The sequence below is a fragment of the Hemiscyllium ocellatum genome, chromosome 11 (assembly GCF_020745735.1).
Source record: "Hemiscyllium ocellatum isolate sHemOce1 chromosome 11, sHemOce1.pat.X.cur, whole genome shotgun sequence".
Lineage (NCBI taxonomy): Eukaryota > Metazoa > Chordata > Chondrichthyes > Orectolobiformes > Hemiscylliidae > Hemiscyllium > Hemiscyllium ocellatum.
This window is the reverse complement of record NC_083411.1, coordinates 58,651,231-58,723,319: the sequence shown is the minus strand read 5'-3', so window position 1 is coordinate 58,723,319 and position 72,089 is coordinate 58,651,231. Positions and strand designations below refer to the sequence as shown.

Genomic DNA, 72,089 nt, shown 5'->3' with positions numbered 1-72,089 from the left:
AATTGTCCCTAGTCTTCAGGGATGTCCAGACCAAGTGGATAGGCCACGGGAAACGCAAGGATACAGGGATAAACAATGCAGAGATGATGGGCCGAATGGCCTCTATTTGCATTGGAGGGATTCTCTGATTCTTTGTGAGATGCATAATTTGACATGAGCAGTAGTAGTATGGACGATCATTAGTTGAATAGCGATGTTAAGTGCATACACTATATGGGTGGCACAGTGGTTAGCACTGCGCAAGGGACCTGGTTTCAATTCCCACTTCGGGCAACTGTCTGTGTGGAGTTTGCACATTCTCCCAGTGTCTGCATGGGTGTCCTCCGGGCGCTCCGGTTTCCTCCCATAGTCTAAAGACGTGCAGGTTAGGTGAATTGGCCTTGCTAAATTGCCCATAATGTTAGGTGCATTAGTCAGGGGTGAACGTAGGGAAATGGGTCTGGGTGAGTTGCTCTTTAGCAGGTCTGTTTCCACACTGTAGTGAATCTAATCTAATCATTTCGATTGGCAACAATACTTTCAATGCAGGATCTCAGCTACCCTCTCAAATTTACTGAAATGCTGTTGAGCACAAATAAGTTAGAGTTACTACAAAAGGTTCAGTGGAGCAAAAATGTTTGAAATTGAAGCCCTTTCTGAGATGCTGTCCTCAGTTCTCCTGTGTGCTCTCCAAAGGAAATCACAAGTGACACCACCTGAGACAGTAATCTACCAGTCACTATTTGCATGTCTTGAAGTCAGCAGCAACTTCCATCTTGTCAAAAAGGTCAGTTATTTTTGTAGTGCCTGTTTGTGATTGTATGTTTTTGTTAAATTGCACACATACTGTTTTTATATTTGAAACTTGATCACAGTGCTAGTGTGGAGTAAGGGCGGATGGCATAACCGTTGGTGACCGCAGGTTAAAAATGCTCTCTGGTTCTTTGAATGTGATTTTTTTTACACCATTTACTTGTTGTCTTTGTGCTTGTTTCTCCCCTGTATTTTGGATTTCATGACAATACCTCCTCCATTTCTGTAGGCCAGGTACGGGAATCTCCATACATTGCCCAAACCCACAGCAGAACCGATCACTGAGAGCAAGTAGTCAATCTCCGAGGACCAGTTATCTCGCTCCACATTCTCGTCACCTTCACGCACACGTTCACTGGTGGCAGCCTGGGGAAAAGAGAGGAAATGGCTGATTTAAAAACAGAAATTGTTGGAGAAACTCAGCAGGTCTTGGCAGCATACATGGAGAGAAAGCAGAGTTAATGTTTTGAGTCCAGTGACCTCTCTTCAGAACTGATAGTACCTAGGAAGAAACTGTACGAAAGCTGATGACAGAAATGAGCTAACCAAGCCCAAAGGGAGAGAAAGAAAGTTAGACAAAGGAATGGTTGATAGTATGGCAGGAAAGGGGGAAAAACTGATAGGGACAATGAGTAAATGAAATTTGATTGAAGCAGCGAGGTCATAATCGGACCTACAGTAGGTAAAGGACGTTGTTAGTAGAAAGTGAGGACTGCAGATGCTGGAGATTAGAGTCAAGAGTGTGGTGCTGGGAAAGCACAGCAAGTCAGGGAGCATCTGAGGACCAGGAGAATCAACATTTTGGACAAAAGCCCAAACCTGAATTGAAGCTTTGGGCAGATTCCTGATGAAGGGCTTTTGCCCAAAACGTCGATTCTCCAGCTCCTCTGATGCTGCCCGACCTGCTGTGCTGTTCCAGCCCCACACTGAAGGATCTTGTTAGCTCAGCTGGCTGGCTGGATGGTTTGCTATGCAAATAGATGGCCACAGCATGAATTCAATTTGTGCACTGTCTGAATGTGGGAGAATTGTTAGATTCATTGCAGCTATTTTGTCACATATTAAAAGCCTGGAAACCATTTTAAATTTCATCTTAGTGCTTGCTTGCTCAAAGTCTGTGTTTTCTCATGCCCGGCTAAGGCAGTTGGCCTTGCAACTGTACTGATACCTGATAAATTCTTCTCTTTGGATGGAGCTATTCTTCTCTTTGCAATGACCTATTTGTCTACTAACGCCTGCTTATCATTTACTAACTGACACTGTCCAGACATTACGTGACTGAAGCAAGGTGCCCAGCTTGCTAATTATCCTGCAATTAACAGTTTGCTAATTGTTAATCAATTCTGGCCTATATAATCACTTTTATGTGGCTGTTCTTCCCCTGAGGGAGAAAGTGAGGACTGTAGATCAGAGCTGACAATGTGTCGCTGGAAAAGCGCAGCAGCCAAGGAGCAGGAGAATTGATGTTTCGGGCATGAGCCCTTCTTCAGGAATGGCTCATGCCCGAAACGTCGATTCTCCTGCTCCTTGGATGCTGCCTGACCTACCGTTCTTTGTTGCAGACATTTTGTCCCCTGTCTGGGTGACATCCTCAGTGCTTGGGAGCCTCCTGTAAAGTGCTTCTTTCCTCCGGCATTTGTAGTGGTTTGAGTCTGGCGCTTCCGGTTGTTAGTTCCAGCTGTCCGTTGCAGTGGTTGGTATATTGGGTCCAGGTCGATGTGCTTATTGATTGAATCTGTGGATGAGTGCCAAGCCTGTAGGAATTCCCTGGCTGTTCTCTGTTTGGCTTGTCCTATAATAGTAGTACACCACAGACAAGGAAGAAAGCATGGTCTCATCCGATGTAACGGCACTGTTCACCTCTATCGACAAAACCCTAGCCAGAGAAACAATAGCCAACCTGCTGAACATACAGAACAGACAACAGGACATTGAACCTATCGACAAAGATGGCATACTCAAACTACTGGACCTGTGCCTCACAACACACTTTACATTCAACAACCAAATATATGAACAAATCAATGGCACACCCATGGGCTCACCCATCTCTAGACTCATAGCAGAAGCTGTAATGCAAAGATTAGAACAAACCGCAAATTAACCCAAACTTTGGGTCAGATATGTGGATGACACCTTTGTAATCATTAAAAACACAGAAATAGAGAACACACACCAGATCATCAACGCCACACTCACAGGAATCTGATTCACGAGAGAGGAAGAAAAGGACAACTAACTCCCATTCCTAGATGTGATGGTACAGAGAACACCAAACGGAGAATTCACCACAAAGTATACAAGAAAGCCACACACACCGACCAAGTCCTGAACTACGAAAGCAACCACCCCAACACACACAAAGATGTTGCATCAAGACACTATTCAAAAGGGCCACAACACACTGCAGTACACCAGAACTGCAAAAAGAGGAAGAAGAACACCTATACAATGTATTCGGCAAAAACAGATACCCGCGCAACTTCATCAACAGATGCCTGAGGGAAAGACAACAGAATGAGGACATGCAGCAACCTAAAGGACTAGCCACACTACCATCAAAACATTTCCGAACTGACAGCCAGACTACTGCGACCACTAAGACTCATAACAGCACACAAACCAACAGCCACTCTACGATAGTGTACAAACTCCTATGCAAGGACTGCACAAAACACTACATAGGACAAACAGGAAGACAGCTAACGATCCGCATCCATGAACACCAACTAGCCACAAAACAACATGACCAGCTATTCTTAGTAGCCACGCGTGCAGATGACAAGCAACGTGAATTTGACTGGGACAACACTGCTATTATAGTTCAAGCCAAACAGAGAACAGCCAGGGAATTCCTAAAGGCATGGCACTCATCCACAGATTCAATCAACAAGCACATCAACCTGGACCCAATATACCGACCACTGCAGCTGGAACTGATAACCGGAAACGGCAGGTTGAAACCACTACAAATGCTGGAGGAAAGATCACAGAAGCACTTCACAGGAGGCTCCTAAGCACTGAGGATGTCAGCTAGACAGGGAACGAAACGTCTGCAACACAAATTCCCAGCTCGGCAAATAGAACCACAACATAAACATGATTGGCCAAGAGTGTGTTTATACAGGATCCAGACAACAATCACCGAAGCAGTATGGTTTTCCAAAACAGGCAGAAGAAGAGGTCAGGAAGTTAATAGTTTTCTGCAACAAGGGATACGGAGACCAGTAGCTTCCACTATCAACTCACCTATTCGACCAGTTACGAAACCAGACAGTAGCTGGCAAATAGCGGTAGATAACTGGACATTGAACAAGGCCACCCTGTCTACAGCCCCCACCATAGCAACGAACCCAGAGATCGTAGTCAAGCAAAGTGAGGATGCGCAATGGGTCACAGTTTTGGACATAAGTAATGTGTTTTGGTCAACTCACTGGAGAATGAATGCCGATATAAACCCACATTTACTTTCCAAGGCCAGCAATATACTTGGACTGCCCTGCTTCAGTGATTTCCTAACTCCCCGTCCATAATGTCTAAGTGAAGGGTTAAAAGAATTCTCGAAACCTTAATGTCTGGTGCAGTATGTAGACGACTTGCTTTTTCAAACTGAAACTAAAAAGGAACGTTATCAGCTGTTAAGTGAATTACTGCAATTGTGGCATGAGTTGGGTCTGAAAGTGAACCCTAAGAGAGCGCAGATATGAAGCAGGACATGACTTATCTGGGAATGATTCTGTCACTGAGAAAACAAGAAATGGACAAATGAAAGGTAGAGGCAATTGGCAGATTCCCTGTTCTGTGGGATGTCAAAGGTTGAGATCCTTCCCAAGCTTAGCGGGGCATTAAAGGGACCACATTGACCAATAAGGTAGCCCCACTGATGGAGTTATTAAAAAAGAATGTGGTGTGCAAATGGAACAAGACATTGCAGCTCTAAAGCAAGCACTAGCTGCCGCGCCCGTTCTGACAACCCCAAATCCAACTGTTAAAAATCACACAATGCCAGGTTATAGTTCAACAGGTTTAATTGGTAGCACTAGCTTTAGGAGCGATGCTCCTCCATCAGGTGGTCATGGTGTATAAGATTGTATGATACAGAATTTATGGCAAAAAGTTGACAATGTTATGTAACTGACATTATATATCAAAAAAGACCTGGATTGTTGGTTAAGTCTCTCATCTGTTAGAGTGACCCCTTTGGTTTCAGTTCTTTCATATGTAAATCGCAAAACTTTTTTTAAAAATCTACATTCTCAAGTGAACTTTAACAATTGGTGCCTGTCAGCCAAGATAATATATCGAAGGTGTGAGTCCCCCTGTGTGGTACTATCTGTGCCACAATGTTAGACTGATTTTAATCTAAACAAATGAATTTATTGGATCTAATATGGATTCATGCAATTTTTGAGTGAAGGAAAATGTATGTCTGCAGGTACAAATTCACCCCACAAACTTTTATATGTGTGGAGGGAGGGTGGGGTTGGGGGCGGAGGGTAGTGACAGTGATGGTGGTTGTGAGTGTCTGTGTGAGAGTGTATACATGGGTGTAACTGTGAAAGTGTGTGTGTGTGTGTGTGTGTAAAGTGCAATGAGGCTGGTATTCAAGTTCAGTACCCATTGGGATGGCCACAACTGGGACCTTGGGTTCATGGCACACTGCAGGTAACCCCATTGCACTACACACACACCTATAAGTTTGTGGGGTGAATTTGTACTTGCAGATATACATTTTCCTTCACTTAAAAACTGCTTGATTCCATAAATTCATTTTTTTAGATGAGTATCAGTCTAAACATTGTGGCACTGACAATATCACACAGGGGAACATGCACCTTCAATACATTATCTGGGCTGACAGACACCAATTGTTAAAGTTCACTTGAGAATGTAAATTTTTAAAAAATGTTTTGCAATTTACGTATAAAAGAACTGAAACCAATGTGGTCATTCTCACAGATAAGAGACTTAATATAGCATCCAGGTCTTTTTTAATATCTAACTTCAATTACATCACACTGTAAACGTTTGCTATAAATTCTGTGTCTTACAATCTTATACTCCATAACCAGCTGCTGAAGGAGCAGTGCTCCGAAAGCTAGCGCTTCCAATTAACCTATTGGACTATAACCTGGTGTTGTGAGTTTTAACCAAAGTAGCCACCACAGCCACCACCCTCGCGACAGTTCTGTTACAGAAGACGCACAGGAAATTAAGATCAGTAGCATACACATCACACACGGTGTCACCAGTAGAGCAGGGTACACAGCATGTAAAAAACACGTATTAGCTATTTCTGGGCAGTGCAACATTTTACCTGCATAGCACAGCTGAACCCACTTACAATTATTGATGGAGCATACCTCGGTACAGCTACTATGAGACAGAAGGATTAAAGATGGTTCGGTTAGCTGAAACTGAATCGCCAGATGGACACTTTTGCTACAGGGAAGAATATTGCCTGTGAAAGGGGTAAAAACTATCACCATGTTAGGAGACAACTTCATATAGCAGGGAGGAAAACACAAGTGTCAATTGACAGCAGTAAATGATCCCAAGGGCCCATTTGTATCAAAACAATTGGAGGGGGTAAGACGGGGCCTGAAAGCAGACATGCATAAGAGATAATCCATCACTGGACCCCACACACTAAAATAATTAGAACTCTTCCTGATACTGCAAAGGAGTTGTTGCGGGAACCCAGATTATAAGACCGGTTCTGGAACAGGAGATCTCATGTTCAAATACATCTGTGGATCAGAATTCTGTCACATGTTGCTGTAGTTGTGATTCTATGTGCATTACTAATTATCATACCCAATGTATGTCAGCTTAGAAGGTAGACAAATGAAATTGTGCAGAGATTTGAGGGTGAGCCTGTCATGAAACAGAAGGAATATTATGAAAACACTGAGTTAAGTCATATATGCATTATTTCTTCATATTCGTTATTGCATGTTTGCTTTATATTATTATACTTTTCTTTAGTGTTCTTTACATGTTCTTTTCTCTATTTTACTATAACGATATAACATGCAACTTATTCAATGGGAGGATACTGACCATCCCAGGAGAGGTTTGCAGAAAGAGACAGACAATGATCCTAAAATAAGTATCTTTGGATAAAAAGGGGAGAGATGTTAGCCAGTGGCTGCAGGAAAAGAGAGAGAGGGATACAAGCTGCCGACACATTGCAGAAAAATACTGAATGCAAAATTATTGGCATGCAGGAAGAAGCGGCTTGTGAACTAAAATGGCCTGAGTCCAGGCACTAGTGTGAAGTTGAAACTGGTTTATGCTAAGTTCTCTGGAAAGATGAAGTAATGCCAAAGGAAGATGAGGTAATGCAAAACCCTTATTTGGACAAGCTGCCCAAGTCGGTGGGTCAGAGCCAATAAGGTAAAGGCATATGATAAGCAAATGAGCCTGAGCCAATGGTGCACAGACAGACATTTAGAAAGGAAAGGAATAAGAAGATGACTGTTGGATATGGAGCCAGTCAAAACTCCAGAGACTGACCATCACAGAAGTAAACCCTACGTCAAGACCACCGGTGCCAACATTGAGAGTGTGAGGCGTCAGACCTTGTCGTCATCAGGAGCTATACTGCTTGGGTATTAGCTTTTATATTTTGTGACTACTCAGAGAGTGTCAGAAGACTCTAGTGAGTGTACAAGTATGTTCTATGCCAACAAATGTTTTAGCTACACACATGTATTGACGAACAACATTAATAAAGTGACTCGTGAGTTATGAGAGAATTGATTCTTGTCCTCTCTGTTCAAGCCAATAACCAGAGCTGGCGAACACTGGGCTCCATCAACCAGCACAGGGCTCATACACACCATCCACCACTTCAGATACACACAGCTCAGTGAGACTAATAAGGGAAGGTGTTAGCTTATGGCCTAATGAATCACACATCACAAATGATCAAGGGGATTATTGGTCAGAGGGACAGTAGTGAAAGGGCCCCATGAGAGGGTCCAGGCCTTTCCAGGCTCTGCTCAGTCAGTGTAGATGCAGAGACTCATTTCAAGTTCTGACAACTTTTCTGGCTGCACTGTACAGCACCAGAGAGAGAGAGTGAAAAAGTTCATCCTTGAAATAATTGACATGATGTCTCAGGCCTTACTGATGGGTGGAGAGTTAATCTGCATGGAACATCTTAGACAATAGATAACTGAGGGTACAAATCCAGAAATTGCTGGAAAAGCTCAGTGGGTCTCTGAAGAGAAATCGGAGTTGGCCAGGGAATAAGGTGGTGGATTAAAGTGGCATGTAACTGGAAGCTCAAGGTCACTTTTGCAGGGAGAATGTCGATGTTCTGCAAAGCTTTCGCCCAGTCTATACTTGGTCTCCTCCATATTGAGGGAACAGTTTTGTGAGCAGCGAATGCAATAGTAAAAAATGAGGTCTGCAGATGCTGGAGATCACAGCTGAAAATGTGTTGCTGGTCAAAGCACAGCAGGCCAGGCAGCATCTCAGGAATAGGGAATTCGACGTTTGGAGCATGCTCGAAACGTCGAATTCCCTATTCCTGAGATGCTGCCTCGCCTGCTGTGCTTTGACCAGCAACACATTTTCAGCGAATGCAATAGCCTAGATTGTGAGATGTGCAAGTGCTGTTTTACCTGGAAGGTATGTTTGGGCCTGGAAGATTCTTTCTCATTTCGACATAACTGGTTTGCCAATTTTTCTGAAACTGTATCCCTTGGTTTGAGACTCCTCTATCCACATGGGAAACATCCTTCCTACATTTAATGAATCGGATTCTTAAAAGGTCTGTGTTTGATTGAGGTCACTACTCATTCTCCTCAAAGAAGAAAAACAGAGAGGAATTCCAGAGAATAAAGACCCTTTAATCTTTGATTGTAGGACACTCATGGAAATTAGTTTGGTGAACCTGTTTTGCACTCCCTCTACAGCAAGTATATCTTTAGGTAGGTAAGGAGGTGAAAACTATGCGCAATCCTCAAGGTATAATTTCACCAAGATTCTATACCATTACAGTAAGACCCCTTTCCTCCTTTACTAAAATCCTCTTGTAATAAAAGCCTCTTAATTGCTTGCAGTCTCTACATGTTACATTTCAGTGTCTGATGAACAAAGGAAACCAATTCTTTGAAGTTCAACACTTCCCAATTTTTTACCATTAAAGGAATACTCTATTTCTATTTTTCCAATGAAAGTACATAACATCACACTTCTCCACACCTTATTCTATCTGACAATTCTTTGCCCACTCAAAAAGCCTCTCCAAAACCAAAAAGCATCTTTGCACTTTCCTCATAACTCACACTTACATTCAAATAAAAGCATTAACTGTGGACCAGTATTGACATGTTTGCCAGGATTGACATTTTTGAAACAGAGTTTCTAATTTATATTAGTCCATAGATTCTTAACTTTTTCTGGGATATTTTTAATTTCTTCTATGGTGATAGGTAGAAAGTATTGGTTTAGCTTTGCTGCTGTATCCTTGCCCTCTTTTTAAATTTCTCCTGGCTTTTCTTGTAATGGGCACCCTTTTGATATTGCTTTTAAAAAAAATTTACACACCTAGAGAAGCTTTACAGTCCAACTTTATGTATCTCACTAATGCACTGTCATGTTCTATTCTCCCATTCTTAATATTTTCCTCGTTCGTCATTTGCTGAATTCCAAAATGTCTCCAATTCTTAGGCTTCCAACTCTTTTGGATACTTTATAGAGTTCTTCCTTTGATTAAATACAATTAATCATGGTTAACCATTTTCCTTACTGGATATAGGTCAAAAGTATACATATTTGGTCTAAACTGTATTGTAGCTTGCTAAATGTCAGCCATTGTTTAATATGATGCAATTACACTTTTAATGCACTGTTCTGACTGCGGCTGGAAGAGTGAACCTTTGCTATAGACCCCCACTATTTGGGTCATAATGCAAAATGAAAATACTTACTCAGTAACTAAGATGGCAATTAAATATCTTCTTAATACCGATTAGATCAATCAACCAGGTTTCTTGTGGTTTTCCATGAGAAACTTCTGAAGCTTCCAATACAGTTTTGTGTTTTCAAAAGTTACTCATCGATAAACCCCAATCTGGCTGTAATCTTCCCCGGTGGCAGGCAGGCAGCTCCTACCATCTCAAGGCACTCACTGTCTCTAAATAGGTGCCAAGTCTACCTTATGATTAATCAGACCATTTAATTTTAAAACTTACATTGCAATGTTGACATAACACAAGCAGAGGGAGAGGAGCAGAATTTATCCAGGTATTGGGTTCCCGAACCTAATTGAAAATCTGGCCCACGAAAGAGATTATTCAACCAACATTGATTCCAGAGTTAAACAGAAAACCTCAGTGAATTTTATCAGACAGATTTTTAAAATATTTTTCAATGGGATGTGGACATTGCCAGCTAAACCAGTGTTTATTGTCCATTCCCCAATTGCCGGAAGGCCTGTTAAAAGTCAATCACGTTGCTGGAGTTCTGGAATTACAGGTAGGCCACCAGGTAAAGATGGCAGATTTCCATCCCTAAAGGGCGTTTGTGAACCAGGGTTATTTTGTAAATGACAGTCAATGATGGTTAGTTACAGTTAGGCTAGAGTTTTATTCCAGATTTTAATTGAAGTCACACCCTCAAAATATCACCCTGGAGGTCTCAATGACTAGCCCTCTGACATTACTACAGCTAGGCCACCTTCTCCCCAATGTTTATATTGCCAAAGGGACTCATTCTCACCAAAGGTCCTTCTGAGCAGAAGTGTTTCAGTTAAGAGTGTATTAGATCAAAATGCATGTCAAAATAATACTGCATGAGCTTGGAAGGTGCAGAATCAATAATCATAGAAAAGCCAAAAGAACTGCAGATAATGTAAATCAGAAACAAAAATTGAAATTGCTGGAAAAGCTCAGCAAGTCTGGTAGCATATGTGAAGAGAAATCAAAGTTAACATTTTGGATCGAGTGACCCTTCCTCTGAACTGATGGTAGCTCAGAAAATGTCAGTTTATTTGCAGAAGGTATGGTGGAGGGAGCGAGTAAGGAGAAAATGATAGTTGGGAATAGACCCTAAAGCTAGAAGAATAGTTGAACAGACAAGGAAATGGATAATGATCTGGCTGGAAGGGAGAATAGCTGTTAATGGAGACTGTTAATGGCTACCAATGGGTTGTGTGTAACAACAGACTTGATGACAGTCAGGCAGCATTCGAAGAGCAAGATAATCGACGTTTCAGGCACAAACTCTTCAGCAGGAGTGAAGCTTGTGGGCGGGGGCTGAGAGAAAAATGGGAGAGTGGTGGGGTTAGTGGGAGGTAGCTGGGAGAGCGATTAGGTGGATGAAGGTGAGGGAGGAGGTGATAGGTCAGAGGGGGCAGTGATGGATGGGTCCAGAGGGTGGTGCCCGAGTTGGTTGGCTTGGGACTGGGATAATGTGGAGGGAGGGGAATTGAGGAAGCTGTTGAAATCCACATTTATCCCGTGTGGTTACAGGATCCCAAGGCAGAATATGAGATGTTCCTCCTCCAGTTGTCAGTGATAAGCATTTGGCGGTGGAGGAGGCCCAGAGCCTGCATGTCCTTGACGGAGTGGGAAGGGGAATTGAAGTGTTCAGCCACAGTGCAGTGGGGTTGGTGGGTATCCCAGAAATGTTCTCTGAAACAATCCGCAAGAAGGCACCCTGTCTCCCTGATGTAGACTAGACCACATTAGGTACAACAGATGACATTGGGAGAGGTGCAGGTGAATTTCTGATGGATGTGGAAGGATCCCTTGAGGCCTCGGAGGTGAGGAGAGTGGTGTGGGCGCAAGTTTTGCACTTCCTGCGGTGGCATGGAAAGTTGCCAGGAGTGCAGTGTGAGCTGGTGGGGATATGAACCTGAAGAGGCAGTCACAGAGGGAATTATATTTTCAGAATGCTGATAGGGGTGGGGAGGGAAATATATCTCTGGTGGGGTCCGTTTGGAGGTGAGGGATGTGGCGGAGGATGATGCATTGTATGTGGAGGTAGGTGAGGACCGGGGGGGTCCTGTCCTTGTTGTGTTGTGAAGGGTGGGGTTCATGGGTGGTGGTGCATGAAGTGGAGGAGATGCGCTGGAGGGCATCATCAACCACGTGGGAAGGGAAGTTGCAATCATGGAAGAAGGAGGCTATCTGGGAATTTGAGGTGGAATTAGTCATCCTGGGAACAGATGCAGCGGAGGTGAAGGAATTGGGAATAAGGAATGATGTTTTTACAGGAGGTAGGGTGAAAGGAGGTGTAATTTAGGTAGCTGTGTAAGTCGGTGGGCTTGTAGTATATGTGGTTAGTTGGTTGCTAGAAACGGTGATGGAGAAGTCCAGGAAGGGGAGGGAGGTTGCCAAGATGGTCCAGGTGAATTTTAGGTCGGGTGAAAGGTGTTGGTAAAGTTGATGAACTGTTCAACCTCCTCAAGGGAGTATGAGGCAGTGCAGATAGTCATTGATGTACCGGAGGAACAGGTGGGATTGATGCAGTGTAACTGTGGAGAATGGACTGTTCTACATATCTGACAAACAGGGAGGCATAGCTGGGTCCCATGAGGGTGCCCATGGATACCCATTTGGTTTGGAGAAATTGTTGAGGTTGAGGACCAGTTCAGCCAGGCAGATGAGGGTGTCAGTGGAAGGGTACGGGTTGGGACAGCATGAGAGTAAGAAACAGGGGTCTTGGAGACCTTTGTCGTGGTGGATCGATGTGTACACGGACTGGATGTCTATGGTGAAGATGAGGCGTTGGGGGCCAGCGGAACGAAAATCTTGAAGGAGGTGTGTCACGAATGTAGGTGGGGAGTTCCTGAACTAAGGGGTCAGGACGGTGTCAAGGCAGGAAGAAATGAGTTCAGTGGGACAGGTGCAGGCTGAGACAATGGTCGACAGGGGCAGTCAGGTTTGTGAATCTTTGGAAGGAGGTGGCTGAGTGGTTAGCACTGCTGCCTCACCGTGCCAGGGAGTTGGGTTTGATTCCAGCCTGGTGTGACTGTGTGGAGTTTGCACGTTTTCTCCCTGTGTCTGCGCTGGATTCCTCTGGATGCTGCAGTTTCCTCCCACAGTCCAAAGGTGTGTAGGCTAGGTGGCTTGGCCATGCTAAATTACACATAGGATCCAGGGATGTGCAGGCAAGGTGGGTTAGCCATGAAGAATGCAGGGTTACAGGCATAGGGTGGGGGCGTGGGTCTGGGTGAATCGCTCTTCAGAGGGTTGGTGCAGACTTGATGGGCAGGATTTCTTAAGATGGTCGAGGGCCCATTTGCTTTTCTTCATATTAGGACAGTGGACTCAGTTTGTCATCCATCATGGCCCCGTTCTGATAACAGAGGCCTGTCCATCTCAGCAAAGATCAGAAACCAGAGCCGCTCCTTGAGTAAGTACCAATTTTGTGGGACTTGTGGACAAATTTTATACGTAATCAGATTGGTGACAGGGTCGAGAGTGTGGTGGTAGAAAAGCACAGCAGGTGAGGCAGCATCCAAGGAGCAGGAGAATCGACATTTCAGGCAGAAGCCCTTCATCAGGAAGCCCTTCATGGATGCTGCCTGATCTGCTGTGCATTTCCAAAACCACAATCTCGACTCTGATCTGCAGTCCTCACTTTCTCCAGATTGGTGACAGGGAAATCTCTGCTCATCTTATTTGAAATCCAGAGTGATCCCTTCTCTGGTTTAACCTGTTCATTAGTGCCACCCTGTACAAGATGGACTTTGGCAATTTACAAACTGCCCTGAAGACAGGACAAAGTGGCTGATGGTGTATCTCTGCTTCCTTGTTCACAGGGCTGAACAGATTCATCAAGGACATTGAGATGATGATTGGGGAAAAGAATTGGCTCTTCTGGCTGTGGTGGAGAGCATGCTGGTTTCTTATCTCATCGAGTTTGCTGTAGTAAGGAGATGTTACATCTTTTAGTGTTTCAAACAGAAAATGAAGTGCAGATAATCATTCTGTTTTTGATATGATTTTAGACCTTCATTTTAAACAGATGATTTGTCCCACCAACATATGGACCTGTTGAATACCCTGTCTGGACAGTAGCACTGGGTTGGTGTATGACCATCTTCTGTATTATGTGGGTCCCCATTGTGGCTGTAGTGAGAGTTGTCCAAGCTGAAGGCTCCACCTTGTGCCAGGTAAGGAAATACCAGAAGTAAAACAAAAAACTGCTGATACTGGAAATTTGAAACAAAAGCTGAAGAGACTCAGCAGGTCTGACAGCTTTTGTAGATAGAAAGTGCAGTTACCATTTCAAGTCCAGTTCTGAAGATGAGTCACTGGAGTTGGGCATAAATAGCATCGTGTGGATGGAGATAGGTTGAAGTAACATCAGTGGCATTAAGTACATTTTTGGAAAGACTTCACCCCTACTCTCTCACACATACATGTCACGTGCCAACACACAGACACATGTGCATTTAACATGTATGTATGTACATGCAAATGTACATGTACATTGAGATATACAAAATTACAGTAGTAAATGAGACATATATATGTAATTCCTGCAATTAATCATAATATGATTGTCAACCAACATAAAAACTACTCTCTTGAATTGGAATTAGCCTTTTTTTTTCAGGAAATTTCTCAGCAGTCCTTCAAATCGATTCTATCCACACGACCTGTTATGAATGTCTCTGGCATTCTTCAAAAATAATTATATCAGTTTTCTCACAAAATAATTACAGATTCTATATTTAGTTTCAAGCTCTCATCCCTCTTATTGCTACCAGTATGTTCCTCTCAATTTTTCATCAAACTAACAGTCAGAAATTTCCTGAGTGAGATCATTCCTTCTTATGAAATTTTGGGACTGCCCAATCCTCCCTCCACAACTTATCTTTTTTATATCAGTTCCAACTGCAGGATGACCAGATTTGGATCTGGATTTTCTGTCGTTGGAAGTTCAATGATGGATAGAAATCAGGCAGAAATGATTAAACCTTTCCATTTTTGCTGCTTGCACATCAGCTCCTGATTGGGGTCCGTACCTGGAAGAGCACAGTGGGGAACAACATAGAAGCAAGCTTGATTCTACGGAAGCCCCAAATTGTCTCCAACGTCAGGCAACTCCTGAGATCTTCGAGGAGAAAGTGAGGACTGCAGATGCTGCACTCCTAAAGAAGGGCTCATGCCCGAAACGCGATTCTCCTGCTCTTTGGATGCTGCCTGACATGCTGCACTTTTCCAGCAACACATTTTCAACTCCTGAGATCTGACAACTTCTAATATAATTGTGGTTCCAGTAAGTCAGCTGTGATAATCCAGATATGCTGTATGTCAGTTACTTCCTTGTAACCTGGCATTTCTTTGCCATATGTTTTATTTAAATTTCTTTTCAAACCACTTGGATGCTGTTAAACTATTCTTCTTTTCTTCAGGGTTATGCTTGGATTCTCTTGTTAACTTGTCCCAATGTCGTCTTCATAATTACTGTGCTCCTTTCAGTTCTTGTTTGCATTGGTCGATTGCTTTCGAGTTTATTTCACAGCTTTAACTAAATTCTTGGCGGAAACTTTGTAGACGTGGGAATTTACTTAAATTAATTGGAATAGCATGACAACTCTTTGCAAGGCTGTCTTTGTTTAATAAACCACACTGGATTGAAGTATAAATTTAAAAAGTAACAAGATGATACAGTCATAAAGTCACAGAGATGTACAGCATGGAAACAGACTCTTCAGTCCAACCTGTCCATGCCAAACAGATATCCCAACCCAATCTAGTCCTACCTGCTAGCACCTGGCCCATATCCTTCCAAACCCTTCTTATTCATATAAGAAGGGTCACTGGACTCAAAACGTGAATGCTGGCTTTCTCTGCACAGATGCTGCCAGACCTGCTGAACTTCTTCAGAATTTTCTGTTTTTGTTTTAGATTTCTTTTTAAGATGGAAATGAGGACGCTCTTCTTTCTCTCAGAGGGTCATTAGTATGTTGAATTCTTTTATAGAACATAGAAAGATACAGCGCAGTACAGGCCCTTCGGCCCTCGATGTTGCGCCGACCGAATCCTACCTAACCTATACTAGCCCAATAACTTCCAAATGCCTATCCAATGCCCGCTTAAATGACCATAAAGAAGGAGAGTTCACCACTGCTACTGGCAGGGCATTCCATGAACTCACAACCCGCTGTGTAAAGAATCTACCCCTAACATCTGTCCTATACCTACCACCCCTTAATTTAAAGCTGTGTCCCCTAGTAACACCTGACTCCATTAGCGGTAAAAGGTTCTCAGTGTCGACCCTATCTAAACCCCTAATCATCTTATACACCTCTTATACACTTCTGTCATCCAGTGCCATTGTTTGTTTCCTTCTCAGAGTAAACTGTCTTCCAATTCTAATCAAAATGTGCTTTCCTTTTAAGAGGCACAGATTGACTTCAGGTACCACAAGTAATCTTGAAATTATATCATCCTCTCAAGATTTCGTACTCCAGACTGAGACATGCAGCCACTCAACAGTGTACTCAATTTTGACTAAATCCTTTAAATTAACAAAAAAATACAACATTGGCATGCTGCCGGGGTCAGAAGAAATGCATGTGAGACAATTATAAATTTCAGTTCCCGTATATTTTCAAGTCTTATCAAATTATATGTTTTAGTGATTAATCTATCCTGCACTTGATTCATCCTATAAAATATTCATACTGTATACTCTATCCTCTCTTGAAGGAACATTGAGACACTATTCAGCCACAAAAAACATGTAGTATCTGAAATAAGTTCTAAACCGCAATATTTAAGTAGCTATTTATGATGTCCTATTTAAACATTTTTTATGAGGATGAATCATCTGATGAATATGGATTCAGATGATTGAAGATTTGTAGCGAAGAGTCCAGCTGAAAGATTGATTTAAAATGAAGAAGCACATTAATATTCCTATGCCATTTTTTTCTCATGCTGTCATGACAATGTCGATCTAAACTGCACCCTGACAAAATGCAGCTTCATCATGTGTGACTCCAGGCAGTGAATGTTAGTGGACCATTTATCTTTTAGGGTATAACAGGTGAGCCTGGTCACACTCAATGTCAAGCCTCCCAGCAGGGACCTCCGGATAGATGGAACTTGGATTGATTTTCTACCTACCAGCACAGCTGAGCAGTTACACTTCCCATCTTTTCACTGGAAACCATCCTAAATACTAATACGATGAATTTCTAAACCAACAGGAGTTCTGCCTATTTTCTGACACCAACTATTCAATGTATGTCACAACAGCAAACAGATGGTATAAGCAAAATCCATGGTTCACTGCCTCGGCTCACATGTGAAGAATAATCAGTTGGACAGTGTATGTCTTTCAGCAAGTGTCAGCCTTGGTTCAGTAATAGCACCTGAGTTAAAAGATCGAAAGTTTAAGTCTTCTCCCAAACATGTGAATAGCCAATCTTAGGCAGTCAGCTGTGTCTCGGTTGTACTTCCTTGGCCTTTCAATTAGAAGACTGAAAGTTCATATTCCAATCTCGAGACTAACATCACTTTTTTACTGAAGGTATCCAGCTTGTTGGCAGTCAGCGTTTTCAAAAGTGACTGTAAAAGATCCCATTGTGTTGCAGTATTTGAAGGAGATCTAGCCAATATTTTATCCTCCCGTTAACAGATTATATGATATTGTTAGTTGTAGAGCATAGCTGTTTATCATTTGGCCTCTATGTTATCCATATTGCAACAATGACTACATTTCAAAAGTACTTAATTCCTTGTCAAGTATGATAATTGCAACTCATGTCCTTTTGACTAAACTTTCAGTGTGGTGCTGAGGGATTAATACAGTGCCTAATTGTTCATCACTGTCTTTAGGATTTGATAGTAAAGCAAGTTACCTATCTTTACAGGTGAATGTAAAATAATCCGATTTTACGGGAGTTATCACAGTGTCTTGTTTGACATTTATTCTTCAAACAATACTAGAGCACATTATTTAATTTTCTAAGTTATTTGATGGCCTTTACTGTTTTCATTGTGCCGTGTTTGATGACAAAATAGCTATAATTATACTTACACCTTGACATTAACATTGCTACAAAAGTATCAACTATTTTCTTTAGAGATGCAGCCCAGATGAAGAATTAAAAGAGATAGCAAGGGAAAATGTAGAATAGTTACAGTTGTAAAATATGTTAGCCTTCCTGAGCTGTACAAAGTTAAAAAGCACACAACACCAGGTTATAGTCCAACAGGTTTAATTGGAAGCACAATAGCTTTTGGAGCAACGCTCCTTCATCACGTGATGAATGAGCAGTGCTCCGAAAGCTATTGTGCTTCCAATTAAACCTGTAGGACTATAACCTGGTGTTGTGTGATTTTGAACTTTGTACACCCCAGTCCAACACCAGCATCTCCAAATCATTTCTGAGCTGTGACATCCTAGACACATTTTACTTAGATGGCTTTATTTCCTGGTATAAAATATGCTCTCTAAATGTGATGTTTAGCTCAGGTTTACTGCTGAATTGAAATCTTGAGTGAAAGGACATGTCTACTGCAATTGAAATGATCTGGCCCCTTGTTTTGTTGATTGTCAGCTTAATCTTCATGCTGGAGGTGGTCTCTGGGCAATTTTTTCCCTGTTCTGATTAAGAGCTTACAATCTGGAATTTGGGTAGGTTTCATGCTTCTTCAAGAGTTAAATACCTCGAGGTTTTCTCAGTTGAAGAATGCCAGTGAACATGGATATTCATGAAATGAAGGCATTTCTGCAACTTCCAGAAAAGCAAGTACTCTCATCAACAATGTAATGTCAATGGATCTGAGCAAGATTGACATTCAGTAGATGAAATTCTTACCTGTTACAAATATGTCCTTTGATTAAAGAACCTTGGTGCATTATATCTATAACTCACTGGTCATGGGGGAGTTTTGTCATTTTGTCAAATTGTAGAGTCCTGCTATGTCTTTGTCATTTTCCAGTGGAGAGTTGGCTTGTTGGAGTAAATGATGCATCCATGACTTGTTTAATGCACACAGCTATTTGTTATTATCACAGGGGTAGCCTGGAATAGCCGCTATGTATCAGAAATTCAGGGTAGTTGTTTCCGTATGCAGTAGTTGGAAATGAGGCGTCCATTGAAATCTTCTTTAACATCCATGGTTTATTCTTTCCTTGCTATTTATATTCCGCACTTCAAGTTTTTAATTAATCATTTGGTAGTCATTTAGAATTTGAAATTGCAGAGAAAAAGACACACTTTTTTAAAGTTGTTCAGCTAGAGTCAAGGTATGTGCAAAGGGAGATTCAGCTGGCATCTGTAGCTAAATGGCCTGTGCAATAGTGGCCAGTTGTCATTAACAAAGGCCTTCTGCTTGCAATAACTATGTGATTGACTAGGGTGGCATGGTGGCTCAATGGTTAGCATTGCTGCCTCAGAATGCCAGAGACCTGAGTTCAATTCCAACCTCAAGCAATTTGCACATTCTCCCCGTGTCTGCATGGGTTTCCTTCCACAATCCATAAATGTGCAGGTCAGGTGAATTGGCCATGTTAAATTGTTAGGTACATTTGTCAGGGGTAAATGTAGGAGAATGGGTCTGGACTCTTTGGGCTTGTTGGGCCAAAGGGCCTGCTTCTGTACTGTAGGGAATCTAATCTAGTGACTGCTAGGGAGCTTGACAGTGAATGCCATCTCAGTAAGTCGTAATATGTTAAGAAAGCTGAATATGAAAAGAATTATACTGACAAACAATTTAAGATTGGTAGTCAGGCACATAATGTGGTCCACTTGCATGCACTGGACGCTACATATCTTAATACACAATGTCCTTTTTTTGCAGAACGAAGCAATGTATACACACACTGCACCTGTTTCAATTCAATAAAATAGATGACATCTTTTCTCTGGTTAATTTCTCAAGGCAATTCCTTGATCAGTCGACCTGCCTGGTTTAAATTTTAACCGATGCTTGGTAGTTAACTATCAGACCTCATGAATTGGTTCATTCTCCATGGTAACACCTCCCCCAAACAAAGTCTTGCCAATCAACCAGCATGTCAACAACTCAGAAGCTTTTTTTCCCATTTAAGTGATAGATCCCATATAGAATGGGCCACATGTGCTATATGCCAAGACTGACACTGGTATAAGTACATATGTCTTTACACATCTTTCATGAGATCTACTCAGGAAAGTAGCGCAACATGATGCCGTCTATGCATGATACACTTTCTGAGCAATTATACAAGACATTCTGGCAACAGACTAATTCACTAAGCTTCCTTTTCTAAGTGAGTTTTGAGAAGATTTGTAGCTCAGGTTGGGGTTCTGGATCTAGGTTTGCCCACTGAGCTGGAAGGTTCATTTTCAGACATTTTGTCACCATACTAGGTAATATCTTCAGTGAGCCTCTGGACGAAGCATTGCTGATGCTTCCTGCTTTCTATTTATATGTTTGGTTTCTTTGGATTGTTGATATCATTTCCATTTCTTTTTCTCAGGGGTGGTAAATGGTGTCCAAGTCAATGTGTTTGTTGATAGAATTCCGGTTAGAATGCCATGCTTCCAGGAATTCTCATGTGAGTCTCTGTTTGGCTTGTCCTAGGATGAATGCGTTGTCCCTGTCAAAGTGGTGTCCTTCCTCATCTGTATTGAAGGATATTAGTGAGAGAGGGTAATGTTGTTTTGTGGCTAGTTGATGTTCGTGTATCCTGGTGACTAGTTTTCTGCCTGTTTGTCCAATGTAGTTTTTGTTCCAGTGCTTGCATGGTATTTTGCAAATGGCATTAGTTTTTTTGTTGTCTGTATAGGGTCTTTCAAGTTCATTAGCTGTGGTTTTAGTGTGTTGGTGAGTGTGTGGGTTACTATGATGTCTATAAAGACAACAAGCAAAACTAATGTCATTTACAAAATACCATGCAAGAACTGTAACAATCACTACATCGGACAAACAGGCAGAAAACTAGCCACCAGGATACATCAAAATCAACTAGCCACAAAATGACATGACACTTTCTCACTATTATCCTTATATGAGGAAGGACACCACTTCGACTGGGACAACACATTCCACCAAGGGAGGGAGTTCCTAGATATTCTTACAGAGCATGGGTTTGTGGAAAAACACTATGTTGTTGTATTTGGCCTCGGTCATACGTTTTTAAGAATAATAGTCAAGTCCTCCGAAGAAACAGATCCATGCTATCACTGCTCATGTCAGTATCTTTCATGCCCCCAAGAATCTATCCTAGGTGTCCTCCTGTTTCACATTGATATGCTGCTTCTTAACCACATTATTATAAAAAAGATATATTGTCAACACTTAACTCTACCTAACCACAATCTCTCTTGACTGCTGCACTGTTGCTAATTAATGATCTGTCTGATTTTCAAGATTGGGAGAAAGTGAGGACTGCAGATGCTGGTGATCAGAGTCAAAGAGTCTGGAGCAGAAAAAGCACAGTCTGTCAGGCAGCATCCTAATGAAGGGCTTTTGCCTAAAATGTCATTTCCCCTGCTTCTCAGATACTGCCTGACTGTTTTTCCAGCCCCACACTTTTTGACTCTGATTTTCAAGAGCAGAAATTTTCGCCAGTTAAATATTGAGAAAACTGATGTGCCATTCCAAACTCTGTTCACTAGCTATGGTTCATCTCTCTCCCTCTTTCTCTCTAGCAACTATTTGAGACCAAAACAGATTGTTTGCAACTTTGACCTCATATTTGACCCCAAGAAGAGCTTTCAACCACATACTCATGCATTGCTCAGACCATCTTTTTCCAAAGATCCAATTTTATCCGCTACAGTTAATCTGCTGCTGAAAAAGGCAGAGTTTTGAGAGTACTCAGCGGCCCCAGAGTTCTTTGCAAGTGGTAAGGCAAAATGAACAAAAGAAGCAATCAAAACTAAAACTGGATATATAGATTGTACAAACACTGCATTAATGACAATGCTTGTAAGAAAGCTATAGTGCACATTAAATGCCAACACGGTGACAAAGTTACAAATAGCTACCTCCTCACCATGTGCAATTCACAAAAAGAGAAGCTAAGAATAATTGACAGTGCTAATGTATAGTCCTGCATGATATGAATTGGGGGTCAGTTTAGCTCAGTTGGCTGGATGGTTGGCTTGCGATGCAAGGTGATGCCAACAGCAGGAGTTTGTTTCCTGCAATATACAAGTAATCTGTGATCACTGGTAACACATTTTAAAGCTGAAAATGTGTTGCTGGAAAAGCGCAGCAGGTCAGGCAGCATCCAAGGAACAGGAGATTCGACGTTTCGGGCATAAGCCCTTCTTCAGGATATGTGTAAGTTTATTTCAAAGGTGTGGCCATTGTCATTTCCAGCTGTAATTTCACTAACTTTATGTAGAAGTCTGTGAATAAGACTTAGTATGAATTCATACTAATCAATATCGTAAGCTTAAAGGATTATTCCTTGTCCCTTATAATGATCTTATTGATTTGCTTTATATCTCTCTCTGAGGGTTGATTTGCTTACTGGGCTGGATGACTAGTATCTGGGGTAGAATAAAATGAACAATGGACATTCAAATCCTGCACATAAAGGATTGAATTTTTGCTTTGCTATGCTTAATGCAGACAAGTATCCTTCAAATTGTATAACCACATGGAACTTTGCAACAGACAGACATGTCTGTGGTCCCCATAGATTATGCCTAAAATCACAGTTCTTTTTAATAATAATAAATACATGTTAATTAAGAGTCATAAAATCATTTAGCATGGAAACAGACCTTTTGGTACAAATCATTCATGCCGACCAAGTTTCTCAAACTAAACTAGTGCCACTTGCCTGTGTTTGGCCCCTATCCCTCAATCATGTGTATGTCCAATGTTGTTTAAATTTTGTAACTGTGCCTGTATCTACCACTTCCTCTGGCAGTACATTCTACATATGACCCTCAAGTCCCTTTTAAATCTTTCTCCTCTCACCTTTTGAATTCCCCCACTCTTGTTAGATTATAAAGATCAAGTTGCGTTTTAAATCACCTGTGGTGAAATTTCTTGCTACTGTAATAGCATGAGCTAATCACGTCACTTATGCAGGCGATCATCATACGTGTTTCCTGTAAATATCAATGTCAATGTGGTCTGTAAATATCCCTACAGAAATCCTCAAATAGCAGAAACAATGTTTTCAGTCATTTTCTGGAATGAATATGGCTTTTTAACCACATGTTGAGACTCTCCTCTTCCCAAACCCATGGAAATTGACCATCAATGATTAGTGAGGAAATGACTGTGAGTAGGACACTGGAGGGTTCCCAGGCGGAAGATGAGGCGCTCTTCCTCCAACCGTCGTGTTGTTATGGTCTGGCGATGGAGGAGTCCAAGGATCTGCATGTCTTCGGTGGAGTGGGTATGAGAGTTAAAGTGTTGAGCCACTGGGTGGTTGGGTTGGTTGGTCCGGGTGTCCCAGAGGTGTTCCCTGAAGCGTTCTGCAAGCAGGCGGCCTGTCTCCCCAATATTGAGGAGTGCATCGTCGATCACGTCTGGGGGAATCTGCGGTCCTTGAAGAAGGAGGCCATCTGGGCTGTACGGTATTGGAACTGGTCCTCCTGGGAGCAGATGCGGCGGAGACGAAGAAATTGGGAATATGGGATGGAGTTTTTACAGGGGGCAGGGTGGGAGGAGGTATAGTCCAGGTAGCTGTGGGAGTCATTCGGTTTATAGTAGATGTCTGTGTTGAGTTGGTCGCCCGAGATAGAAATGGAAAGGTCTAGGAAGGGGAGGGAGGAGTCTGAGACAGTCCAGGTGAATTTGAGGTCGGGATGGAAGGTGTTAACCTACTGTTAGTTCTTGGATTATGCCACTCTCCAGTGATAGGTCACTGAAAAAATGCAACTTCCAGCTTAGGAGCAAAGATCAGTTTATGTGAATTATAGCTGAAAGAGAAAATAAAATGTTTGAAAGTATGACTTTCTCTGTACATACAAGGTTGTTTGAGTTTTGAACCATTAAAAGAAAAAACAAGGAAAATTTTCTGATTTAAAGCTGTCTTGGGCATCCATTATCACAAAGGTGATTCCTTAAACCAACACTCCCCATCCAGGGACTGATAATTGTAGGGAAACTGTAGACCCAGAATTGCAAGCGACAATTTTCAATACCTTAGTTTTAATGATGGGCAAATTGTTAGCCTCAGTATAACATAATTGTGTTCAAGAGCTCTTTCGGTGCTGTGCATCAAGAAATTAGTCCCAGACCATGTGTATAATTACAAAGAAACTTAGAATTTTTATAGTCTTGTATGTGACAAATAATGGCTTCTATCTTGATATAATCAGCATTGGCATGTCAAAAGAATTGGTGAGGTGATAATTTAAGTTTTTCTGTTGTTATAAACCACTGAGAGAATTAATGATCTTTTGCAGCATTGCCCATTTAAGCTCTGTATCCTAAAATCCTAGCCTCTTTCGATTCAGATAGAAATTACACAAATATATCAACTAGCTAAGAATGCCTTTCTTGTAAACCCAGCAAGTGATAGATACTGCAACCTGCCTCCCGCCATCCTGAGGAAATCCAATGATCACTATTTAACACTGTAATGTGGAAATAGAATTCTTTAATACCATATATTTTCTATTGCAACAAACAATGTCAAATTCAAAGAGTGAAACATTCTACAGCTTAAAGTATCTAATGCTAATATCAAACAACAGAACGTGAGCTAGATGCTAAAGGAAAATTCTTATATTTCTATTACTTTTCACTGCCTACTTTATCTACAGTCTCAAGGCAGCACCTTCTTACCTCAGCATGCACACGCACACGCATATACATACACACACACACACACACACACACACACACACACACACACACATACGCACATGCACTCATGCACAGACACACGTGGGCAGACATAATATTTTCATTTCGAGAGCTCTCTGGAGGAGATTGCTTATTTGGTATCAACTCATATCAAATTATATGGAATTTTGTAGCATGGCCTGGTCCTCTGGAAACACGATGGGAAGCCCCTGAAATCTTCAGATTCCCAACAGTCAATGGAATGAATTCAGACCTCAGTTTCAGTTCGAAAGGGCAGCATTAAAATGCTGTCTATATGATGCATGTAGAAGTCTGAAGAATCAGCAGAGTACTACATTACCATAGAAAGAGGACATGTCTTGCATCAGTTCTGATTGTTGTAGTGGTTCTGTTCGCCGAGCTGGAAGTTTTTGTTGCAAACGTTTCGTCCCCTGGCTAGGAGACATCATCAGTGCTCTGGAGCCTCCTGCGAAGCGCTTCTTTGATGTTTCTTCCGGCATTTATAGTGGTCTGTCCTTGCCGCTTCCGGGTGTCAGTTTCAGCTGTCCGATGTGTTTGTTGATGGAGTTTGTGGATGAATGCCATGCCTCTAGGAATTCCCTGGCTGTTCTCTGTCTGGCTTGCCCTATGATAATAGTGTTTTCCCAGTCGAATTCATGTTGCTTGTTGTCTGAGTGTGTGGCTACTAGGGATAATTATACAAGGTATTCGCCAAAAACGGATACCCGCGCAACTTTATCAACAGATGCCTAAGAGATAGACCATGGAACGAGGACATGCCACAACCAAAAGGACTAACCACACTACCATACATCAGGAGTGTTTCAGAACTGACAGCCAGACTACTGCAACCCCTAGGACTCATAACGGCACACAAACCAACAGCCACGCTCAGACAACAACTTACTAGAACAAAGGAGCCAATACCCAACATGAGCAAAACTAATGTAGTTTATAAAATACCATGCAAGGACTGCACAAAACACTATATAGGACAAACAGGAAGACAGCTAACAATCCGCGTACATGAACACCAACTAGCCACGAAACGACACGACCAGCTATCCCTTGTAGCTACACACTCAGACAACAAGCAACATGAATTCGACTGGGAAAATACTACTATCATAGGGCAAGCCAGACAGAGAACAGCCAGGGAATTCCTAGAGGCATGGCATTCATCCACAAACTCCATCAACAAACACATCGACCTGGACCCAATATACTAACCACTACAGCGGACAGCTGAAACTGACACCCGGAAGCGGCAAGGACAGACCACTATAAATGCTGGAAGAAACATCAAAGAAGTGCTTCGCAGGAGGCTCCAGAGCACTGATGATGTCTCCTAGCCAGGAGACGAAACGTTTGCAACAAAAACTTCCAGCTCGGCGAACAGAACCACTGCAACAAGCACCCGAGCTACAAATCTTCGCACAAACTTTGAGTTCTGATTGTTATTAGTCATATGGCCAATGCCAATCAAAGTGTCATATTGTAGTGCGCATGTTTTTCCAGGGGATGAGTTTAGTGCAGATCATGTACTTGTCACACAATTCTACATCTTTCTTTAAATTGTTCTAATAATATTCTCTCATGGCCCAAACTTTACAAACACTGTTTTGTGTTTCAGGGGTATATTATTTGAATGACTGCGTCAGGCAGAAAACATCAGCAGTCAGTGCATTACACTTGAGCCAGGAGTTTCATTCTTAAGTCATCACACTTCCTGCTGCATGCATCCTGAGAGATTTTCACAAAGGTTTTATAAGTCAAAGAAACGTCTTTTAAGTTATTGACCACTTCGGCATGACGTTCTGCGCAATGCATGCAGGTCGTGAACTGGAGACATGTTGCTGTTAGCTGTATGAGGGCCTGGAAACTTTCAGAAACTCCCAGGAGCATCTCCACAGGAGCCTGGTCTACTTTAATGCCCTTCTGGCCAGCAGACATCAGTTTTCCACTTTCAATATATAATTTCTCCTTTATTGATGAAGTAAGTATTGCACATTCTTCCTCAATATGACTTTCTCTGGGGAATTCTTTCAGCACATTGAGTAGCTCCATGATATTGTTCCGTATCAGATGGAACCCATTCGGCATGCTATATCTTTCAGCCTTGAATTGTGACAGAATGGAGCCTTCAAGCTTTGGTGTAAGATCAGTTTTAGGAAAATCAAAGGAGCAACTGGTAAGCATGAATTTCTCACTTTGCCCAGTAAATGTGGTGAGGTATTGAGAGAGGTGGTTTTCTGAATCAGGTGGGGTGGTCTTTGGTGAACACTGCCGTATGGAATATGCTAAATCTTTGCTTTCGTCATTAACATCAGTACCCTGTGCTCGAAAACGATTCCCATGTACTATCTTACAGCTACACGTGTCCTTATCACTTATTGGGAGCTGTTCATCTATTTCCTTATCCAAGTCAGTTGTGAGGATAGCTTGAACTCTGGAGTCAACATTCAAACTGTGTTTATTTTTTATTTGTTGGAGACAGCTCAGTTTGGTGGAGGGACATTCATTTTGCTGAGTTGCAGTTGCAGATTCCTGAATGGTTGAGTTGTCTACTTCATAAAGCTGCCTTGGTGTATTTGTCAGTGAAGATATTTCCTGAGGAAGGTTTCTATCTTGAGGGCAAATTATCGATGTACTGATCTCAGTTATACTTGCCTCAGTCTGGTTAGAGATCTGTTCTGTTTTTGATAAGTCATCTTTCGAGCTGTCTTCTGCAGGCTCCGTGTTGCACTCAGAAATGTTAAGGGACCTCACTGCGCAAGTTTCAATCTTTGGTTCTAAGTGTGGTGATTTTAAATGTTTAAACATGCCGAATGTCTTAAAGGAGACTCGGTTTAAATTCAGACGTAACCTGGATATGTCAAGGGAGTAAGCATCTTTGCTTTTTTTGTCTGTCTTAGATGAGTTCCTCCTGCTGGAGATTTCCTCTTCCAGAACTGAGTTTTCTGTCAGTGCTGTCAGATCTTCTGTAGACACCATAGAATACATCCGTGAAGTTATAGTGCCATCATCATTTTGGTAACATGATCTTCTTCTTTGACTATTTTTAACCACTTCTTCAGAGATGAACATATTTTCCTTGGAGTTTACTTGATATAAAGTTTGCCTGAATGCAGTTCCACTTTGATCCTTGTTCATCTACTGAGCATGTTCATCTCCCATTTCTAGGACTGTGTTGTTTTTGACAATTGCTTCACCTTGCCCTTTGTCTTTCATGCCTATTGTGTTTGTTGTTCATCAGTGCAAGACACAGTGGTAACATTATGCATCTCATCTTCTGTTAGATTCTGTGAGTATGCATGAGCAAGCTCTAGAATTACTCCTGAAGGACTTGAACACTCCTCCACATTGGTGCAGTCACCTCCAGGCAGCTGAGCTTTAAGAGAAATGTTTAATTTTTCTCCTGCTGTAGTCTCTGTATGAGAAGCACATTCCTCTCTCATGCCTGAATCACATGGGTAACGTCTGACTGAAACTGGAGTAATGACTGGTATTGTTTCTGTGACTGACTTTGTTTCCATGGTATCTGGCACCATTTCCATTAAATCTGATTGGACCTTTTCATTGGCACAGGTGGAAATGGATGTTAATGGACCAATAGGCTTAGTTTCCAACAAGGCAGGTTCATTTTCGATACTTGTCAAAGAAGAAAGAGTATTCCATCGATGCATTTTTGTCTTAACATGTTTCTTTTCATTACAACGCATACGATCTCCATGTTTGTTTGAATGACTCTGCAATTGAACAGCTTTTACATCATATACGTCATCAGGTGCAAAATGTCTTTTTCCTGTGGTTGTGTATTTTATTTCTTCTGGTTTACCTTTGATGCATTCAACAGTTTTGATGTCCAGTCCTGTGCCAAAAAGACTTGGACTTATCTGCACATTTTGTTTTGCTTCAATCCCCTTAATTTTAGCAGACTCCAACTCTACCAAGAAAACAAAAGAAAATATTTAATTTGTTGACATATTGTTTATCCTTTCTCCAAACATCAAACAACAGTGACTATTCTGCTAGTTAACAGAGCAGTTTAATTTTCATCTACATGACTCTTAGCATATACATGTAATCACTGGCCTCTATTGTTAATTGATTTTCAACCTGTATTGAAATAAGTTCTTGAATATACCAATAGAGCTATACAAAGAAGAACTGCCCTATCTTAAATAAAATGAATTGAATATTGGATAAGGAGCAAAACCTCAAGTTTCTATCTTCCTTTCTATTTTATGATCAGCGTATCAAATGTATTTTTTGTACTGGAGTTGCCCCTTGAAATGATTTATTCCAGTGATTCTAGGGGCACATTAGGGTGAATTTTTATAAGTGGATTTTTCAATAGAACAAGGATTCATTGGTTAAATGCTTGTGCCCTTGCCAGTATTGTGCCTCAATGGGAAGATATACCAAAATCACAAATGTACTCTTGTTCTGCAACCATACCATCACTGGAACTCAGTACCTGTTCCTCATGTGTCATCACTAGTCAGGTATATAAAGGTGCATTGGTAACATGTAATAAGTGAATTAAAATAAACACAGAATATATTTTAATTATTCATCATTCTTAAGTATGTTTGAAAATCTGTTCAAATATATTTTGGATTTCATTTAATTTGTTGTATGGGGTAAATGGAAGCAAGTGGAAACCTGATTGTCATCTATCAGACCTACCTGCTTCAGTTCCTCTGAATTTGATGTCACCTGAACCTTCCACATGAGTAACCTTTTCAGCTGCATCGAAAAATTCGTCAGGGGGAGGAGCCAGAATCGGGATAGTGAGGACCTCACTGTATAAGTCCCCATCAATAGCAGGTGGTAACTCAGTGAGCAGGCCATGACTTGTCAAATTCCAAGACTTGTCCCCTTCTGCATAACTGTCGTCCTCGTTCCTGGGGCACTGGTTGCAAACTTCTGCAGTGCATGGGTTCTCACTTTGGCTGAGGTCAGGAATAGAGCAAACCACCTTTGTAAAACATGCAAAGCATTTAGAAAGGGTCGAAGTAGAGGCTAAGGAGTCTGTTGAAGGTTGTTCAAAACTGTCTTTCAATTCCATGGTACAGTGCTTCTTTGTAACTGGCTCACCATCACTCTCTTCAGTGTTAGAATCTTTGTCATCATCTTCAGAAATCTCACCATGTGAGTGTGGAGCTGAAGTCTCCGTTTGCAGTTCATCCATAGAGTCAGCAGAACAGCTTCTATCACAAAAGTGTCCTCCCTGACATGTTGCTTCATCATTCAGATCAGACACATCCCCTGTGCTGCAACTGGTCTCTTCCTGGATATTCTCCCGTAAGCAGTCACTGTCTGTAGCCTCACTTTCCGAGTTCTCAATGTCCTCATTTTCTTCAGTCAGAGGCCCTATGAATCCATTTCTCAATTTGTGGATATCTATAGACTCAATGTCTGATGATGACTCTGAATCACTTAATCTTTGGGCCTCGTCACCTGCACAGTCAAAAAAGTTACATCTAAGGTCAGATGAAAGAACCATCTAATATTTCTTTAAAAACTGAATTCTGCCATCTTAAAATGCCCTCCTGGAAATTAGGAATGGGCAATAAATGACATCCCATTAATGAATTACAAAAAATTATAAAAACTTCAATGATTAACTTCTATGCTCTTCCTTTCTGTTTAAGTTATTTATTTTGCTTGAAAATGTTTGTTTGGATAAGTTTCTTCACAAAAACAGGATATCCCGTCTGCAAGGAGTTAGTTGAAGGAAATACCTGGGGTGGAGCCTTTAACTGTTAAAGTTTCAATATTGAAGTCATACCAATTGTACGTGTTCATTCAGCTTCAGGACACCACTCAAATACAGTGCCAGGCTATTACTCATGATTTAAAAGGAAAAGTAGTAACTTTTACAGTAAATAAAATTTGATATCCTATTTCTTGATCAATATTTCTGATTGAGACATTCCTTGAATAAGCTTTCAACACTTTCTAGATCCTACGGATACATATGATAAAATGTAAGTTCCTACATTCTGGAATTTTAACAAGACCTATCAGCAACTGAAACTCACCTAACTGGCATAAAGTCAGAGTGAGCAATGCCATTGGAAAATGTGAGTTGTGTCTCAACTGTGATTCACTCATCTCTCTCAGATCGCTGCTACTGATATCATTCTGAGAGGGAAACGTGTTTAAACTGACATGAGTTTATTTTCTATCATAACTTCATTGCAAAGAGTCACTGTCTGAAAGTGATGCCAATAATCACAAACCTCGCTAGTGCTCCACAGAACTGATCAGTCTAATGGAAGGATTGTCTTGGACATGAAAATTGTTACCATCCCTTAGGTACAACACCCACAGGAGCTGAACAGTCCGTTAACCTCGATTTCTAATAATCTACACACATCTCATAGGGTCTGAGAGAAGAGTCCTCCTGTCCTTTACACTGTGTTTTTTCATACATTAATTCATGTGATGAGGGCATTGCTGGATGACCAACATTTATTGCCCATCCCCAATTGCCCTTGAGAGGATGGTGGGTGAGCTGCCTTTTATCTTTACTGACTGTGTGGATGATATGTCATAGCAGGAAATGTACACTGAGAAAAGGAACTGAGCCTTTACGTCCAGGAAATTGACTGAACGGAAAGCGAAGAGAAGAGGTAGGGCTTTATAACTATGTAAGCACATCCTACTTGGGAACAGATGTGAGTCACTTGGACAATAAAGTCTTCTCTGCCAATCAATACAATCATAATTAATCTATTTGTGCTTTAAATTCCATTTCCCCACTTCCATGTGGTAACCTTTCATTCTCCTGCTTAACAAATATTTATAAGGCAAAATACTCTTGCCTTAAAAAGGATTTAATGACCGCAGCCCCCAACAACCATCTGAAAGAAAAACACTTATGAAGATTAGATTACTTACAGTGTGGAAACAGGCCCTTCGGCCCAACAAGTCCACACCGACCCGCCGAAGCACAACCCACCCCTACATTTACCCGTTATCTAACACTACGGACAATTTAGCATGGCCAATTCACCTGGCCCGCACATCTTTGGACTGTGGGAGGAAACCGAAGCACCCGGAGGAAACTCACACAGGCACGGGGAGAACGTGCAAACTCCACACAGTCAGTCGCCTGAGTCGGGAATTGAACCCGGGTCTCAGGCGCTGTGAGACAGCAGTGCTAACCACTGTGCCACCGTGCCGCCCACTCATCTCTGCTCTAAAAGATTGTATTCTTTTAAAAACTGTGACCTCTAATTTTTGATTCACCCACAAGAGGACAGGCCATTTCCATTTCCAACTTGTCAAGGATTGCACTTCTAAACTCCAAAGGAAACAAGGCAGTCTGCCCAACCTTTTCTCATAAGACAACTTGCACATTCCAGGTATCAATCTCAGAAAGCTCCTCTGAACTGTTTTAAAAACATTTATGGTCTTCCTTAATCGAGAAGACCAAAACTACATGAAATATTAGAGCTGTACTGTCATCAATTCCCTGGATAATTGAAGCAAAATACCTTTATGTTTACATTCCATTAGCCTTCATAATTATGTGCTGCACATGCAAACTAACATTTTGTGAATCATGCACTATCACATATAGATATCTCTGCTCCTTGAAATGGTGCAGTTGTTCTTACTTTAAGTAATACTCTGCTTTATTTTTATTCTGCTTGCAAACTAAATAATTTTTCCACATTATACTACATTGGCCTAACTTTTGGGCGGGGAAAAACAATGACTGCAGATGCTGGAAACCAGATTCTAGATTAGAGTGGTGCTGGAAAAGCGCAGCAGTTCAGGCGGCATCTGAGGAGCAGGAAAATCGATGTTTCGAGCAAAAGCCCTTCATCAGGCTTTTGCTCGAAACGTCGATTTTCCTGCTCCTCGGATGCTGCCTGAACTGCTGTGATTTTCCAGCACCACTCCAATCTAGAATCTAATTTTTGGGCGCTCATTCAATTGATTGACACCCATCTGAAAACTCCTTATGTCCTCTTCACAACATACGTCCTCGCCCATCTTTAAGTCATCTGCAAGTTTAGCTGCCATGGCTTTCCTCCCCATTTCTAAATCATTGTTCTCAATGCTGAGGCCCCAACACAGATTCTTCTGGGACTCATCATCCTGCCAATCAGAAAGAGAGCTTTTTCAAACACATTCTCTCTTTCTGTCAGCCAGTCAATCTTCTAGATATTTTTAATTAACCTGCTCAGTGATGTTATTACACATCTCTGGAGCAGATGTGACTTGAACCCAGCCAATCTTCTATCAATTCAAATATGTTAATATTTGGGTCCTATTTGGTGCAATAATCTTTTATGTGGCACATCAAATCCCACTGAAAACCCAAGTATAGTATCTCTACAGGTTCCATTATCCAAAGCATAGGCTAACACTTCAAAGATTGACACAAATTGATTAAGCACGATTTCCCTTTCACAGAATAATGCTGATTCTTCCCAAATAGCTAGAGTTGCGTCCAGCTATGAGCTCCTCAATAATGATTCTGACACCTACCCTGTGACAAGTCAATTGTTTCCTCTTTCCCTCCCTTCTTGAATAATGACATAACATTTGCTACACTTCAGTCCAATAGAACCTTATCCAAATCTATGAAACTTTGGAAAATCAACATCAATGCTTCGACTTTCACATTGGTCCCTCTGTTTAAGGACCCAGGATGAAGTCCAAATGGGCCTGAAAGCCTGTCAGCCCAGAGGTCTACCTGTTGGCTTCATCACACTTCCCTCTTAATTGTAATTTCACCAGGTTTCTCTCTCCCTTTGATTTACAGCTATTACTAGAGTGTTTTTGTATTTTCTATAGTGAAGACAGAAGCAAATATTTGTTTAATTCAACTGCCATTTATTTATTATATATTAATTTCTCCCCATTCTCACTATCAGGAGGACCACTCACCTTACTTAATCTTTTCCTTTCTAAATACTAGTAAAAACACATTATCTGTTCTTCCTTTTCTAGTTAGCATCCTCTCATACTCTAATTTCTTTCCCTTGATTCATCTTTTTGTCATTCTGTGCCATTCCTTATCTTCTGTCCAATATCTGATCTGCTAATCATATTATACTTCTTCCTTAATCTCAGTACCTTCCTTAAATTCTTAAGTTGGCCATAGATGGTTTGTTCTTCCTTTGCAACTTCTTTTTTACAGTAGGAATATATTTACTCTTAAATATACCTATTTTGAAATATCCCTTAAATATCTAACCTTTACTTCTATATCAGTCTGTTCCTGAACTTAGTGTCCCAGTTCATCTTAGGTGTGCAGTTTTCGAGCATACATAATTGCCCTTTTTAAATTATAAAATACTAGTCTCAGACCCACTCATCTCCCTTTAAAACTGGATAGGAGATTCAATCTACCTAGAGATGCCTTTTCTCTGTGGCCAATAATTAATCTTGTCACGTTGCACTACACCAAGTCTGGTACAACAGACCAAGATGCCAGGAGAAACCCCTTCCCTTTTTTCCAAATAGTAGACAGAATTATCTAAGCTTTCCCAAGTCTTAATGTTCAGCATCCAGTCAGTGAGAGAGTCTTCAAGTGTTACTTGAAACTGCAACTTTCACACAGGATGTAAAGGTTGCCACTTAACAAAAGCTGACATTAATCAAGAATTCAATCAGTATTCAGAACATCCTTGTCGGATTTGGAATGTTAACAAATGGCAGAGAAAACATAGTTCTGCCTGGGGGTAGTGACAATAGAAACAAAATTCACATTTGGAAGTTTGCTTTCAAAGATCAAAGAAAACTTACAGCCCAGCAACAGGCCCTTCGGCCCTCTAAGCCTGAGCCGATCCAAATCCGCTGTCTAAATCTATCGCCCAATTCCTAAGCATCTATATCCCTCTGCTCCCCACCTACTCATACATCTGTCCAGATGCACCTTAAATTAATCTACCGTGCCTGTCTCTACTACCTCTGCATTCAAGGCATCTATCACTCTCTGTGTTTCTTGGGCAAAAGTATGGCAGGAATAAAACTGGGATTCTTATTTTAAAAAGAAACGACTAATGTATTACCTTCTTCAGTTGTCTGACTTTGATAGTTGCCAGGCCAGATGAATATGGAGTCTGTTGAGTTCACATATAGCCTATGATATCCAGCAATCAAACACACAAGGTCTTTAGCATGACGAGTTTCCAGTACCAACGTCAGAGACTGTAAATAAAAACAGAGTCAGTAATTAAACTTTTCCACTAACAGACCTAACCTGAAAATGATATCAGCTCACTCATTTTAAAGATTTTGTTCAGCATTAGCTTCCTTGAATTTGCTGGGTGCAGTGTCTTCCCTCATTTGTTTTCCTTCATCTATAGCATGAAAATGTTGTACAATGCTGAAATTGCGAGTTGATAAGTGAGGGCAACAGGGAATCTGAGATCTGGGCAAATACTGGATAAAACAATCTATTTCTTTAACCACGAAATTCAAGGATTGAGAAAGAAGCAGGGACAATAGAGCAGGCAGGCAAATGAGTCAAATTGGGCTCAGAAAGAGAAACAAAGAATAAGAAAAATTGTTTGGATACAGACAAAAAAAAGAGAGAAAGGAGAAGTGAAAGCAAATGTAAAACGTTTCAAATTTCTAACAACATTTATTACAATTAGGAATAATATCTGGGGTTTGATTTATTCCTCTTCTGAATGGGAGAGGTGGATTGTATTATGAAAACCTAAACTTCATCATTAAAAATGTCTTGGTGTTGTCAAGTACTAACTATTGCCAACTTCCCGAACAGAAACTTTGCATTTATATAGCATATTTCAGAGCCACTAGACATCACTTTACAAACACAGATTACTTTTCAGATACAGTCACTGTTCCAATGTAGGAGTGGGATGAGTTCAATTAATCATTAATATTTAAATGCAACAATTTCTTGTAACTTTCAGGCAAATATGTCACAGAAAAATGGGGCGCATTCAAGAAGGAAATATGGAGAGTACAGGGCCACCGTGTTCCAATAAAAGAAGGGGTGGGAGCATTAAATCCTGTGAGCACTGGATATCTAAGGATACACAGCAATGGATTTAGAGAATAAAGAGATACTTATGGCAGATATCCAGGACTGAAAACAGCTGAAATCCTAGAGGAGTACTGAATGTTCAAGAGGGAACTTAAAATGGAGAATAGGAGACCAAAATTGGTGACATGAAGGGATACTAACAATTAAAATAGAAGGAAATCCTAAACTGGTTTACAGTTAGAGTAAAAGAGTCGTGCCATTGGGACCACAGAGTAAGGCAGGGAGTCAGAGGATGTAGGTAGGATTCCAAAAGAACACTTTCAGACAGTACTCACTTGTGAAATGGACAATATGCATACAGAAATCAGGGAGAAGGTCTGTGATACAATTAAATAAATTATCATTGACAGAGAGAGCTCTGAGTGGTCTGGCTTAGAATTCGATAAATGTCCAGGGCTGGATGAAGTATATTCCAGGTTGGTGAGTGAGGCAAGGGGCGAAATCAGGGACGTTGCAATAATTTTCTATACCTGTCTGGCCCAGGAGAAGAGTCAGAGGACTTGAGGACAGCCAATGTAGTACTGTTATTCAAAAAGGAGCAAAGGATAAACCAGGAGCTAGAAGCCAGTCAGTCTAACCTCGTGCTGGAGAAATTGCTTGAATGATTCAGAGGAACAGAATTAATTTGTAATTGGAGAGGCAGGAATTATGACTCGAAGAGCCTGCCTTCCACTGATCTGCAGTGGCCTAGTCACTGCTGCCTTTGGAAATTACTCCGGTGTCAGCAGATTAGTGTCACTGGCATTCTGGGAAAACAGGCAAGATGGGCTGGCAGAGAGGCAGAAATCCCACCTTTCCTTGGTAAATGTCCTTAGTACCTCCTCCCTTTCCTTCACTTCACTTTCTGGGCTTGATCAGATTGGCCTGGCCTGGCTGGAAATATGCAGAGACCTCCCTAGCTCAGGGCCGAGTTAAATTGCAGTCAGGTCTCTTGATGTTGGGATCATGGACGTGCCAGTGCGGCTACGTACTAAAGCCATCTGCTGTCTGATTGACAGTGAGCAAAGGTAAGAGTCACCCGCAAGTAACTTCATTGCAAAACATTAGCAAACTGAGGATAGGAATAATTGCTGAACAAATGTTACTGCAGCACAGGTCACAGCAGCAAGGATTTGACCAGACAACACCCGTATCAGAAAATGTACTAAGTCCTTGTTCAAGCAAGCAGTTAGCATCAATAGCCTTTACCTTCACATCCACCAGGTAGATGTTCACCACGCTGATCTTCTCATACTCAAAAGTCAATTCCAACTTCTGGATGTTGTTGAAGTCTGTTAACTGGTTTATAATATTGAGTTTGCTGTTAACAACTTCGCTGATACCATATTTGGCTCCGACCAACAATGTGATAAATGATTCGCTGTCCTGCAGCTGAAGAAGTTGCATTTCATTAGAAATTTATTAAAGATGACAAAAAAGTCTAGTTTAAAAAAATGAGCCAGTTTCTGTTTCTCCCTACGTACCAGAAGGGTTGCGTTAAAGGTTTTCCCTCCATATGCTCGAAGATCACTCAGTATGTTCAGGTAATTCAGCCGGACTTGTGCCGTGGATATCAGTTGCTTCAAACAGAATGAGTGTATTTTAATATACTGGCATGAAAAGTTATTTTAATGAAAAGATGTCCCCAACAGCGTTGCACATGTGGCAACATTGATCAAAAATGGTCAAAGACTTTCAACGGAAAATAATGGGAATCCCGCCTGGAAGTTTCCAACTAGTGATTCAGTACAATGACAGAAAACACCTATCAGCAAATCAGGTTATGCATTGGCAGCAGGTATGGCCTTGTGGTTACATCCTCTTTAAACTCAATCTTGCATGTTTATAAAGACCCTACAATAACTCTCTCCTTCAATGCATATACCATGATTTTCAGCATTTCCTTCCCAGACATAATTATAGTTCTAAATTTTCAGATGTCTATTTAATTTGCCATCTTCACATTTTGATTCCATGACTTCATTATTTAACAAATTAATCCAGTTGAGTTTATTACCATAAAACAACAAGGCACACTTCCTCTGATTTGAAAGAAATTAATGGAAAATCCATGTGATGAATACATTTTATCTTTTATCTTTGCTGCATGGATTTAAATAACTGCTTTACAAAAAAAAAGAGTTTTAATATCAAATAATCGATGTATATTCATGAAGCTCAATTTATCAAAGATATTCTTTATATTGTGAACAATTGGTTTTCCTCCCTAAAATGTAATGTCCTGAACGTCTGCAGTTAACGCTGGGGATCACAAAGTGGCTGATAGATAATGATGAGCAATTTCAGGGGCTGATCAACTTTAATCTTTCATACACAAAAATATTGAAATGCTTAACTGGGCTTACAATATGAGAAGCTTTAATTAAAACTTATGACCTAATTATAAAATATGCAGCTTTGAAACTGCATTTCCCAAAAAAGCAATTTTGTTTAAAGCACTCTTTACAAACAAGCTTCAACTTAATAGTGCTGGTTACAGTGGAATTTCCTACATCACTTCACAGCTGAGTAGGAGGATGTCTAAAGAGAGGCAGAAGCAGTGGAGGAAAATACACAACTGAAGTCTCTTATTGAGGAATACAGCAGCAGAAAAGGCAAACACATGATGAGGTTAAAAGGATATGGACTTGTCGGTCAAGGAGGAAAAGTTTCCTAGAGATGTATGAGACCATAGAGGGATTGTAAAAGTGTTATTAAAATGCAGTATATGGATAAAAAAATTGAAGGGTGATTCAAGATAAAGGATAATTCTGCACTGGTGCTAAGATTAACTTGAAGCACTTAGGATGAGAGGCACTTTACAGGCACGCATTAATGATTGGCTGACTGATAGAGGAGGTGATAGTCTAGTGCTGTTATTGCTGTTTTGTTAATCCAGAGACCCAGATAATGCCCTGTGAACTGTTTGAATCCTGCCATGGAAAATGGTGAAATTTTAATTCAGTAAATATCTGGAATTAAAGAGTCTAGTGATGATCATAAATCTATTGCCAATTGTTGGGAAAACTTCATTAATGTTCTTCAGGGACAAAGTTGCCATCCTTTGATTGAGATGTGAGATATTCCACAAAGAGAATTAAACAAGATTCCATGGTAAGTACAGTAGTGGCCAATATTTACCACTCAGCCAACATTTTATCAAGGTACCTTGGTTAGTTATCGTGTTGTTGTTTGTGGGAGCCTGTCTTGTGGAAATTGTTTGCTAGGATTCCTGTCCTATAACAATGACAACATTTCAAAACAGGGTCACTTGGTCTGAAGTATTTGTGACTTCTTTTGTGAAAAAGTATATTGTTAGGTACACGTCTTTCATTCCTTTAAATAGGCCTCAATGATCTTGGGTTAAGGGATAAAAGTTCAGTGTTTGCCCTTCAGATGATGGCCATTAACTCAGGCTGGATTTAAGGTGGAGACAAATGGAGAAAATAGCGAGTTTAAAAAGAATTGTGATCCTTGGACACAATGAAGCTTAATTTCAATACAGTGCAGAACAGGCCCTTCGGCCCTTGATGAAGCTTGATTACAAGAGGGGCAGACCAGTATGTGTCATCTGCCGGTTTTATGGGGTTTTTGTCTCTGGGTATGACAGGGCTTCATTGTGATGCCCTCTACAGTTGAATACAGCAATCATTCACGACCAGGTTCCCATATGAGGAAAGGCCACTTGGACAAATCACCAAGGAATGAATAATGGCAGCAAAACCAAACACTCGGAATGAGCTAACAGCATCAGGAGATGGAAACATAGAAAGCAGCAAAAGTTCGTTTTCTCCTCCTTTAATACTTCACGAATACAGATTTGATCTGGAATGTCACTCAGACACATATTTAAGAGGCTTTAATAAGTAACAAATAAATATTTCACTGATTCTTAGAAGGCAAAGAACATTCACACTTTACACCGCCCTGCTTTAGCAACAGTATTAAAGTGTAAAGGGAAATATTTTCCCTTCAATATAAAACTAGAAACTTTTGTACTTGGGATAATAACCTCTTCACATGTTCCTACATGTTTCAATGAAGTCACCTCTGACTCATCTAAACTCCTATACAGGTCCAGTTTAGTAAAGCCCCGCACCAATCACAATGCATTAATATCCTTCCATACATATGGTGATCAGTATTGTACACAGTGCAGTAAAAAGATTCCATAATCGTAATGTGTAAATGAACGATAATTATTTTGCTTGTTCTCTTAATTGAGAGCTATCGATTCTCTTGGACACAAGAAGAACTGTCCAAGTCTTTGAAATACTCCTGTGCTCTTGGATCAGTGGTTAGCACTGCTGCCTCACAGTGCCAGGGACCTGGAATCAATTCCAGCCTCGGGGCACTGTCCGTCTGGCGTTTGCATGTTCCCCCGTGTCTGCACGAGTTTCCTCCAGTTTCCTCCCACAATCTAAAGATGTGCAGGTTAGGTACATTGGCCACGCTAAATTGACTATATTATTCAGGGATGTGTAGGTTAGGTGCATTAATCAGGGGTACATATAGAGTCGTGGATAGGGGAATGGGTCAGGGTGGGTTACACTTCGGAGGGACAGTGTGGACTTGTTGGGCCAAATGGCCTGTTTCCACACTGGAGGGATTCTATTCTATGAAATCTCCGGAGAGCAGGAAGGGACCTTGGTTTAATGACTCATTCAACAGATGGCACCTTAAGCACTTCAGCATGCCCTCATTACTGCACTGCAACATCAACCAAGTTACTTGTTCTCAAGTCTCCAGAATTGGACCTGATCCACAATGTTTTGACCAAACGGCAAGTGCGCTACACATTGAGTCATGGTTTATGCAACAGCACAACTTTATAAAACAGCAAAACGACCAAGAAAGCTGTAAATCTGAAATAGATAGCTGAAAAAGTTGGAAATATTCAGCAAGTCAGGTAGCATGATTGGAGGGAGGAAAACAGTTAACATGGGGAATGCTTTGTCAGAACTGAGAGCACTTTGAGATGTAACAGTATTTAAACAAGGCATAAAAAAACTCAAGGGTATGTGCAGAAAGAGCATCTGTGATTGGGTGGAAAGCAGTAAAGATTGATTTTTTAAAAAAACTCACTTTTACCTTTGGATAGCCAGTTATAAAGAATTACCTTTTGTCCTGGTGCAATCAAACTATGATTGTTCTTAAGGTGATAGTTAATGGCCTTTCTGATATCTTTCTCTTTCATGTTGTCAAGTACAGTTGATGAGACAAAATTCTCAATTCCCCAATTCATCCTGAAAATAATAAGGTTGCATTTAAAACTATTTCACCTCAATCATAGAATTGTACAGTACAGAAAAAGGCTATTTCACCCATTGTGTCTGTACTGACTCCCAGAAGAGCTATGATATTTGTGACATTGGAAACTATCCCTCCAAACCACTTACCATTCTGACTTGGAAATCTATTGCCATTTCTTCAATGTCACTGGGTCAAAATCCTGCAATTCCAACTCTAGGGGCATTGTGGGTCAATCCACAGTACGTGGACTGCAGCAGTTCAAGATGGCAGCTCACCGCCACCTTCTCAAGGGCAACAAGGGATGAGCAAGAAAAGCTGGGCCAGCCAGCATCACCCATGATTTATGAGTGATTTTGTTTTAAAATCCCATGTTCAATTAATTAATAGTTGCAGCTTATGCACAATGAAGGTGGAGTTGGAACAAAGAACCCTACCTCATAGAGCCATCTGGTGATCTGAAGCTGCAACTACATTGTGACAGTTGCCATAGTGATTTCCAATACAGGGAGTGTCTGGTTTGCATATGGGTTCCATTCTGGAGTTTGTTCACAAGTTGGTTTGTACACATGGCAGCACACAATACAGGACAATGGAAAGCAGCTATTCATAAGTACAGGAAATGTTTGGATATCTGGTCGTTAAAGTTATGAACATGTAATGGAACACATTCATAAGTACAGTCAGTTCTGCTATAACGCTATTGTTCTGTTCTCGTGCAAACCTGTGTTATAAGAAAATCACGTAATAGCAGCACTATTTAAACTAATGGGGCCATGGTCGTGTTATACACAAAAGTTCACACTATAGAAACAGTGTCCCCAATTCGTCAATTATGTTATAGCGAATTCACATTAACAAAATGCACGCTTTAGCAGAATGATCTGTATGAGCATTCTTAAGTTGGACGTTTGTAAATCAGGGATCCCTGTATATGATTCAGAACCTTGGGACGACCCAAAGTGCTTTATTGCTAATAAAGTACTTTTAAAATATGGTCACGGTCATGATAAAAGAAACATTGCAGTTAATTTGTACACAGCAATAGCTGACACACAGCAATGTGAATTGAAAACCTGATTTTGATGAGCAATAAATATTGGCTAGAAATATTCAATGCATGTTGGATTTTTAAAAAAAATTCTTGTTTTCTCAGGAAGAATATACCAAATACTGCACTTCTGCTTCCTAGTTGTGAAACCTGAAAGGCTTCAGAAAAGATTTACAAGGACGTTGCCAGGGTTGGAGGGTATGAGTTATAGGGACAGGTTGAATAGGCTGGGGCTGATTTCCCTGGAGCGTCGGAGGCTGAGGGGTGACCTTATAGAGGTTTAGAAAATCATGAGGGGCACGGATTGGGTAAATGGACAAAGTGATTTCTCTGGGTGCAGGAGTCCAGAACCAAAGGGTGAGAGGGGAAATATTTGAAAGGGACCTGAGGGGAAACTTTTTCACACAAAGGGTGGTGCGTGTAGGGAATGAGCTGCCAGAGGAAGTGGTGGAGGCTGGTACAATTGCAACATTTAAAAGGGATCTGGAAGGGTATATCAAAAAGAAGAGTTTACAGTGATATGGGCCAAGTGCTGGCAAATGGGACTAGATTAAGTTAGGACATCGGGTCGGCATGGACGGGTTGGACCAAAGGTCCGTTTGCATGCTGTACATCTCTATGACTCTATCAGTGGACTGCTGTTACAGCTATTGAGGTCACACTGACAGGGTCTGGGAGTGAAAGGTGTCTGGGCCTGTTTTTGTGTCAGTAGAGATTGATGCTAAGTTGACTTCCATTCCTATCCCAATTTAAAATTGGGTCTGGATGAAATTTAAAGAATTACGAAGTGCCAAGGAGTTAGTCTTCAAGTAGAAGACTAAAAATAAGAATCTAAGATTAATTCCACTTAAAGGGGTAATTCTATGACATGTTAGTGAAGTAACTCATAACTGAGAAGTTCCTCTAGCCTGGAGTTTCACAAACACTGAGTGCTGTCAATGAGGAGTGTCCTTAATGAAGGGTCTAGTTGCTAAACTCATGCAAACAATGCCTCACTAACAGCAAGTTCCTCCAAACAAACGTCTCACTCGCTAGGAATCTTATTAACAAGGAAACTGACTAATAAAGAATCTCGTTAATAAGGAGTTTCAATAAAAGGAAGACTAGCTAATGAAGGATCACATTAATGGGAAGATTTGCCAATTAAGCAGCTCACTAAGAAAGTGTCTGACTGATGTGATGGCTTATGAAACAGGGGTCTTGCTATCAAGAAGTCCATATAGTGCTGTGCGAACATAGTGTGGTGTGAGGTGCAGCTGAAGCATTGCCCAGTTCAATCTGCCCAATGTATTGACTCACTCAATGTACTTCATGGAGACTTTCTCAGAATGGTTGGAGCTGAGGATGCATTCCTGAATTTGCAGTGCTGCGAGATGGATAGCAGTGCTGTATTTCATCTCCATCGCAAACCTCTCCAGCAGCACATCATTGCAACTCTGTAAAAGAGATTACTAAAGGCATCACACAGCAATCTAGAAAATATCCACACAAATTGCCACCACTTACAAATGCTTTCACAAAATTACAGAATAGAATAAAACTATGCAACAGAAAAATGCCCCTTGGTCCATCAAGTATGCGCTTGTCAAAAACCCCTTTTCCAGCACTTGGTCCATAGCTTTGTCTGTCTTGGCTTCGCAAGTGCATTGTGTTGCTGCTGGTTCTTTGAACGATCTGTCCAGTTAAACCAACACCCTAGTTCTTTCCTTGTAGCTCTACATATTTTCTTTACAACTACGTATCCAAAACTAATCAAAGGCTCTGTGGTACAGTGGCAATGTCCCTACCTTTGAGCTAGGAGTTTTGGCTGTAAGTCCCATCTGCTCCAGAGGTGTGTAAAAACACCTCTGAGCTCTGAAGGAGGGTGATCATTTAGTGGTACAACTGGACTCTTAATCCAGAGACCCAGGTAATGTTCTGGGGACCTGGGTTTGAATCCCACCATGGTAGATGCTGGAAACTGGAATTCAATAAAAATCTGGAATTAAAAGTCTAATGATAACAGTGAACCATTGTTGGTGAAAAACTCATCTAGGTCACGAACATTCCTTAGGGAAGGAGTCTGCCATCCTTACCGTCTGGCCTACATGTGACTCCAGACCCACAGCAATGTGGTTTGACTTTTAACTGCCATCTGGACAATTCGGAATGGGTAACAAATGTTAGCCTAGTCAGTGATGCCCTGATCCCTTGAATTAATTTCAAAAACAGGTTGAGCAGAAATTATCTACAAACACTAAACAAATCTTACTGTCAAACCTACATCCACCATTCTTTTTCAGGCAGTGAATTTCAGTTTATAACACACTGAATATAAACTTTCACCTCCTTTCTCATAAATTATTTTTCTGCTGCATGGAATTCTGAAATTCCTGCAGGATCTTCCAGAACCGAAAGTCATTGAAATCTACAGGACCTCTGAGAGGGAACATTGCTCATCTGCCCACTGTTCTTTGACCTTAAACCAGTGCCTTCAGGTTAGGAACCAAAGTGAAAATAATGAAAACAGTTTCTTTTCATTTACTCAGTCAAAGCCGCTTGTATTTATAGACACCCGTATTAAATCTCCCCTTAATTTTCTCTGCTCTGCAGAGAACCACCTCACTTTCTCTAGCTGCTACAAAACTCAAATTGCCAATCCCCACATGTCAACTATAATTTTAACCATGAATACAGAACATCTCACAAATACCGAAATTGCTGGATGTATGAAAATGAAGTCCATCTAGTTCACCATCTGCAATCTTGCTATGTTAATTGTACAATGATAATATTACTATTAACTAATCACGGTAATTCATCCCTAACTATTAATCTACAACAGATACAGACAGGTGTGCAAAACCACTGGAGGTGGGGATTTTGGCAGATCCAAAGTCACCCATTTCTCCTAGACCAGCCACACTTATCAAATGACATGTTTATATGATTTATCAAAAATTGCTATTGTCTGAAAGTAATCTATTTAATGTTTGTGTGAATCGCCCAAGCTGATTTACTCCATTCCCTTAGAGGTATGTTCCCCAATGTCCTCATCGAAATATTTTTAAAATTCATTTAGGGGATGAGGGTATCGCTGACCATATCCCTTAATTACCCAGAGGGTGGTTTCAGAGTCAACCACATTGCTGTGGGTCTGGGTCACATGTATGTAGTTTCCTTCCCTGAAGGATTTTAGTGAACTGGATGAGTTTTTCCTAACAATCCACATTTGACCCTTAATTCCAGATAATTCAAATTCCACCATCTGCAGTGGCAGGATTTGTTCTGAGGCTCCTAAAACATTAGCTGGGTCTCTGGATTAATAGTCCAGTGATATTAGCACAAGGTCATAATCTTCCCTAATGTACTTCAGCGTATTAGTTTTGAATATATTCCACTTTAAGCACAGAATACGTCCTCCGGCTTTATCGCTCTTGGGAAACAGAACCTTTTTTGGTGTGGTCAGTCATGATTGTGAGAAGGGGCTTACCATGATCCTTCATGTCAAATAGATACCTGTGAGTAGAGGTATTCAAAAGTAACTGGATCATCTTGTAAAAGTACAAGTGGATCTCTTGGCAGGAAACAAACCCTGAAGAGACACCTATAATCACGGGGCTCTCGCTTCTGGACCACCTGTGACAAGGTAGAAAACATTTATATCAGGAAATACCTTCTTATTGTCACACTGTGGAAATAATCAACAAAAAAATTTCTTTAAGCTTATGTTTTAACAAGAAGCATTTCGCACTGGGTGGTGTTGTGATACAGAGGAGGGGGGCTTCTCTGGATACATTTGTTGATATCAGCCCAGGCTTCCTTTTGTTAAATAGAGGCCCAATCCCCAAGTTCTTTAATTACTTGCAATGCAATGCTATTTTTAGCAGTCTCAATAAAACTTGTTATTTCCATGCTGAATCAATTTTTACATACATTTTGCAGTTGAACAGATGAAATATAAGCATTAGGAACTGGGGCAGGCCATTTGCTCCACCATTCAACAAAATTATAATTAACATGTACCTTAACTTCACCTTCCTGTACTATCTCCATATCCCTTTGTTCTTTTAGAACACAAAAATCTGCCACCCTTTACCTTGAATAGGCTCAATGTCAGACCATCCTCAGCTCTCCAAAATACAGTTTTCCAAAAATTCACAACTCAACTCTCCATCCCGGTTCTCCTTGGGCAGCATCTCATTCTGAGAGTGTGAGTGACCCTATGTGCGAGATTCACCAGCCATATGGGAACTTACAAAGGTGGGGAGTGACAGCCGAGGGGAAGGCTCTCGATGTGGACACGCCACCCGAAGAAGGATGGACCACCACTCTCTTTCCTCCCATCTTTTAACCAGTCTGCTTAAGAAAAGAGCTGACCCATGCCAAGTATATCATGGCACTGCCAATGTAATATTTAGATCAAGTTAACAATTCCAAATACCTGTTAATTTCTTTTAAAAATACAGTTCAGTTGCTGATGTTGGCACTCACTCACGTACCTTCATTTTATCAGGAGCAGGTTGGAGTGGACAGGAAGGCAGCTACCTGTCATATTTTATGTTATATGGGACATTAAGAACAGTCCCATGGATTTCCATTCTATCTCCTCGCATTCTTCTGAACTTCAAGAAACACTGAATTCATTTACTCAACCTTCCAACATAAGACAACCACCTCATTCTAGGAACCAATCTGACTGGTCACAGCCCCTCTTCTGCTGTTACATCCTTCCTTTGGTAGATGGACCCAAACTGTAAACAGTCGTTTAGGTGTGACCTCACCAATATCCTGGAATTGTTGTGAGAAGACTGCTTGACTCCTATATCCAATCTAATTTTTTATCCAAAGTGAACGTACAATTTGCCTTCCCAGAAAAGTGATTACCAGGAAATACCATAGGTAATGCAGAGAGACATCTTCTTCACTCCTATGTTGTGTAATATTGATCAGCATTTCTGAACCAGAATTTGATAAAGCCAAGAGATGCTGCTTTGTTCAAATTCCATTCACAAAGTCTCCAAAAACAGAACTTTTCTTTAGGCTGCAGCAAATGGAACAAACTACTCAAAATGCCAGATTTGGACAGCAGTCCAATGTTAGGTAACAAAGCCAACAGATATAGAGGCAAAAACAGAAGTTGCTGGAAAAGTTCAGCAGGTCTGGCAGCATTTGTGAAGAGAAATCAGAGTTATTGTGACCCGGTGGGTCCAGTGACCCTTCCTCAGAACTGATACAGAGGATGGTTAAGGGTTTCATTCTGTAGATGAACATGTGGGTAACTTTAGTTGTCTACTTAAAAGCTTGCAAACTCTCAAGGATATCACTCCCTCATGTAAACAGTTCAAAGAAACCCCAACGTACCTGCTCAATGAGTTCATCATCATGTAAGATATAGATCTTGTTGATAGTGTATCGTTCCTTCAAAACCAGAGCAAAATGCTCAATACAACGGATGGATAACTTTGACTTCAAGCTGAGGATGATATCCTTTCAAATTTCAGTAGAAAGGGAAAACAAAATTAATTTCTTATTGCCTTTCTGAATTTCCTGTTGAAGATATATGGTCGTTTTACCTATCCCCAGCTGCCTCACAGCGCCAGAGACCTGGGTTCAATTCCCGCCTCAGGCGACTGACTGTGTGGAGTTTGCACATTCTCCCCGTGTCTGTGGGTTTCCTCCGGGTGTTCCGGTTTCCTCCCACAGTCCAAAGATGTGCAGGTTAGGTGAATTGTCCATGCTGAATTGCCCGTAGTGTTTTGTGTAGGGGAATGGGTCTGGGTGGGTTGAGCTTCGGTGGGTCGGTGTGGACTTGTTGGGCCGAAGGGCCTGTTTCCACACTGTAAGTAATCTAATCTAAAATCCTCTCCTATTGGCTGATTCCTGGGACGAAGAGGTTGAGTTCTCAGGAACGGCTAAACAGATTCGGCCATTATTCACTCGAGTGTAGAAGAATGAGGGGTGACCTGATTGAAACATATAGGATTCTCAGGGAACGTGAAAGGCTGGATGTTGAGAAGATGTTTCCACTTGTTTGGGAATCTCAAACTAGGGGACATAGTTACAGAATGACATGGAAAAAATTTCTTTTCCCGGAGCAAGGTGAATATCTGAATTCTCGATCACAAGGAGTTGTGGAGTTGAGATCCCAGAAAGTATTTAAAGAAACTCTAGGTAGATATTTAAAATATTAAGACGTGAGCATGAAACAGGAGTTGAGGGCTGGAGCAGATCATCCATGATCTTGCATAATGGCAGGATAGGAGTCAGGGAGCTAAATGGCCGACTTCTCCACTTGTTCCTTATGTTCTTACGATCTAAGAAGACTCCGAAGCAACATGATAATAAGCACTGCAGAAATATGAAGGAAAAAGTGTTAAATCATCCCTAACATCCTGCCTTACTCACTGCCCAAGTCTGCAGTCCCTGTTCCATCCACAGTCTACATCTGCTGCTCCATTGCTGTGGGAACCCCCTGCTCTATCCAGTGTCCCAACCTCATCCTCCATCCACATTCATACCCCCTTCTCCACCCATTCTTCGAACCCCATCCCCATCCACTCTCCCAAACCCCCGTCCCCATCCACTCTCCCAAACACCCGTCACCATCCACTCTCCCAAACACCCGTCACCATCCACTCTCCCAAACCCCGTCCCATTCCACTCTCCCAAACCCCCGTCCCATTCCACTCTCCCAAACCCCCGTCCCCATCCACTCTCCCAAACCCCCGTCCCCATCCACTCTCCCAAACCCCCGTCCCCATCCACTCTCCCAAACTCCCGTCCTCATCCACTCTCCCAAAGCCCCATCCCCATCCACTCTCCCAAATCCCCGTCTCCATCCACTCCCAAACCCCCGTCCCCATCCACTCTCCCAGCCCCGTTTTCCATCCACTCTCCCAAACCCCTTCTCCACCCACTCTCCCAGCCCCTTTCTCTACCCACACTCCTAGCCTCCTTCTTCACCCACTCTCCACCCACTCTCCCACCCCCTTTTCCACCCACTCTCCCAACCCCCTTCTCCACCCACTCTCCCAGCCCCCTTCTCCACCTACTGTCCCAAACCCCTTATCCACTCTCTCTCCCAAGCCCATTCATCACCCACCCTCCCGACCCCCTTCTTCACCCACCCTCCCAAACCCCTTCTCCACCCGCTGTCCAAACCCCCTCCTCCATCCACTCATTACATCTCTTGCTCTATAAATTGTTCAAACCTATGCACCATCCACAATCCTGGTGCCTAATATATCGACTCAGAAGGCATGAAGTTCCTCTTTTTTCTCACACTGGCTTTCGGTAGTGAGTAATGTACCCCTGCCCTTGGCTGAGAAGACAGTCAGAGCTGACTTGGTAAGCCTGGGCGAGTTTCCTGGCCCTTCATTGGGCTCAGTGCTAGTATCCTGGGTTGTCAGAAACTGCCTGCCAATCAGAGGCTAGCAGCCTTTGAGTCCTGAAGTCAGGCAAGGCCTACTCATCATCAGATCCAGCTGCAATAACACAAGTCTTCTTTATCTTCTTGTCACAGTGTGGGAAGGCAATGGGGGATGGTCAGGGAGTTTAGAGGTAGATGCCATTTGGGGTAACTGGAGATTCCCCCCTCCCAATCCGGCAGCGAGGTCACCCTGGTTTTCCAGGGAAACCAACACCAGCAGGAATGTAAAGAGAGAGACATCGAAGGTGGTCATTTGACGCTCATCAGTGGCCAATAATTGATTACTTAAGACCTTAGCAGATTGAATAGGTTGCCCATGGACTTTCTTGACTAGAACTAATTGGTGACCAGACATAAAGGTCGAGGGGGTTACCATATCTCCCAGTACCTCTGCCATTGGCAGGAACAGAGCCCATTGTAATTAGCAGTCGTTCTTGCTTCCCTTTCCAACATCTATTGTCTGTCCTGTTCTGTCAATGTCTAAAAGCTTTTGAAAGCTTTTTTAATTGCTGGATACATTGACTTGCAAAAATGGAAAAGCATTTTCGGAGTTGACTTATTTCAGTTATCATCCATGAATCTTGACAATCCTCACTGCAGAATTTGGCCTTTAGTGGATAAATGCTTTCATCCATTACGCAGTGAATACAAGACTTTGGATATTACCTTGAAAATCAGATTAAAAATCAAGTGTTGACCGACAAGCCTACATCAATAATTTTTGTTCTATGTTTTGTTTGCTATTCTGCAGATTCGGTTGCTTTTGTATACTGTTCATGTGCATTAAAGAAATCGACAGCATTAGGACAACACATTTTTTATCACCAAAAGATGTTCCAAAGTGCTTTAATGCTAAAGAGCTACTTCTGAAACGTGGTCAGTATTGTACCTCAAAGTTTGCTCATTTCACAGATGACCAGATGGCTACAGTATAATCAATCTTGCTCTTTCAGTTCATAACCAAATTAAATTCTTAAAGAAATTATTGAACTATGATTCCATTCCAACCTCCAATGTCTCCAGACTGTCAGACTTTGGATTCACATTCAGTACTGATGAGAGAAGATTTCTTCAAACTGAATACCAGAAAGACTAAAGCTATTATCTTCAAGTCCTGCTGTGTTCTCTAGTTACCAATTCCACCTCGCTCTCAACTAGCTGAGGCTGAACCAGACTTTGCAACCTGGGAACCACATTTGACCAGAGATCCTACCACAAATCCACATCATCACTAAGACTGCCTATATCCCACCTCAATACTATTGCCTGACTCCATCCTCGACTCATCTATTGCTGAAACACTCTACTGCAACTTAATTATATTGAGGTCTGAATTCCTGCCCGGTGTCCCATCCCCCACCCTTCATAGATGATAGCTTAGCCAAAAATCTGTTGCCTACATTTAACTTACAGGTTCCTGTTCACCTGAACTCTGTCTCTTTGGTGTACATTGACTTGACCATTATTCTTCATTTCAAAACCCTCCATTTTCTTGACCATCCTTATTTCTGTGTGTCCTCCACTACTACCATCCTCCAAGACATCTACATTCTTCAAATTCTGGCCTCATTCAACTCCCTGACTTTAAACATTCCATCGCTGATAGCCAAGTTCAGCATTTCCCTGCCTTTCCATTCCTTTCACCTCCTTTAAGACACATCGCTTTCACTAAGAGTTTTATCATTTATCCTAGTATCTCTTTATATGATTTGTGTCAATTTTGGTTTCATAAATGTCCTGTGAAACACCTGAGTAAATACACTCTCTAAATGCAGATTGTTGTCATTGATGTTGTTAATAAAAATCATGTTAATATAAGGGGCAGATCAGAATACTGAGACTCTGAAATAAAAAATAGAAAAAGCTGGAAATAATAAACTGGTCAGACTGTATCTATGGAGAGAGAAACAAAATTAAAGTTTCAGCATTAATGAAGAGCATATTTCAGAATTAGTGAGAGTTGGAGATGTAACAGGTTCAAAATGAATATTGCAGACAGAGAGCAGTGAGTGGTGAAAGAGAAAAAGGAAAGGTCTGTGATGGAAGGCAGGAGAGATTAAATGACAAGGTTTCACTGGGCAAAACAGGATGTTAATGAAACAAAAATTGGTGATGTAGTAATAGTGAAGAAGGTTATCTCAGAATACAATAGGATCTTGATCAAATGGGTCAATGGGCCGAGGAATGGCAGATGGAGTTTAATTTAGATAAATGTGAGGTGCTGCATTTTGATAGGGCAAATCAGGGCAGGACTTATACACTTAATGGTAAGGTCCTGGGGAGTGCTACTGAACAAAGATACTTAGGAGTGCAAGTGCATAGTTCCCTGAAAGTGGAGTTGCAGGTAGACAGGGTAGTGAAGAAGGCAGTTGGCATGTTTGTCAGTGCATTGGTCAGTGCATTGAATATAGGAATTGAGAGGTCATGTTGCAACTGTACAGGAAACTGGTGAAGCAACTTATAAAATACTACATTCAATTCTGGTCACCTTGCTGTAAGAACTACATTCTCAAGCTTGAAAGGGTTCAGAAAATGTTAGAAAGGATGTTGCCAGAGTTGGAGGGTTTGAGCTATATGGAGAGGCTGAACAGGCTGGGGCTGTTTTCCCTGGAGTGTCGGAGGCTGAGGGGTGACCTAATAGAGATTTATAGAAATCAGGAGGGGCATGGATACGATGACTGGTCAAGGTCATTTTCCCAGGATAGGGGAATCCAAAATTAGAGGGCATAGGTTTAAAGTGAAGGGGAAAAGATTTGACAGAGACCTGACAGGCAACTTTTTCACACAGAGGCTGGTGCATGTATGGAATCAGCTGCCAGAGGACGTGTTGCAGGCTGGTACAATTGCAACATTTAAAAGGCATGTAAATGGGTAGATGAATAGGAAGAGATGAGAGGGATATGGGCCAAATGTTGGCAAATGGGACTAGATCAGATTGGGATATCTGGTCAGCATGGTTGTGTTGGACTGAAGGGTCTCTTTCTGTGCTGCATGACTCCATGACTGTATGACAAGACAATCTAACTCATTTCAGTCAATCAGCCTGTACCTTGAATTTGGAACCAGTCATTTATTGGATGTTTATGTCTCACCAGTGCTCCCAGAGGAGACCTCTGTTTAAAGGTAAGGTGCTGAATCTAACATTTATCAGAATGATAAATCCAATTCAATCTCACTATTATTTATATTAATGAATACTAGATTGCCCAGAGCAGCTTCCATGGTTAGATAACAAACCTGAGTCTTTACTACACATCATATTGAGGGAAATCACTGAGTGGCTGCAGCTTGTAAAAACATTATGGCACTTGAATGGAAATGTTGATTTACAACATTTAGTGTTCATAAAGCATAAACAAAAATTGTGACAATGGAAAGTAACATTTGTAGACAGGAATGAATGGCCTAGAATTGGTTTTTAAAACAGAGTTAGATTTTAGGTTTTATTGTCACGTGTACTCAAGTATAAAAGTACAGGAGTATGGTGACAAGTCACGATGCCGCCACACACGGCACCACGTTAAGTACAAAGTTAGGTGCAGCATGGTGACTCAGTGGTTAGCACTGCTGCCTCACAGCGCCAGGGACTGGGTTCGATTCCAGCCTCAGGCAACTGTCTGTGTGGGGTTTGCATCTTCTCCCTGTGTTGACGTGGATTTCCTCCGGATGCTCTGGTTTCCTCCCACAATCCAAAGATGTGCAGGTTAGGTAAATTGTCCATGCTAAATTGCCCACAGTGTTCAGGGATGTGTAGATTAGTCAGGGGAAATGTAAAGTAATAGTGTAGGGGAATAGGTCCGGATGGGATACTCCTCGGAGGATCAGTGTGGACTTGTTGGGTCAAAGGGCCTGTTTCCACACTGTAGGGATTCTATAAAAGTTCTACCTAGTTACAAACTTTAAGTACAAAAGTAGTGAAATAAAGAAAAAAAGCACCATCATCTCTCTCCTATATCTTTGTCACTAATGCTACTTTAATCCATTGACAACTGAATTAAAAGTTTTCACTCATTCACTGCCCTGTCCACCAAGCCTATCCCCAACACCTCCTCCCTCCCTCCTACCCCACCCCCAGTAGATGGTTAAAATTAATAGTACATTCAAAGCTGAGCAAAATCAACAAACGGGAAAATTCACAGCAAGGAACAAAGAACACCTATAGCCGTCATTACCTTCACTGTTGTATTTTTCTCAAATCGAAAGGCCTTGGTCTGTCCATTTTCCAAATACACCTTGAGAATACCGGGCATTAAGAGTAGCGAGTTACCCTGTGGGAAAGATAAAACGCAAAATTCTAGAATTATTTATGAAAACAGATAAGCAAAATAACATAATAGACTCCTCATTATCTTTGTTACAAATACTAAAATGAGGGACAGCAGAGAGAGATTGTGTGTACGCATATATAAAATATATAGGTGTGGATGTATTTGTGCGTATGCATGTGTGTGTGCATGTATATATATGTTTCTGTGTATCTTTGTGTGTGTGTATGCATTTGTGTGTGTTTGCCTGTGTGTTTGTGTCTGTGTTTGTGTGTGTCTGCGTATGTGTGCCTGTGTAGGTGTTGGTATCTGTGCTTGTGTGTGTGTGTGTCTGTATCTGTCTGTATGTGTCTGCGTTTGTCCATATGTGTGTGTGTGTTTGTCTGCGTCTGTGTGTGTCTGTGTCTGTGTGTGTGTGTCTGTGTGTGTGTGTCTGTGTACCTGTTTTTGTGTTTGTGCTTAGTGATATGTACAGTTTGCCTCCAATATCCCTCCTGAAGTTTTAGATCCAATCTCTCCAGGTATTCATGAACTTCTTGCTGTCATTTTGTTCCAAAGTTCACTCACACACACACATCCACAGAAAAGCTCAGCCAATCCTTTGGGATTAAACAACCAAAAAAAACCCTATCACAGCCATAGGAGTTTTCTATGTTTTGTCCGGAGACCAAGCCAAACAAAACAACTGGTTTGGAGGGACTACACTGAAGATCAGGAATCCAGGGTGGGATTAAGGTAGTGTGCTTCTTATGCCTAAAGTTTCAGATTTCCAGCCTTATTAAGGGCCTTGTGTTAGGTTTAGATTAGATTCCCTACAGTGTGGAAACAGGCCCTTCAACCCAACCGGTCCACAACGACCCTCCAATGAGTAACTCACCCAGACCCATCCCTCTCTGACTAATGCACCTAACACTACGGGCAATTTAGCACGGCCAATACACCTGACTTGCACATCTTTATGACTGTGGGAGGAAACCGGAGCACCCGGAGGAAACCCACACAGACACGGGAAGAACATGCAAACTCCACACAATCGACCAAGGCTGGAATCAAACCTGGGACTTTGGTGCTGTGAGGCAGCAGTGCTAACCATTGAGCCACTGTGCTGCCCTAAGTAGAGTTGGTAGATCTAATGAAGGACATACAGTTACTTCAGATTAGTGAAAGAAGGCCTCAAAACGTGGCTAGTTGGAGGGCACTAAATTTTGTTCTGGGCATCCAAAAAAGTAGTGGCATAACTGAGAGTTGGCACCATGGTATGAAGTATCAGGGGATCCAAAGTCCACACATGTCTGGAGCACAAACTATTTTTAATAACCTGATGGGGAAGACACACAGGTTCCTTCCAGTTCCACATTATCTGGAGGGAGGCAGAAGTAGGAAACCACAGACCAGTTATGTGTGGCACCTTATCAAATGCTTTCCAGAAGTCCAGATATACTACATCTACAGGACCTCCATTACCCACTTCACTTGTTACATCTTCAAAGAGTTCTAGCAAATTAAATGAATTACTCTTCACAAAGAAAATGAATTATTCTTCATCAAACCACACTGACTGTGGTGGTTTGTTTTTACTTTACAAATGTAATACCACTTAATAATGAATTCAAACAATTTCCCAATGACAGACAATAAACGAACCATTCTGTGGTTTCCTACTTTCTATTTATCTCCCGTTTTGAACTATTGTCTTCCATTAGCAATTTTCCAACCACTAGAACCTTTCCAGATTCCAGGACATTTTGGAATACTATAATTAATGTATCCACTATCCCCGCTGTCACTTCCTTTAAGACTATAGGGTATAGGTCATCAGATCCTGGGGACTTGTCTGCCTTTAATCCCAATACTTTGCTCAGAATTTTCTCCCTATTGATGGTGATTGCTACAAATTCTACCTTTTCTATAATCTCTGCATTACCTGTTACAATTGGGATGGTTTCAGTGTCTTCCACTGTGCAAACTGAGGTAAAGTATTGATTTAGAGTCTCTGCCATTTCTGTGCTCCCCACTATTAATTCCTCGACCTCGAAAGGGCCAACATTCATCTTAGCTACTCTCCTTTTAATATACTGATAAAATTATTTGCTGTCTGTTTTTATATTTTGAGCTAGTTTTCTTTCATAATTAACCTTCATTCTTTTTATTACTTTTGAATCACCCTTTGCTGGTCTTTAAAAGTTTCCCAATCCTCCAGCCTGCCACTGCTCTTTGCAATATGGCATGCCTTAGTTTTTGCCCGTATGTTATCTTTAACTTCCTTACTTAGCTATGGATGCATTTATCCCTCATATTCTTTTCCTCCTTTCTAAATATATTTTAGTTGGAGGAATTAAATATCTCCTTTAATGTTCATCAATAGTCCGACATTTTAGTCTTTCTGCATGGCCCACTGGGCCAAATCTGTCGATTTCCCAATGTAATTAGCTTTGTTTAATTCTAAAATACTAGTATGGGACTCAGGTTTCACCAACGCTCGCCACAATCAACATTATTCAGGCCCTCAGGAAGCATAAAACCAATAAGGCACCTAGTGTTATATAGAAAAATACAAGTTACCCAGTCCAGAACATACTGGGAGCAAATCAGATTAATTATAATCTGGCTGAACTAGTCAGTGGGCTAAATGCCTGTGGAAGGCACAAACCTGTACTTGGCCATTGACGATCACTTCCTCAGCAAAGTGTACTTTGACTGGGTTGCTTTTCAATCTGGCTCGCTTTTCTTCAGTAATAAATGATGACTTGGGCCCCTGTATACAAACAGAAACCATGGCACTTAAACAACAGCTTTGGCGTTTTGTGTTGACAATGTGTGGCAATTGGGAAAACCCTGCACTGATGTTCTGAGTTCCAAAAGTTTGATTGTAACCTAAAATACGAACATACAAACAAGGATCAAGAGAGTAGGCCTATGAGCCTACTTCGCTCTTCAATAAAATCACGGCTGTTCTGATTTTATTGTAGGATCCAGGCCCTTCAGCCCAACAAGTCCACCCACCAACCCTCCAAAGTGTAACTCACCCAGACCCATTCTCCAACAGTAACCCCTGACTAATTCACCTAATCTACACACCCCTGAATACAATGGGTAATTTAGCACTACCAATTCACCTGACCTACACATCTTTGGACTGTGGGAGTAAACCAGAGAACAGGGGGAAACCCACACAGACTAAGGGAGATTGTGCAAACTCCACATGGTCACCCAAGACTGGATTCGAACCCAGGTTTCTGGCCCTGTGAGGCAGCACTGCTAACCACTGAGCCATCATGCCTCCTCTTGATTTTAACCTCAACTCTACATTCCTGTATCTCCCTGATAATCTTTCAACTCCTCAGTCATCAGGAATCTGTCTATCTCTGCCTTAAAAAATATTTAAATACTCTGCATCCACTACCTCGTGAGGAAGGGAATTCTAAAGGCCCACAACCCTATGAGAGAGAAAGGGCTTCCTCATCTTTGTTTTAAATGGGTGCCCCCCATTTTAAAAAAATGATCTCCAGTTCTCAGATTCTCTCACAGAGGAAACCTGAATTCTTTCAGCATTCACCCATTCAAGACCCCTTGGGATCTTAGATGTTTTAGTTAATTCACTTATAACACTTCAAAACTCCACGGGATACAAGCCCATCCTATCTAGCCTCTCCATCTAAGGCAATCCACTTATTCCAGGTATTCCTTCTCTGAACTGCTTCTGATGCATTAACATCCTTCCATAAGTACAGTGACCAAAACTGTATACAGTACTCCAGATGTGGTCTCCCCAAAGCCCTGTAAAATTAATGTATAATCTCCCTACTCTTGCAGTTAATTCCCTTTGCAATAAACCATTCAAATTGCGCCACATGAACTTTTGTATCCATCTGAAAGAGGACATGGCATCTCGGTTTAATAATTCAACTCTAAAAGTCTAGTGCTTGCCTCAGTCTTGCACTGAAGCTCATCCAATATCCCCGTAATAGCATGTACTTCTAACTAGATAGAGAGAGCTGGAGGTCTAGTTGATGGGTGCTGCTCCACTTTAGGATATGCTGAGATTAATGATCAAATCTTCGTTTGTATCCTGCATGAAGCCTGGAAACTTCTTTGATTATGTAGCTTGATAACACATCACACAAGACAAATGGCCACTGAAGCATGAATCAAACCCTTCTGACGTGAGCTGGTTGAATTTGTGTCAAACTTGGAGCAGTGCACAGTCTCATCAAGCCCCATCAAATGTTAATTGAACATAAAGCACCATCCTGTTCAGAGTCAGGTGGCTTTCTGCAAGCTTACTTCAAGACATCTAGTTCTCTTAATGCTAAGGAAACAGGGTCAATTGAAGTTTGATAGATTTTTATTGGAATACTTAGAGATGAGGTACAGCTGACTGAAGGAACAGGCCAAATAGCCTGCTCCTGTTCCCGTGTCCAAGATCAAGTGCTCACTGTAAATGTCAGCATCCATCCCATCTATAGATTTGTTATATCTGTTAGTTATTTCACTAATAAGTCTTCAAAACTCCGCATGATACAATCCCATCCTGTCTAGCCTCTCCATCTAAGGCATGCCATTCAAACTGCCATTGCAAATGCCAGACTAAAGTATTTGGGAATGAATCTGAATCACGTCGAGTGGATCTCTCCTGGACTGCAACCGAGTTGTGAATAAACCCATAGAATCCCGACAGTGTAGAAACAGGTCATTTGGCCCAACAGGTCCATACCGACCCTCTGAAGAGTATCCCACCCAGACCCATTCCCCTACCATATAACTCTACATTTCCCCTGACTAATGCACTTAACCCACACATCCCTGAACACTAGGGGCAATTTAGTAATTTAATATGGAAACTTCACACAGACAGTCGCCCGAGACTGGAATCGAACTGATGACCATGAGTAGCATTGGAAAGCTCTGCTTTTAAAAGTCAAAAGATTGTACTTACAGGGGTATTTCGCAGGACAGTCACTGTAACAGTGTCACCACATTCCCTGCAATAAACAATTTGACAAATATTAAAGCAATATGGGTCCAATGCAGAAAAAAAAGGACACTTGACTAAAACCTGCAAAATTAAGCTCCTGGCACAGAATATTATTTTCCGGGATCACAGGCTTGAACTTAACAGCAACACATAAGACTCATAAGAGTTGTACAGCGTGGAACCAGACCCTTTTGTCCAACTTGTCCTCACTGACCAGACATCCCAATCTGATCTAGTCCGTCTATCTCACTCAGATTGTAGTTCGATGTTAAAAATAAAATTGCCACGATCTTACAAGCCCCATGGGACTGCTCTCTCATTTGAGAAAGAGAGGTGACTGGTGAATTAGAATTAGGTTCAGTGTCACGTGTGCTCAAGTTACAAAAGTACTGGAGCGCAGTGAAAAGTGTACAATGTCACCAACACACAGTGGCACCTTAAGTACAAAATACCTAGGTATAAATCTCAGGTATAAAATTAGAGAAAATAAAGAAATAAGTTACAGAACATGACAGATATACACAGTATATGTTAGGAAAATAAGAAATAAAGAAATAAAAAGATTCACAATGCAGTCTTTCTATTGTTGGGGGGGGGGGTTCAGAACTAGAGGGCATAAGTTTAGAGTGAGAGGGGAAAGATATAAAAGGGATTGAAGAAGCAACGTGTTCACGCAGAGGGTGGTGAATGTATGGAACGAGCTGTCAGAGGAAGTGGTGGAGGCTGGTACAATTACAACATTTAAAAGGCATCTGGATAGGTATATGAATAGGAAGGGTTTAGAGAGATATAGGGCTAAGCGCTGGCAAATGGTACTAGATTAGGTTAGGATATCTGATCAGCATGGATGAGTTGGAGAAAGGTCTGTTTCTGTGCTGTACATCTCCATGACTCTCTGGCTCTATTAGGGCTTTCTGTAATGGTAGTGGTTTAACTTGAACCTCAGACAAGGGGAAAGGTTGAGAAGGAGAGTCCCTCATGGTAACCAATGTTTACACAAAGACATCAGCATCAGAAACATTTCTGATAAACAATCGCACTAAAGCTCCAGTGTAAGTCCAGAGTTCAGATACAAAGGGTAAAGATGCCTTCCTATAAGCAGTCTCCCACAGCCCAGATTAAAGCAGAGTGAAGTCTAATGAAGACGTCAGCCTTACACATTCTGGATGTGATCATGAACACATTGGAGATTGAAATACATCCAAAAGAGTACAAGTCATAACTCAGACCATACTTAGTTTTACATATTTGGTTCTTACAAACCCTGCCTCCAATGTTTGGCATGTATTTAAATTGGGATTGCAGTGAGGTTTTCTACACAGGTGGGAACTCCATTCTATATATTCTGCTAAACAGTTCTTAAGATCCAGCCAGACAACACTGATTAAGCCCAAGACCCTTGATAACACCTTTAACAGGAAGCAAATCAAATTCAGTAATGTTACTGAGAGATTCTTTTGTAATGATCACCACCTTAGCACTGAATCCTAGAGCTACAAGCATTGGACAGGAGAAATATATTCCAACAAAAGAGGCTCTGGGTTTGACAAATGCACACGCTACATACACCTTGCTTTGGTTTATCATTTATGAACAATCTTTAACTTAAAATGCTTTCTTTAACTACATTTCTGATAGAATACACTGAATTATAAATAGTGGGACTATGGATATAATGGAGAATTCATCTTAGGTAAGCAAGCAAGAACTCAACTGTGTGGATAATAGAGTGTTCAACTGTCTGTATTTATGGAGAAATTGGCTGTATGTGTAATGGGGTACTGGTTGTTTGTGTAGGGTACACAACGGAGCATTCAATCGTACTTGGAATGGAGTTCTTGATTGTGTGTACACGGAGTATTTGACTATATGTATATCCAAGTTTTTGACTGTATGTATAACCTGGCAGTGCACATATCAAAGAAGGAGAAAGTGAGGACTGCAGATGCTGGAGATCAGAGTCGAGACTGTGGTGCTGGAAAAGCACAGCAGGTCAGGCAGCATCCAAGGAGCAGGGGAGTTGACGTTTCGGGAAAAAGCCCTTCATCAGGAATAAAGGGTTTCTGTTGAAGGGCTTTTGCCTGAAATGTCGATTCTCCTGCTCCTCGAATGCTGCTTGACCTGCTGTGCTTTTCCAGCACCACACTCTTAACGCATATCTAAGCATTCAATTGTGCGTACAAGTTTGTCTTTGTATTTGAATTTTCAAATGTGTTTAAAATGGGGTATTCAATTATGTTTGCATGTAATAGAGAACTGGCCGGGTGTGTAATGGAATATTCAAACTTGTGTGTGAAAACTTACTCAACTGTCTGTGTAACGGAATTTTCGATTGAAATGTCGACTGTGAGTGCAGCAGAATATTTGTCTCTGTGAGTAACTGAGAACTCAACTGTTTGTGTAATTCAATATATGTAATGGTTTATATTATAGAACACTATTGTGCAAGATGTCTGGGTGAGCTGCTGTAGAACTAAGGAGACATATGACACTCAATTAAGTCTTGTTGGTGATCTCCCTTTAGAACTGCAAACAATTTTCTACACTTTAGCTTTGTTTTATTTTCTGAGTTTGCCACCAACAACTTGCATTTATATAGCACTTTGAAGGTCACAAAACTTCACAATTCAAACTTCATAGCAAGTTCACCTATTAAAGGACTTAAAGACAGCCCTCAAATAAGGTCATAGAGATGTACAGCACAGAAACAGACCCTTCAGTCCAACATATCCATGCCGAACAGATATCCTAAATTAATCTAGTCCCATTTGCCAGCATTTGGCCCACATCCCTCTCAACCCTTCCTATTCAGATGCCTTTTAAATGTTGCAATTGTACCAGCCTCCACTACTTCCTCTGGCAGCTCATTCCATACATGCAGCATCCTCTGCGTGAAAAGCCCCTTAGGACCCTGTTATATCTTTCCCCTCTAACCCCAAACCTCTGCCCTCTGGTTCTGGACTCCCCCACCCAGGGAAAAGTCATTGGCTATTTACCCCAACCAAGCCTCTCATGATTTTATAAACATCTATAAGGTCACCCCTCAGCCTCTGAAGTTCCAGAGAAAACAGCCCCAGCCTGTTCAACCTCTCCCCATTGCTCAAATCCTCCAACCCTGGCAACATCCTTATAAATCTTTTCTGAAACCTTTCAAGTTTCACAACATCATTCCGATAGGAAGGACAACAGAATTGCACGAAATATTCCAAAAGTGGCTTAACCAATGTCCTGTACATCCACAACATGACATCCCAACTCCTATGTTCAATGCATTGAACAATAAAGGAAACCAGAACATCTTCTTCACTATCCTGTCTACCTACGACTCTGGCCATTAATGATTAGCTGGTGGTAACTATTAAAACTTTACATTCAGTGAATGCGCTAAAAGGGTCCTCACCTAATAATGTTATCGATACATTCCTGGGAAATTGTATCCAGAGGCATGTCGTTAATTTGTAAAATCTGGTCACCTGGGAATAGCTTTCCCTCTCCAGGACCACCTAAGAAGCAAAATGAAGTCAGCATATTTTTGAATGGAGCATTAGTTGTCCCTCACAGAAAGAGAAGAAAAAACTGAAAGTACATGGGAAGCCATTAGCATATGCAAAGGTTAAAAAAAAGATAATTATTCATACTTTTTTTTACAACTGCACATCTTGCTGCCTGAAGCTTGTCTCATCTCAATGAAAAGGGAATGATGCATTTCTCAGATTGTGGAGAGAGAGAGAGAGAGAGGTGGATTGTACCTGTTTGTGACTTTCTTATAAAGAACTAGGGAACACAGATAATGTCAATGGAACTAAGGATTCTTGTGTGTGTTGAATAATCACAGCGTAGAACCCGAGGACCAGCATGCTAGAGATCATAAGGAAATTGATATTGGACCAAGGACAGGAGCTCACCAAAATAACCAAAGCAAATCTGCCTGTGTGGAGCTTCTACCTTCCCCCTCCATATCTATGTGGGTTTCCTTCAGGTGCTCCGGTTTCCTGCCAGTCCAAAGATGTGCAGGTTAGGTGGATTGGCCGTGCTAAATTGCCCCATAGTGTGTAGGCTAGGTGGGTTAACTGTGGTAAATGTGGAGTTAAGGAGATTGGGTGAGATGCTGTTCAAACGGTTAGTGCAGACTGAATGGGCTGAATAGCCTCTATCTGCACTGTAGGGATTCAATGATGATTCTATGAAAATAATGAACAAGTTAAAGGCATGAAAGTGTGACAAATCACCCAGAGCAGAAGATTCCATGCCAGAGTTTTAAAGGAGAATTGGTGCAGACAATGCATATGCCCTGACTGTAACCTATCAAAGCTGAGGAACTGGTCCCATAGACTGAAAAAATTACTCATGTCACTCCAACAGTTGAGAAAGGGAGAAGAACTGCATCAGAGGTCAGATCAGTTTTCCTTCGTGTGAATCCAAGGAAAGTGATGGTACCAAACAGAGTACCAGGCCGTGCACTCAGAGCATGCGCAGATCAACTGGCAGAGGTCTTCTCAGACACCTTCAACCTCTCCCTGCAGCAGGCCACTGTCCCTGCCTGTTTCAAGAGGGCCAACATTATCTCTGTGTCTAAGAAGGCTCATGCTGCATGTCTCAGTGACTACCGCCCAGTGGCCCGAACTTCAATGGTCATGAAATGCTTTGAAAGGCTGGTCATGGCATTAATCAACTCCAGCCTCCCCACTGCTCTTGACCCACTCCAATTTTCCTATCAGACCAACAGATCCATGTCAGATGCCATATCACTTGCCCTTCACTCCGCCCTAGAACATCTTGACACCAAGAACTGCTACATGAGAATCCTACTCATTGACTACAGTTCAGCTTTCAACACTATTATCCTCTCGAGACTGATTACTAAACTTAGTTATTTCAGACTAAGAGCCACTCTCTGCAACTGGATCCTCAGTTTCCTGACCCACAGGGCACAATCAGTGAAGACTGGGGACAATATTTCATACTCACTAACGCTCAATGCTGGAGCCCCTAGGGTTGTGCACTCATCCCCCTACTATACTCACTGTATACCCATGATGCGTCACCATGGTGAACTCGGCCCGGACAATCATAAAGGCCAACCTCCTATCTATAGAATCCATCTACCAGGACCGCTGTCAAGGAAAGGCCGCCAGCATTCTCAAAGATCCATCCCACCCTTCAATGTTTTTCTACAACCTCTACCATCGGGGAGGAGGTACAGAAGCCTGAACACACGCACCAGCCAGTTTCGAAACAGTTTCTACCCTACTGTTCTTAGAATACTGAATGGACTCACAAACTCTTAACATTCGCCTGTACCTGTATTTTTGTTTTTGCTGCTGTTTACCTATTGTTCAGTTATCTATGCTACTGAACTCGGTGATCTGCCTGTATTGCTCGCAAGACAAAGCTTTCCTCTGTGCCTCGGTACACGAGACAATAAATTAAATTAAATTAAATTCAGAAGCCTGGTGAATTATAGCCCAATTAACCTCACATCTTGCATTGGCAAATATCTAGGCCTATCATTAAGGACAAAGTGGCTGAAGATGTAGCTAATTTTCAGCTGATCAGAGACAGTAGTAAAGGCCCTACAAATCTCTATGAACTTTTTTAAATAAGTGAGGAGAGAACCTCTGGGTCCTAACGTCCACTGGTCGTGTCTTACCCTCTGGAAAAAATCCAGCAATGAGATGATAAGCCACTTTTATGATCTTATTGTGGGGTGGGTTCTTGAGGAAGGGGTCTCAGGAGGAGTTGGAGGCTTGGATAGGGGTGTGGATTTGAGGCCAATCCCTTGCCCCCATCCCTGCCTCCATTGTCACTAGTTGGATAAAATGCTGGCTCTATTCCTTAACCTAGTTTGCAAGTTGTCATGGTTTCTCAGTTTGGAAACTAGGCAGCTTTGTCCACCAGGGGGCAGATAATTTGGAAGGTGACGGGTTAAGGCCCTTAATTGACCATTTTGGTGGAAGTCAAGAAGGCCGTCTATGGATCATTTTAATTAATTACCGAGGTGGCAGGAAGAGGGTGAGGGGCCAAGCCCATTATATCACCTTCTGACCATCTTCAGGGAAGAGAAAATTCCACTTGAAGTATTGTCACCATGGCAAAACTGACAAAGATTGAGAAGAGTTCAGAGTTAATGCTGGAGGTGTTGAGATGGACTGTATCAGTTAAAAGCCCTGGCCCTATCAGACCCTCAGCCCCTCTTGAAAACACTTCAGGCCTTCCCTCAGTTCGATTAGATTACTTACAGTGTGGAAACAGGCCCTCCGGCCCAACAAGTCCACACCGACCCGCCGAAGCGCAACCCACCCAGACCCATTCCCCTACATTTACCCCTTCACCTAACACTACAGGCAGTTTAGCATGGCCAATTTACTTAACCTGCACATTTATGGACTGTGGGAGGAAACCGGAGCACCCGGAGGAAACCCACGCAGACACGGGGAGAATGTACAAACTCCACACAGACAGTCGCCTGACACTGGAATTGAACCTGTGTCTCTGGCGCTGTGAGGCAGCAGTGCTAACTGCTGTGCTGCCGTGCTGCCCACATTGGAACCTCCCATTCCCAGGTATTTACCTGCAGTGACAAACTTCACACATACTGGTGAATCTTCTGAGACCATAAAACCGTAGTCCAGGAGTGGATCTTTGATAATCTTCACTGTGACCTTCAAAGGGCTGCTCGGTTGGTTTGTGTTAGCAGCTGCTCCATCGGCTGGACCTTGATTACTTCAATCACAAACAAAGCAAGGGTCACATTTGTCAATCATTGTCAGAATCTTATTATTTTCCATATTATTTAATCCACCTCTCACCCATCCTCACCACACCCCTTCAATCCCCCATCCCCCACCCCCAGCCTGGACTCGGTCAGGTTCCTGCAAAATTCTCACTCGTAGTCTCTCCCCATCGCATTGGCTTTCTGAGAGAGAGGTCATTGTAAAAGGGATTTCCTCTGCTTCTCTGTATCCACCTCAAAACTGACACACCCATTCTCTAGGAACCTGCCAAAACCAGGGTGAAAAATTCCAGCAAGCTGTTTTGAGAAAGTCAAAGGATCAGAAGATTCTTGGTGAGTTAATAGAATCAAAGACAGAGGCTATGAGTCACAGAACCTCTGCTCTGTCCAAACTGCAGCAAATTGGCTAGGATGAGATCAAAATGTAGTCAGTGAATAAAACCAGGAAATTTTCAGCAAGTTCGGCAGCATCTGTGGAGAAACTTTCAGGTTAGTGAGTCACTGACACGCCCATTGAGGTGATTGATCAATCCATGGTCTAGAATGGCGGAACAGGTTCAAGGGGCTGAATGGTCTGCTCAGGCTCCAATATGCCTTCATCAGAAGTGGGTAAAGTCAGGGTGCAATTTCCCCTCCCTGGAGATGGTGAGGAAAGGGCAAATATTTGGTTGAGTTCACCCAGAGGTGTACTCAGTCCCTTTCTCACCACCTCCACTCCGGGCAGGAAAATCCATGGTGGGCATCCTCAGCCCGCCAACAAGTGAAGCTTTTGAATCACCAGCTAATAGACAATAGGTGCAGGAGTAGGCCATTCAGCCCTTCGAGCCTGCACCGCCATTCAATATGATCATGGCTGATCATTCCTAATCAGTATCCACTTCCTGCCTTATCTCCATAACCCTTGATTCCAAGGGCCTAAGCCACTCATTGGGCTGAATACCCTCTCTCCCAGCTGGTGGGAACAGGGAGTGTTTTCTTCACAGGGAAGCTCCACTTGCCTGAATCTGGGGCTAATTGGGACAGGGAGGGTTACTCACCCCATCCCCAATAGTGTCCCCAAAATACCCACTTTCTTACCCACTGGTGAAGCTGGTCATGGTGTGCCACTTGTGCTTCCAACCCTGAGCCTACAAATTTCTGATTGAGCAGTTACCTCTGGGTGGGTGGTGGACAGGGCAAGGATTCAGTGAGCAGGCTCCTGATTGGACCAAGGAGAAGCCCTTAAGTACCAAATTGATGCTCAATCCAATGAACTTTCATGCTGGGGTGATAAAGAGAGCCTAAGTAGGTTAATGCCCCTTGAAGTCACCTATGCCCACACTTAGTACTCAGCACATTAAATCCTAGCCTAAGGGATGTACCAGGTTTTAAGCAAATGCAAGGATAGAGAGTGGAAAGAAAAAAACATGCGATGGTCTATGCTGAGATTGAAGACTGGACAATAACAAAGAGGGTAATGGTGTTAGGCAAATTAAGTCAGAATGGAACAAATCAAGGAGCAAAACACGAATGTGGAGGAGGGATACACAATGACAACAGAGTCACTGCCGCCAGATTGGCTGTTTTCCCTGGAGGCTGAGGGGTGACCTTACAGAGATTTATAAAATCGTGAGGGTAAATAGATAAGGACTTTTCCATGGGGTGGGGGAGTCCAAAACTAGAGGGCAGAGGTTTAAGATGAAAAGGGAAAGATTTAAAAGAGTCCTAAGCGGCAACGTTTTCACACAAAGGGTGGTGTGTGCATGGAATGAGCTGTCAGAGGAAGTGGTGGACATTGGCATAATTACAACAGTGAAAAAGCATCTGGATGGGTATATGAACAGGAAGGGTTTAGAGGGATATGGGCTAAGTGCTGGCAAATGGGACTAAATTAAGTTATCTGGTCCTCATGGATGAATTGGATTTAATACTCTTTTCGTGTTGCCCTGACTCTATAAATGATTCAGAGGTCTGAATTATTGGGTTAGACATCAAATGGCCATGGGATTTTGATCCAGTGCTGGGAAACTTTGAAAATTACAGTCCCAGACATTACCTTGGAATGCCATCTTCTGGGACAGTTGTGAATTTGAAAGGCTTAGGTTTAATTTTAAAATTTTGAGTGAATTCTCCCACCCTGATGTCATGAGAGTAATGACAAGTGTGGTGACAAAATAAGGTGAGAAAGAAAAAAGTATAGATTTGCATCATTGCAAAAGAAGGTCTTGACTTGCCCTGAGCTTAGAAAGGTGAGTTCAAAGAGGTGACGACCTTATTTCAGTGCATTTGCAGTTCATTAAAAGCCCAATTTGACCGACTTACATCGCTTTTCCAAAACATCTCTCCTCTACCACGAAACGTAGACAGTGAAAATTCCCAACAGAAAGGTCAGAGCCAGTTCCTGACAATTATAGCTTGGTGAAGACCCATCCTGCCATCACCCAATGCACTTCACACATCGATGCTGACATGGCGGATTGACGCTCATTAACTTTAGCACCAGGTTACAGAATGTCAGAGACTATCATCACTCAGACTGCCAGCTGCTTACACACCAAATACAATTCGTGTGCTTTGAGTAAGTGGTGATGTGTGAACGTTAGAGGATCCACCACAGTCATTCAATCACACTATATGGGGATGGTCACAGTCAGTTCAAGTGATGTAGTGTAGTGATTACAGGTAGGTCAGTTGAGGGATCAATCTGTGACGGTGTGGCCAGCTTTTCTTTGCAATGAGATAAAGGGAGAGACTCAGTATGACAGAGAGGGACACATGAGCGGAAGGAGGTGATGATGAGCAGGAGAGTGTTATGGACCAGACCCTCTCAAAATATTTTAAGAAGGTAGACTAGGCCCTAATTTTTTCTTATTTTAAAGACAGATGTAAAGTGCCATGTTCCAGAAACTATTTTCTAGTCAAACTACTTGCTATTAAACAAAACGTAATGTATTCAAATGCTATAGTTAAAATACAACAAAAGAAAGAAGAACTTAGAATAAATTAACTCGACTGGAAAACTTAACAGAACAATAGATACAATTATTACTAATTAACTGTTTCAATATAGTAGTATTCCGTAAACACTCCTTTTGGCAAAAAGGCAAATTCGAAAACAGATTTTGTCTCACATGTAATCCAACAACCTACGAAGAGAACCGCTAGCTTTTGGCTATAATCAAGAGATGGGGAAAATAGGTTCCACTTTTTCAACATCACAATAGCAACCGATGCTGAATTTCAAAACTAAAAAACTAAAAAACTAGAAATCCTGATTTGTGAGAGCTGGCCACACCCATCCAGGCTGCACCTATTATTCCAACTTTAAATAAAAACAAGGCCTCCCAAGTTGTTTACTTTCTAGGCTCTCACTAGCCAATTCGGCACCTCTGCCTTAAAACTTTGCTTAATTGTAACCAGGACAAAACACACTTCCTAAAGCCACAGCATTGTCACAAGAAGTCATCAGGTGTTCCCAGTGAGTAAGCTGGAAATGCAGAAAGGGTTAGCAGTTTGGGAGGATGTGATGCTGTGAGCCCTTGGGTGGAACACGATGCATGCAAGTAGTTCATGAGCCTTGGCAAAGGCATGTGCCGTATCCTGAGTAAGAGGTAACAGAGAGAAGATGGTGGTACTTGATCTTGCAGAGTGCAGAAAATCTTTTCACTCTGTACACAGCACTGACCCACACTGCTCTTTATGCCAAGGTTGGTTGTCTTTGTTATGGTGTTCCCCTTTGGGGGATGGGGGAGGTGAGCAAGGATAAGGATTCCCATCCTCTCCACCAGACAGCCCAGCAGCACCTTCAGATCTCTGTCCTGGAAGGAGCTTGTCTTTCCCCTTGAGACCGTTTCCAGATCGAGCCCCTGCAGGTCTGAGAGATCAATGCTGATTGGGAGAGTCTGAAGTAGTGGCAGCTGGGCTTTTGGGGCAGGGGTGGGTGGTACAAGGAAACCAGGAGAAGATCTTACCTGGAGCACAGGAAACACGATTTCATGAGAAATGCAGCCATCATCTCAGGATTATAATTAGTGAGGAGAAATGTAGAAGACGGTGTTAGAAAATTGATTGTGGGCCACTGTGAAACTCACTGGCCGTCACACTTTAAGGAGAAATCGGAGAATTTAGCCCGACTTCACTGTATTGGAAAGTACAGGATGTTCAAAGGATGTACTTGACAAAAAGTTTGTAAAAAAGCAACAGATCAGTTCAAATCAGCGAGATTTTTTAAACAAACGCAGAGGAAGTCTCCTTGCTTGGTTTGAATCTGATTAGAATGTTTTTGTTTAATTGGTGGGCAACAAGATTCCGTGCACTGAAGTGTTCCATGCAGACCCCAACTGGATGGCCTAACAGAGGTTACCATAGCAACACCCCTCTGCAGGTCAGGGGAAACAGCAGGGATGGCCTGCTCTACACTTATTAAAATTGTGAATTATAAACAGGGGACTTAGCCAGGTCACGACAGGAGGTGGAAGGAGCGAGCCCTCTACACTGTGCCCTATCTCCAGCCCTCTCCCTGTAACCACATTACGAGGTAAAAAACAATGACTGCAGATGCTGGAAACCAGATTCTGGATTAGTGGTGCTGGAAGAGCACAGCAGTTCAGGCAGCATCCAAAGTGCAGCGAAATCGACTTTTCGGGCAAAAGCCCTTCCTGATGACCACACTATAACCACACTACCCCCAACACAAACACACACACAAACACCGCCAGACCAGAATACTGGGAGCAGACTGGAACATCTCACTGTCAACTCTGGTCAGCGACTGGAATCGGGTATTAAAGATGCTTCAGCTCTGAGTGAGAGCCAGTCAGACTATCATGATGCCCATATTAAGAAGCTAGACAGTATAAGTATGAACTGTATCTAACCTTTCAAATGTTTCGTACATTGTGACCACCCCCAATCAGTTCTTTGAAAATACCTGAGCTATGTTTGTGGAACAGTCCCCTTCTCTTAATCATCCTGCAATGGGATTTAAGAGTACATTTTACTATTTAGCATTTCTATTTCAAAAGGAATGTACATCAGACAAAGGTCAGGAGGCCTGACTTCGAGCCTACAGGACTACTGTCCAATGTCTAAGCTACAGTATTCTCTCAATTGTACAGAGATGTGAGCTGATGATCTGTGGGTGAAAATTACTTCTTTAATTGTGCAACAATTTTTCATGAAACAGTCTGGATTGTAACAAAGATGCAGCTGAAAGGAGTAGGGTATTTATGTTACATTAAATTTAATCTGACTTCAGGCTATCAGAAAACCGGTACTTCCAGACAAGGTGATTGACATGATCTCGTGCAGATTAATAATTCATAAAGGCTTTTAACGATGTAGCAATTGTGGCTCTTTGTTATATTATAGACAAGGGAAAATCAAAACTCTCAACAACTGAAAGTGCTTTGTGCTTCTGAAAAGGGTCATTCTGTTTTGTTTGTGAGATTTTATTTACAAAAACGATAATGCTTTTGGTGACAAAATGTAGTTTTATAAATTCAACGTTGACTTGCTTTACAGTACACGGCATGTAATGCCATAATTGAGAGAAATCAGCAAGGTAAAGGCTATGTTGTAAATGTAATATCCATGTTAATTTGCTGAGGCAGGTTCTGAGAATAGAAACCAGGATTTTATAAACCTCCCGGAGGTGGACCAGGAGGTAGAAGAGCTGGTGAAATGATGAGTGGCCATGTGTGATTGGCTGTTTGATGTGATACGGCCAAAAGGGCTTCGGGTTTTTGAAAAGATTCGTAGGGTTATGGATTTGGTCATAGATTCATTCGCTGAACTGGTGTGGTTTTCTGCAGACGTTTTGTCACCTTGCTAGGTGACATCATCAGTGTGTCTTCGATAAAGTGCTGTCGGTCTGTCCTGCCTGGTACTTGTGTGTCTCTGCTTTTTGGTACTTCCAGTTCTGTATCTGAATGGTTTGTATATCAGATCCTGTTCAATATGTTTATTGATTGAGTTCCAGCTGGAGTGACAGGCTTTAAGGAATTCTCTCATGTGTCTCTATTTTGCCTGTGCTAGGATGGTTACATTGTCCCAGTTGATTTGTGTCCTTCGTTGTCCGTGTGGGTGGAAATCAGAGTACTGGTTCAGTCTGGCAGTGGGGAGTTGATGCTCATGCATTCATATGGTCAACTTTTCTTCATGTTTGTCCTATGTACTGTTTTTCACAGGCCTTGCAGGGTATCTTTGTAGATTATGTTCATCCTGTTGAATGGGGGTGTCGGGTCTTTAACTTTTGTGAGGAGTTGGTGAAAAGTGTTTACCGGTTTGTGGGCCACTAGATTCCTAGGGGTCTGAGTAGTCAGGTAGTCATTTCAAAAGGGCTTTTTCCCAGTGGAGGGAACGGATGCAGAGACTGTCCACCGGCGGGGGGGGGGGGGGAGGGGCTTTTTTTATTCATTTCTGGGACATGGATGTCACTGGCTGGCTAACATTTATTGCACTGTCCCTAGTTGCCCTTGACAAGGTGGCAGGAAGATATCTTCTTGAACCGTTTGCAGTCCATGTGCTGTGGGTAGACCCACAATACCCTCACGAGGGAATTTCAGGATTCTGACCAGCATAGTGAAGGAACGGCGATATATTTCCAGTCAGGATGGTGAGTGGCTTTGGAGGGGGACTTAGTCAATGGTATTCCATGTATCTGCTGCTCTTGTCCTTCTGAGTGGAAATGGTCGTAGGATTGGAAGGTGTGTCTGAGGATCGTCGGTGAATTGCTGCAGTGCATAATGAAGATAGTACACAACTGTTGTCAGTGATGGAGGGAGTGGATGTTTGGTTGCAAAACATAATTGAAGCCCCAATTAGGGGTCATTTTGCTGGTGGTGAGG

At 41.8% G+C, this 72,089-nt stretch overlaps 1 protein-coding gene across 1 annotated transcript; it reads right to left on the bottom strand.

Moving 5' to 3' along the window:
• Positions 1 to 26,188: 26,188 nt before the first annotated feature.
• LOC132820020 (FERM and PDZ domain-containing protein 1-like) lies at positions 26,189 to 70,138 on the bottom strand. Its single transcript, XM_060831947.1, is given in 17 exon segments — positions 26,189 to 26,243; positions 26,245 to 27,529; positions 27,925 to 28,494; positions 29,241 to 30,014; positions 34,592 to 34,730; positions 36,787 to 36,969; positions 37,062 to 37,157; positions 40,697 to 40,823; positions 43,178 to 43,314; positions 45,377 to 45,496; positions 47,222 to 47,347; positions 53,462 to 53,557; positions 56,205 to 56,309; positions 58,491 to 58,536; positions 61,930 to 62,032; positions 65,101 to 65,252; positions 70,119 to 70,138. Coding segments are annotated over 17 exon segments (4,134 nt in total).
• Between the last annotated feature and the right edge of the window lie 1,951 nt (positions 70,139 to 72,089).